The sequence below is a fragment of the Lissotriton vulgaris genome, chromosome 4_1 (assembly GCF_964263255.1).
Source record: "Lissotriton vulgaris chromosome 4_1, aLisVul1.2, whole genome shotgun sequence".
NCBI classification, from domain to species: Eukaryota; Metazoa; Chordata; class Amphibia; order Caudata; family Salamandridae; genus Lissotriton; species Lissotriton vulgaris.
This window is the reverse complement of record NC_141691.1, coordinates 910,138,629-910,210,717: the sequence shown is the minus strand read 5'-3', so window position 1 is coordinate 910,210,717 and position 72,089 is coordinate 910,138,629.

The window sequence follows — 72,089 nt, the reverse complement described above, 5'->3', positions numbered from 1 at the left end:
TCTCCGGTAAGCTTTTCCGTGAGCTCATCTGAAAGCGCACCCAGAGCGCTACTGTCGTTCGTGAAAAAAAATATGAATGAAAAGTTAATAATAATGCAAAACATTTCGTACCATACAAATAAAATTAGTTTTTTTTAATAAGGAAAATGATTATGCATTTCTGTAAAAGTTTGATGACGTCACTTCGGCGCGCAACGTAAGTGCCCTCGGAAGCGCCTACGTTCGCGGCGCGTAAACGCACGCAAAAGCGCCTACGATCGCGCCACGTTTGCGCCCCGGAAGCGCCTACGATCGCGCTGTGTAAACGCACCGGAAGTGCTCCGGAGCGCGCAGCGTAAACGCGTCGGGTCATGTGACCCTAAAATAACACTTTTCATTGGTTGCTAACAGTTTTTTTTTACAATGAATGAAATCCCCACCCATTTCCTTCACTTCTTCTTTCACTTTTGTGACTGAAAGACCTGCCTTTTTGCTCTTGCATATATCTTGGTTAATCATGGCTGCCAGACCATCCAGCAGTGAAGATGAGCCTGAATTCATCTATGAAGAGCCTCCTCAACCAAAGGTGAAAGAGCATTTCATTTGGAAATTTTTTAAGTTTCCAGCAGACCAGAAAAAGGTGAATGCACCAAAAATGGAGTGCAGGATCTGCAAACAGGTCCTGTCACGGGGTAACCCCCAAAAAAAGTACTCTTTTGGGAACTTTACCATGATTCGACATGTGGAGAGGAGGCACCCCCAGAATTTTGCCCGGGAAAGTGTCAGGGCTCTGGCACAAGAGGTTCCCAGAGATGGGGCCTCTACATCAACCGGAGGAGCAACTTCTTCTGGGAGAGAGCAATCGCAGGAGCAGGTGCCAAACATACAACCTGCATTTAACCATGGGGTCGTCAAATGCAGATACTGCAATCAACTCCTCACCTATGGGGAGCAAAGTGTCCTGCTCATGGTTCGAGCATTGGAGAACCATCGCTGCCCTTCCCACCCCTAATTTTTTTGTTTTCTTTTTGCTCCTGTTGAGCAGTTTCCATTCCCTGTTTTTGTTCCTGTTCAGTTAAAAGAAGAAAAACAAAAGTTCTTTTCAGAACTACCTCCAATTCTCATCAAAGAGCTATATTCTTAAAAAAATGAAGAGTAAGTGAAATATATTGCATTGATAATTGAAAGGAGAATGAGTAAGAAAGAACAGAAAGGTATGAGAGGTGAAAGGAAGTGAAGTAGGAGGAATGAAAGAAGGTGAGTGTTAGAAAAGAAAGTTATGACACAGTGAATAAACTGGAGGCCTCATTTCTGAAAAGTGACGCATCGCTACGTGAAAACAGCGATGCGTCACTTTTCTGGACGCACTCCTTATGACATTCCAGATATGTCATATTTAATATATGACTAATCAATTCGCAAGGAGTTACAGATATGTCAGTATTTCTGACGTATCTGTAAACACAAAAGTAACGCATTGCTGGAGTGCGTCACAAAAGTGACGCAACTCCAGTAATGTGTCCTTTCACATGGAAAAAGCACCATGTGAAAGGTTTGCTGTGAAGCAGGCGCAAGATTTTGACGCAACAGCATCCTAAAAGTGACGCACTGCGTCATTATTACCAAGCTTTTTGCAGGGGAACACCCCCTCTGCATCCATTATACCTGACGCTATTTTTAAAAAGTGACGCATCTAGGTACATGGGTCACTTTTTAAAACTCTGCGCCACATTATATCTGCATCAGGTATAATGTATGCAGAGGGGGCAATCCCTCGCAAAAAGCTTGGTAATAACGACGTACTGAAATCTATGAGATTTCTCTGCGTCACTTTTAGGATGCTGTTGCGTCAAAATCTTGCGCCTGCCTTGCGTCACTTTCATGTTTACAGATATGTCAGAAATACTGACGTATCTGTAACTCCTTGCAACATGATTCGTCATACATTAAATATGACACATCTAAAATGTCATAAGGAGTGCGCACAGAAAAGTGACGCATCGCACCAGCAGTGTAATAAAATGTGCCTCGTTGCACTATATTTAAAGGACGCAACAGCATCCTAAAAGTGACGCAGTGAAATCTCAAAGATTTCACTGCGTCGCTATTACAAAGCTTTTTGCGGGGGAACACCCCCTCTGCATGCATTATACCTCACGCAGATATAATGTGGCGCTTGATTTTAAAAAGTGACCCATCTACCTAGATACGTCACTTTTTAAATATAACGCAACGAGGCACATTTTTTTACACCACTGGTGCGATGCGTCACTTTTCTGTGCGCACTCCTTATGACATTCCAAGTAACGCATTGCTGGAGTGCGTCACAAAAGTGACGCAACTCCAGTAATGTGTCCTTTCACATGGAAAAAGCACCATGTGAAAGGTCTTGCGTCAGTCTAACACCTGCTGTAAAGCAGGCGCAAGATTTTGACGCAACAGCATCCTAAAAGTGACGCAGTGAAATCTCAAAGATTTCACTGCGTCGCTATTACAAAGCTTTTTGCGGGAGAACACCCCCTCTGCATGCATTATACCTGACGCTATTTTTAAAAAGTGACGCATCTAGGTACATGGGTCACTTTTTAAAACTCTGCGCCACATTATATCTGCGTCAGGTATAATGTATGCAGAGGGGGCATTCCCCCGCAAAAAGCTTGGTAATAACGACGTACTGAAATCTATGAGATTTCTCTGCGTCACTTTTAGGATGCTGTTGCGTCAAAATCTTGCGCCTGCCTCGCGTCACTTTTATGTTTACAGATATGTCAGAAATACTGATGTATCTGTAACTCCTTGCAACATGATTCGTCATACATTAAATATGACACATCTGGAATGTCATAAGGAGTGCGCACAGAAAAGTGATGCATCGCACCAGCAGTGTAAAAAAATGTGCCTCGTTGCACTATATTTAAAAAGTGACGCATCTAGATAGATGCGTCACTTTTTAAATATTGCGTAACAATGCGCATTTTTTTACACCGCTGGTGCGTCACAAAAATTGACGCACAGGCGGCGCAAAACTGGCAGCGCAAGGCCTTCATAAATATGGTCCTGGATTTTCCCCGTGCTTCGTCGGTGCGCGTACCATGCGCTTCCCCCGCTCAAAACGAAAAAAAAAATAAAAAATGTAATGCCCCGCAGGACCCTATTTTAGCCCCCACATCAAACCTAGGGGGTCAGAGGGGGTCTACTCTTCCCCCTTATGGTCATTTGCCCCTTTTTTGTTCAAACCCCTTGTGTCTCGATTTTACCGAGACACAAGATGGCGGCCGCTCCAGACTGTTTAGAATGTTTACAGACACCCAAGAGCCAATCAGCTTCCTGCGCACAAGTCGCGTGTCGCGCCTGGAGCGCACTCCGGTGCGCGCACCGGAGAGCGCCTATAGATATATATATTTTTTTGAACCTAAATACTCAAAATCCACTGCAGCACATATCTTGAGACATAGCAAAGGCACATCGGGCTACCAGTCCCTTCAATTTTGCCAAGTTTGCTGGAAATCCATTCAGCCGTTCGGGCTAAAAGTGAAATCAACCGCCCTATGGAAATTTACATGGGGAAAACGCGTTTTGGGACCCCCCTTTTATCTCGGCCCCCGCTTGACGTATCCCCCCCAAACTTTTAAGGAAGGACCGGAGCTCGACGAGGCCATTTTCAGGAAATTTTCAGGCAGATTCGTCAACCGGTGCCAAAGTTATTCCAAATAGAATTTTGAGATTTAACATTGAAAAAAATCCTAACTATAACTACCTACTGGCGACCGCCAGTAGGTAATATATATATATATATATATATATATATATATATATATATATATATATATATATATATACTATATATATATATATATTCACTGAAAAAACCATAGGTTTTAGGCCTTATATAGTTAGGAATTAGCATTTAAAAAACCTTTGAAATTCACTGAAAAAAACATAGGTTTTAGGCCTTTTATAGTTAGGAATTAGCATTTAAAAAACCTTTGAAATTCACTGAAAAAACCATAGGTTTTAGGTCTTATATAGTTAGGAATTAGCATTTAAAAAACCTTGAAAATTCACTGAAAAAACCATAGGTTTCAGGCCTTATATAGTTAGGAATTAACATATAAAAAACCATTGAAATTCCTCCTATATAGTTAGCTGGACATTTTATTGATATAAAACCAATGAAATTAAACATATAGTTAGTTGCACTAACTATATATTTCGCGCATCCGCAATCCAATGCTGATGATGTCACATATTACATAATTCATGACATGGTCAGTGACATCACTGATGACATCACTGATGACATCATCCAGTGTCTGTGTGTTTTTGTAAAGTTTAAATATGTTTTACATATTGAAGAATGAGTGGATGTATAAGAGTATGGATGAAGGATTTGATTGTATAAGTGAGTAAGTATGTGTTAGTATATCTGTGAAAATGTAAACTGTTCTGTGTTTAACTGTATAGATGAAAAAATCAAAGTGTGATTGATTCTTTACAGGACTGACTAGGTGTGTAAGTAACTCCATGGATGAGTGGCAGTGTGTGAGTGTCTGCATAGGTGTATGAGTGCATATGATAGTGTTGTAATAATGAGTGACTGTATGTACGAGTGATTGTATGGCTGAATGAGTGAATGTGTGTGTAGACGTAGGAATCAGTGAGTGCGTATGTAGTAAATGGTATTGGTGTGTCAATAGTTTAAATAATGATACTCTGTATTTTACACTAGGTGTAACAGAAGTTATATTAGAGTGTAAGGAGGTGCATTGTATTATCACATGAAGTATATCATCAGTGGTGTGATCATTGATGTTAAATGAGATGTCATCAGTGATGTCATCAGTGATGTCACTGACGATGTCATGAATGATGTAATATGTGACATCATCAGCATTGGATTGCGGATGCGCGAAATATATAGTTAGTGCAACTAACTATATGTTGAATTTCACTGGTTTTATATCAATAAAATGTCCAGCTAACTATATAGGAGGAATTTCAATGGTTTCTATATGTTAATTCCTAACTATATAAGGCCTGAAACCTATGGTTATTTCAGTGAATTGTCAAGGTTTTTTAAATGCTAATTTCTAACTATATAAGGCCTAAAACCTATGGTTTTTTCAGTGAATTTATATATATATATTTATATATTTATATATATATATATATATATATATATATATATATATTCACTGAAAAAACCATAGGTTTCACACCAGTTATAGTTAGGAATTAGCATTTAAAAAACCTATGAAATTCACTGAAAAAACCATAGGTTTCACACCAGTTATAGTTAGGAATTAGCATTTAAAAAACCTATTAAATTCACTGAAAAAACCATAGGTTTCACACCAGTTATAGTTAGCTGGAAATTTTACTGATATAAAACCATTGAAATTCCCACGTTATAGTTAGTCGGACTCACTATAACTTGCGCGTGCAATGCACTGCTGATGACATCACATATTACATCACTCATGACATGGTCAGTGACATCACTCATGACATCACTGATGACACCATCCAGTGAATATGTGTCTTTCTGAAAAATAAATATTAGTGAGTAATGTTTAAATATTTAAATATATATATTATTGTTTCACTTTGTTTATAAGTGGCTACATGTGTTGGTAAGTAGCTACATGCGTATGTATATGGGTTATTAGATGTTTCTCTTAGTATCAGTATGAGTGTCTGTATGGTTTGGTGGGGGTATTACTTAGCACATAGATGCATGAGTGACTGACTCTTTGTTTGTATGTGTTTTGAAGACAACATATGTACAGGACTGTATGGGTGGATGAGTGTCTATATGTGTTTCTTAGTGAGTGAATGACTGTCTCACTAGTGTCTTTATCAGTAACTACATATGTTTTAATCTAGTATATGTGAATATTGATGTATATAAGTGAGTATATGTGAGAGTAAGAGATTGTAAGAGTTCCTGTTTAAATAAGTATGTGTTTCTATAAGTGATTCTTTAAGAGAATAAATATGTGTAATTTTAAATAGAAGTAAGGTGGAAGTGTGTGTATAACTCTATATTCAAATAAATGGATGTCCAATAGTTTATTTGCACGTGTGAATATGTGTGTGAGTAACTTTTGGATGAATGTCGGTGTGTAACAGGATGTATAGGTGTATCACTTCATATGATGAGTGAGTATATGTATGAGTGACTATATAGAACTGTTGGTGAATGAGTGGATGTGTATATAGATGGTGGAATTACTGAATTGCTTGTTGTAACTGGTATGGGTATCTCCATTTTTTGAAAATGTTTGTTTCTATTTTTGAATATGTGTCTCAAGGGTTACATTATAGTGAAAGGAGGTCTGTCACTATGTCACAAGGATGGTGTCATGAGTGATGTCACTGACCATGTCATGAGTGATGTAATATGTGATGTCATCAGCAGTGCATTGCACGCGCAAGTTATAGTGAGTCCGACTAACTATAACGTGGGAATTTCAATGGTTTTATATCAGTAAAATTTCCAGCTAACTATAACTGGTGTGAAACCTATGGTTTTTTCAGTGAATTTAATAGGTTTTTTAAATGCTAATTCCTAACTATAACTGGTGTGAAACCTATGGTTTTTTCAGTGAATTTCATAGGTTTTTTAAATGCTAATTCCTAACTATAACTGGTGTGAAACCTATGGTTTTTTCAGTGAATTTCATAGGTTTTTTTAATGCTAATTCCTTTGTATATCGAGTTTCTAACCTTTTTTTTTTTTACAATTTGCTGTTTTTTTTTAAGTATTCATTTTTTTTATATAATTTTTTTCTTTTGCGCTCTGGGTGGGAAAGTAATTTACGGAAAACCCAATGGAGACACTTTCATCAAATATAGAATACGCCCTACTACATAGCAGTCCCTACCATTTGCCCAAATTTGGTGAAATTCCATTGAGACATTTAGGCTACAGGCCTGTCTAAATATCCTGAGGTAAATTACATGACAAAAACACACTTGTAATGTTAGAATTTACAACCAATTAAAAAGTATCTCTCATTTTCTACGATTATTTCCTGACGTTTGATTGGTTAAGTACAACAATATATATAAAAGAAGAGAGGGAAACACAGCCATTTTGACTACTGCTTCCTGAAGTACACTTGAAAACAAATTTCACTGACAACTTCAACTAATTTCTCTAAGGTAACTTCTAATTATGGAAGTATATTGTACACGTTAAGTTTATTTCTTAAAAAATATTCTGTTAGTGATATGCTATCCCTCTTTAATAGTTAGAGATAGAGATAGACTTCTCTGTAATAGTTATGGATTGAGTTAGGCTTCTCTGGTATACTAGCTCTACTAATATAGTTAATTTATATGCAATTTTCAGAAAGAAAATGGAAGGAGAAAATAAGGCAAATGATACTTCTATCAAAGTAAAGGTGGAAAAACCAGAAGATGAAAAAAAAGAAGTTGATTTCATGGATGACTCTTTGGATGAACAGTTTATAGAATGTTTGGAAGAAATTGAATCATGTACATATAATTATGAGGAAATTCCGGACAATATTATGTTAGAAATTTTATTATATTACGAAAAAGAATCAGAGGAATAAATTTATCTTTAATAATTTCAATTGTTTCAGACAATATTCTTTTTTATATGTAATTCATGAAGTATTACCAAAAATGTTTAAAATATAAAGTGAGACTTATAGTATACTGTTCAACTATTTTTCTGTTACATAGTAAGTTTACTCATAGTTACTACCTTTCTCCCACTATATTATCTCATATGAATATTTTTCACCTCATTTTCATAAGTGAACAGGATAGACTACTCATGATCCCCTAGAAATTCTCAGGGAGTGCTTAAAAGATCTGTTTCTCCTTTCCAGACAGACTATATTATGAATTCCATATACCACAAAAAATACAATAACAACATGCAAGATGTCTACAAAGAAGATGGTGAACATTAAATTTAAGTCTCTTCATTAGTACCTACATGTAGGTACTTACATAAAATAAAAAAATTTAAAAAAAACAATTAATAAACATACAATTTTTTGAAGTGATTATTTTTCCATAGTACCCTCCTCGATACGCTCCCCGGTGCGCGCACCAGGCGCTCCCCCCGCGAAAATCGAAAAAAAAAAAATTTGGGGGGAGGCCCCGCGGGACCCTTTAATGGCCCCCATATCAAACCTAGGGGGTCAGGGGGGGTCTACCCTGCCCCCTTATGGTCAATTCCACCCTTTGTTTTTGCCACCTCTTATGACTAGATTTTACCGATAGACAAGATGGCGGCCGCTCCGGACTGTTTAGAATGTTTACAGACAACTGAGAGCCAATCAGCTTTCTGCACGCAAGTCGCGTGTCGCGCCGGGAGCGCTCTCCGGTGCGCGCACCGGAGAGCGCCTATAGATATATATATTTTTTTGAAGGTTAATTTCTCAAAATCCACTGAAGCACATATCTTGAGACATAGCAAAGGCACATCGGGCTACCAGTCCCTACAATTTTGCCAAGTTTGGTGGAAATCCATTCAGCCGTTCGAGCTAAAAGTGAAATCGACCGCCCTATGGAAATTAACATGGGGAAAACGTGTTTTGGGACCCCCCTTTTATCTCGGCCCCCGCTTGACGAATCCCCCCCAAACTTTCAGGGAAGGACCGGACCGCCATGAGACCATTTTCCTGAAAATTTCAGGCAGATTCGTCAACCGGCGCCAAAGTTATTCAAAATAGAATGTTGAGATTTAACATTGAAAATTATCCTAACTATAACTACCTACTGGCGACCGCCAGTAGGTAATATATATATATATATATATATATATATATATATATATATATATATATATATATATATATATATATATATATATATATATATATATATATTACCTACTGGCGGTCGCCAGTAGGTATATATAGTTAGGATTTTTTCCCTATGGGATTTCTGAAAATTCTATGTCTAATAACTTTGGCGTTTGTGGACGGAATCGGCTGAAATTTTCAGGAAAATGGCATATTTTGTTTCTGAGCAGCTCCTGGAAATTTGGGGGGGGTTCGTCAAGGGGGGGCTGAGAAAAAAGGGGGGTCCCAAAACGCGTTTTTAACATTGAGTTTTCCATAGGGCGGTTGGACTCACTTTTAGCCCGAACGGCTGAATGGATTTACACGAAACTTGGCAAAATTGTAGGGACTGTTAGCCCGATGTGCCTTTGCTAGGTCTCAATATATGTGCTTCAGTGGATTTTGTGAAATTAATGTTTAAATCAAGATATATATCTGTAACAGCGGTCCGGGCAGCGATCCGGTTCGCGTACTTTTCGCGTAACGGAACTTTGCGCACGGAAAGCTGATTGGCTCTTCGGTGTCTGTCAACATTCTAAACAGTCCGGTGCAGCCGCCATCTTGTCTCTCGGTAGGATCGAGAGATAAGAGGAGGCCAAAACAAAGGGGGAAATTTCCATAAGGGGGCATAGTAGATCCTCCCTGACCCCCTAGGTTTTATGTGGAGGTTTTAAAAGGGCCCAGCAGGGTTCAAAAAAAATTTTTCTTGTTTTTTTTTTCGCGTTGAGCGCCTAGTACGCGAACTGGAAAGCGTTCTAGGCAGCGTATTATAAGGATAATAGAATGATATACTTTTCAAAGACTAAATGTTAATTGTTTGTTGTTTTGTTTGTTGTTTTTGTTGTTTTTTTTTGTTTTCTTTATTTTTAAATTTTTTTTTTTATTTTGATTGTTTTTCATAATTTATTAAACTTTCTAACATTTCAGTGTCTGAAATGTCATTATTTTCTTGAAATATTGTTTGCAAGCTGTGAGCTTGTAAAATGTCCTCATTTGCAAGGAGGGCATCTACTGCTTGGACACATTGCAGCAGTTCATTATCCAAGCTTTGATCCATAAATTCCATGTCAATTTGTTCAATCAATTCCTGGCTGCTTTCTTGCAGGTCCATTTCAAAAGAAACTTGGTTTTCGCCTTCCATTTTGCCTGAAATTTGGATTAAAAAAATATATATTAGTAGAGATAGGGCACTGTTGGGATTAATTTTAGATAGTCATTTTTTATCAGTGAATTTATCTTTTGGCAGTGTATAGTATCAGAGTGGAAATAGGACTATAAAAAAGTGTATGTGATTTAACCTAGACACTCTAACTCCATTCATAACTATAACAGAGAAGTCTATCTAAATACATTACTAGTACAGAGGGATAGTGTATATGTAGCAGAAAAAGTCTACTATATTAAGTTATAGTGCACAATATATTTCATTTTTAAAAATTATAACTTACCTTCACAAAGAAGTTGAAGTTTTTGGAAGCTATTGAAATGTGATGTACAACAAGAAGTAGTAGTCAAAATGGCTGTGTTTTCTTCTCTTCCTTTATATATTCAAGTATATAACCAATGAGATGTCAGGTAATAAAAGTAGAAAATGAAAGTAACATTTTCATTGGTTGTCAATTCCAACACTTCAGATGTGTTTTGTGAAGTAATTTACCTCACGGTACTTGGAGAGGTCTACAGGCTAAATGGCTAAATTAATTTTCAATCAAATTTGTGAGAATGAAAGGGATTGTTATGTAGTATGAGCTAATTTATATTTGGTGAGAGTGTCTCTAGTCGTTTTTCTGTAAATTACTTTCCCACCTTTTTTTGGACCGCTTCCTGGAAAGCGGTCCGGTCCGCGAACTAGGAGCGTAACGGGAGTCCACCATTTTGTGTTTCGGTCGAATCAAGGTATAAAATGGAGGGTAAATAATGTTCTGAATGGGTAGAAGGGGGCATGGTACAAGTAGTTTGCCCCCCTACGTTTTCTGAGGGTGGCTGAGGAGGACTATATGTGCGAAGAAAAAACTTTATTTTTGAAAGTTTGCGCGGTTAGCTTCCAGTTCGCGTACCGGATAGCGCTCTTTGAGCGTAGTTTGTTGAAAATTACAGAAAAAAGTTAGAAAAAAATAATAATTGTGAGTGATCAGATGAAGGGTAGCTCTGAGAAGAGCTTTTGGGTTTATGGTACATTTAGGTACTTATAAGTAGGTACCAATGCCCAGTCTTAAATTCAGAATGAAAATTCTGTTGCCCTCATCTGAGAAGTGAACTCCATCTCCTCTGTAGATATCTTGCATGTAGTAACGCAAGTTATTGTTGTACAGAGAGCCCATTCCATGGTCTCTCATGAAAGCTGAAACAGATTTGTTTACATGCTTCCTCGCTTTCTCAATTTGTGGACAAAATTGGTTGGACCACCTCCATTTCTGTCTTTGGCATATATTGGAATATACCAAAGCAGTTTGAGGAAAAAGTGTCATTAATTGCTCAAAGGTGTCCTTTAAAAGCATTTCCAGACCTACCCCTGTCAAAGTGCCCAAATCATTACCTCCACAGTGCACTATTAACAGGTCAGGTTTTGGCAAATGCATAAAGGTTTTCACCAATGGTATCAATTGGTGACATTTTAATCCTCTTTGGCCCAACCACTTAATTTCCACATCCTGTAAATTGAGGTTGTGTAAATTTCTGTTCTCAGCATACCTTTGAGCCCAGTGGATGTAACTATGTCCAACAATCCAGACCTTAAACATGGTGGGAGAAGGTTGTGCTGCAGTCAGATGAAGTGTGGTAATGAAAGGGCAGTTGAAACAGTAGGAGTTTGTAAAGAAAAAAAACTGTGGATTTCCAGTGCTAATGATTCATTAACAGTGATTGGTGCATTTCCATTTCTGAAAACAGAAAGTTAGGGTGCATGGATGTGTTCTTTGAAAGATGTAATTTGAATGGTCAAGGAAGAAACATTTAATGAAAGATTGCACTGGATACGCAGGTGCACTGAGAGTTCAGAGTTCAATTGAAACATTGTTGTGTGAATTTGCAAACATGAGAGGTCTTCCAGGAGGTGGTTGCTATGGAAAAAAGGCAGAGAGGGCAGAGGGGGGAAGGGTTTTGATTTGAAAAAAGTGAGGGAAGAGTTATGATTGGCTAATATGAGAGATATGTGAAATGAATATCTGTATTTCTGTGCTTTCAATAGCTGCAGCCTCTGGAGTGCATCGTTTTTCTTCTGCTGAAGACAATTTGGTGTATTTCTGAGACTGTTTTCAACACTCAAAAAGTATTTGCTAAGGTGAGAAAAGATTTATTTATTTTAGATAGAGAATAGTATGAATTAAGGAGAAAATGATGAAGAAAGCTGTGTTTTTAAACTGTGGCTTTGTCTGTAGTGATATAGAAATAGATTTTGTTACTTTGAGAAATTGTATTTGCATATTCGGTGTAGCATTGTGGCATGCAGTAACACAAGTTATTGTGGTACATGGAGCCCATTCCATGGTCTGTTATGTAAGCTGAAACAGATATGTTGTTTTTAAAAACGAATTTTGAAATCAATTACATTTCTGGATATGTACTGCTAGAGCTTCATAGGTTGTTTTGGGCCATATTTATAAGGCATTTGAGTGTCTATTATGCTATTTTACGTTCTTCATGGTGCAAATTTCTTGTAAATACGCTCCCACTTGTGCTTTGCAAATTTAGATTTTGATTATGGGAGTTACATAGCCATGTTAATAATGTCCAAACAATGGTGGTAGGGCATTCAAGAAAACGCTTTCCTGTGTCTCTAGGACATTTTCAGTCCTTTCCTCTTGAAAACAGGTATACAATTGATTTATATGCTGTGTTTAAAAACGAATTTTGAAATCAATTACATTTCTGGATATGTACTGTTAGAGCTTCATAGGTTGTTTGGGGTCATATTTAGAATGCATTTTAGTGTCTTTGATGTTATGTTTACCTTTTTAAATGGAAAGCGTTCTTCATGGGGCAAGTGTCTTGTAAATACGCTCCCACTTGCGCTTGGCAAATTTAGATTTTGATTATGGGAGTTACCTAGCCATGTTAATAGTGTCCCAAAAATGGTGCTAGGGCATTCCAGAAAACACTTTCATGTGTCTCAAGGACATTTTCAGTCATTTCCTCATGAATGCAGGTATACAATTGATTTATATGCTGTGTTTAAAAACGAATTTTGAAATCAATTACATTTCTGGATATGTACTGCTAGAGCTTAATAGGTTGTTTTGGGCCATATTTATAAGGCATTTGAGTGTCTTTGATGTTATGTTTTCCTTTTAAAATGGATAGTGTTCCTCATGGGGCCCTGAGCAGTTCTTAGCCATGTTATTTAATGGGAAGTGGATAACATGGCTAAGAGCATTTGCTGGAAAATGCATGAATATCGCTGACTGTTCAGCGATATTCATGCATTGCGGCCGTTTTTTTTTGCATTTGCGAGCAGTTCTTAGCCATGTTATTTAATGGGAAGTGGATAACATGGTTAAGAGCATTTGCTGGAAAATGCATGAATATCGCTGACTTTTCAGCGATATTCATGCATTGCGGCCGTTTTTTTTTGCTTTTGCGAGCAGTTCTTAGCCATGTTATCCAATGGAAGGTGGATAACATGGCTAAGAGCATTTGCTGGATAATGCATGAATAAAGCTGACTTTTCAGCGATATTCATGCATTGCAGCCGTTTTTTATCGCATTTGCGATAAATCTTGCTAAGGAGAAAATGATGAAGAAAGCTGTGTTTTTAAACTGTGGCTTTGTCTGTAGTGATATAGAAATACATTTTGTTTCTTTGAGAAATTGTAATTGCATATTCGGTGCACCATTCTGGCATGCAGTAACACAAGTTATTGTTGTATATGAAGTCCATTCCATGGTCTCTTATGTAAGCTGAAACAGATATGTTGTTTTTAAAAACCATTTTTGAAATCAATTAAATTTCTGAATATGTCCTGCTAGAGCTTCATAGGTTGTTTGGGGTCATACACCTTTTTTGGGAAATTATTAACATGTCTATGTAACTCCCATAATCAAAATCTAAATTTGCCAACCGCAGGTGGGAGCGTATTTACAAGAAATTTGCACCATGAAGAACGTAAAATAGCATAATAGACACTCAAATGTCTTATAAATATGACCCAAAACAACTTATGAAGCACTAGCAGTGCATATTTCCAGAAATGTAATGGATCTCGAATAATGAATTATTTCATTGGTAGGCCTTCACATGTATTTTCTCCATGGTTTTTTTCAGTGAAAATCTTATCTGCAACCATGTGTTGGCCTCACCTCAAATAAACAAAACAGGTGTTGGACCGAATGTGGATCAATGACACACATTCACCCCAGTCCAAAGATCTGGGCCTATACAAACCTTTAGATAGGCTACATCTTATCGTCATCCTGAATTAATCATTTAAAATATTAGGGAGAGATTTATGATTGTTCTATGCCTGTTTTGTACCATTGAGTGTCATTTTTGTGAAGCAGTGCTTGGCAGAGTTCAAAGAATTCTACCACTTTTTTTTAATAATGGGGAGGTAGTTCTGAAAAGAACTGTTTTTTTTGTTTTTGTTGTTTTAAATTTTTTTTATTCGTTTTCTGAACATTTTTTATATTTTTTTTGTTTTTTTCTGAACATTTTGTATTTTGTTTTATTTTTTGGGGGGAGGGGGGAAACAAAAATGATTCATCGAAGACGGCTCAACAGGAGCAACAAAAAAAAGAAGAATTTACTTTTTTGGGCGTTTTGGGCACACATGATTGTTGATGGCTCTCATTATAAGGGTAATGCTACTTTCGCGGTAGCCAAGTGTCTGGTTGCACCACACACAGACTTGCTTCACTTCTCCCATGTTGATTTGGATGTTCGGGATCACCTCCCTCGCCTCCGGTCCCGATACCTCCTGAACAACAGATCTTCTTGCCATTTCTGGAGGATTTTATTGTTGGTCGCGAAGTTGGGCATTACTGTAATTGTTAGGGTGCCATCGACTCATGTGCCTGTGCATTGTATGATTCCCATAGCTGTACTTTTTGTCTGTGCCCCTTGAAAGACGATTGCCGCAAATGCGACAAAAGACGTATCTGGCATTTACTTTTTTTTGGTCAGCTGGAAATTTAAAAAATTGCCAGATGTAATTTTCTTTCCTGTTATATCTCCTGGGCTCCTCTGGCAAAAACTCTGGATGTTCTTCCTCTTCCTCCTCTTCTTCATTTTCCTCCTCTTCTATAATTAGTGAAGCAGGTGGTCTTTTCTTCCTATGAGGAGGTGGAGGAGGTGGTGGGGGCACACTGGCTGAAGCAACCATTGAAGCCATTGCTGAAGAATCAAAAAGGGTCTTTCTCTCACCAAGATGAAAGTCAGAGTGAGGAAAGAAGGAGGGGTTTTCATCATTTGGGAGAAGGAAAAATTTTAAACCAATGAAAAGTGTTAATTTTAGATCACATGACCTAGTATTACATCATTAGGAAACCAAAAGTGAAATGAACTAATGAAAAGTGTTATTATCGAGTCACATGACCTGCTGTCTTTACGTTTCGCGCTTTGTGCCGCTATCCAATCCGCTTCCGAGTCCGCTAACTTGGCGCGTCGGATAACGTATTACGCGACAACGCAAAACGTCATGATAACGTAACAGTTACGCTTAAGGAACGATTACCGGCTCGCGCACCAAGTCGCGGCTTTGAATTCAGCTAACGGGAAGCTGACCGGTTCGCGGACTAGGAGCGCAACAAATTTTTTTTTTTTTAAATGTATAAAAAACATGTACAATATATTTTATGATTTAAAGAAGAATACATTTTACAGATAGAAATATTAGCTTTCAAAAAACCATTGAAATTCAATGAAAAAACCATAGGTTATAGTCCATATATAGTTAGGAATTAGCATTTACAAAACCTTATTTTACTCGCATAAAACCATTGAAATTCCATATATAGTTAGATGCGCTAACTATATATCGCGCACCCGCAATCCACTGATGATGATGTCACATATTACATCATTCATGACATGGTTAGTGACATCACTGATGACATCACTGATGACATCTCAAATGACATCACTGATGACATCACTGATAACATCTCATTTGACATGACTGATGATATCATTCATGTGATAATACCATGAACCTCTTCAGACTCTAATATAACCTTAGATACAATCAGTGTAAACAGACAGTCACTCATCCATGGAGTTACTCACACACCTAGTCAGTTATGCCAAAAATCAATCACACCTCCATTTTCTCAACTATACAGTTATACACACCTTACTTATCCAAACATATACTAACACATATTTACTTTACTCTCTTATACAATCTCTGATACATGTTCACAATGATCCATACAGCCACCCACACATTCACTGGCTCTTATGCACAGTTATTTATAGATGTCAACTCTCACATGTACTGTGTTTTACATATGTACTTAATTTGACATGTAGCACTGAGATATCCATTCACTCACTAATACACTCATGCACAGTCAACCGCCCATACAGCTGTTTCCACATGCACTTTTGAATCTATACATATAGTGAATCAACTACTCACACATCTATGTACAGAGTCACACACCTCCCAGCCACCCATACACACACACTCAGTTTCCCATACAAATACTTGGACAACCAATCAATAACCCATACAGTTACTCATATAGCTACTGATCAACATATGCAGCAGTTTGTAGAACAACAGATATAATGATGCACAAATTAAAACAGTTTAGTCACTAACCCATGCACTCAGTGAGACACATTTAATCACTCACTCAATCAGTCAGTCATGTACCTAGTAAATCCTTCATCCAGACACTTATACATCCACTCATTCTTCAATATGTAAAACATATTTTAACTTTACAGAAACATACAGTCACTGGATGTTGTAATCAGTGATGTCATCAGTGATGTCATTTGAGATGTCATCAGTGATGCCATCAGTGATGTCACTAACCATGTCATGAATGATGTAATATGTGACATCATCAGCAGTGGATTGCGGGTGCGCGATATATAGTTAGCGCACCTAACTATATATGGAATTTCAATGGTTTTATGCGAGTAAAATAAGGTTTTGTAAATGCTAATTCCTAACTATATATGGACTATAACCTATGGTTTTTTCATTGAATATATATATATATATGTATATATATTACCTACTGGCGGTCGCCAGTAGGTAGTTATAGTTAGGTTTTTTTTCAATGCAAAATCTCAAAATTCTATTTGGAATAACTTTGGCGCCAATTGACTAATCTGCCCGAAAACTTCCTCAAATTTGCCTCGCAGAGCTCCGGTCATTCCTTGAAAGTTCCGGGGATTTAGTCAAGCTGGGGCCGAGATAAAAGGGGGGTCCCAAAACGTGTTTTCCCCATGTTAATTTCCATAGGGCGGTCGAACTCACTTTAAGCCCGAACGGCTGAATGGATTTGCACCAAACTTGGCAAAATTGAAGGGACAGGTAGCCCGATGTGCCTTTGCTATGTCTCAAGATATGTGCTCCAGTGGTTTTTGAGTAATTTAGGTTCAAAAAAATATATATATCTATGGGGGCGCTCCGGGCGCGCCACGCGACTTGCGCACAGAAAGCTGATTGGCTCTCGGGTGTCTGTAAACATTCAAAACAGTCTGGAGCGGGCGCCATCTTGTGTCTTGGTAAAATCGAGACATAAGAAATGGAAAAATCAAAGGGGGAAATGACCATAAGGGGGCAAGGATAGACCCCCCTGACCCCCTAGGTTTGATGTGGGGGCCATAAAAGGGCCCAGCGGGACAAAAAAAAAAAAATTGATTTGCGCGGGGGGAGCACCCGGTACGCGCACCGGGGAGCGGACCGGGGAGCGTCCCATGGGGAAAAATGAATAATAGAGTTTATAAAAAATGTAGCCTTTTTTTAGAAGTTGGAACTAGTTCTAAAAAAAACAGTTTTTTTTCTTCTTTTTGTTGTTTATATGTTTTTTATTGTTTTTTGAACATTTTAAACTTTTTTTGAGTTTTCTGAACAGTTTTATATTTTTTTTGTATTTTTCATGGGGAGAAACGAAAAAACAGGGAATTGAAAATGGCTCAACTGGAGCAAAAAAAAAAAGAAAAGAAATAATTAGGGTTTATTGGGGCATTTGTGGTTGTCCCAGCAAGGACGATGAGCTTTACGCTCTGTTCTCCGTAGGAGATGGTCTTCCCACAATATTTACAGATAATTCAGAAATCTGCAAATCGTGGCTGAATGCAAGGCATCGTCTCACTTTCCTCTGGTGCCGACGGAGTGGGTTGCTTTCTTTTTGAGGTGTTGCTTGTGGATTTAGAAGGGTTACTGGCCAGTTCCCTCATCTCTGCAGCAGAATAGTTTATTGGATGCTTGCGCTGCATGTGGCTAATCATCGTGTTGTTTCCAAATGAATATTTTTTATTAGGGTTCCCCCTAGAAAGTTCCATGCCACAGATTAGGCAAGTCACTTTGGCTGCATTTACTTTTTTCTTCCCCTCTGGGATCGAAAAAAAACTCCCATATAATGTGTGGTCTTGGCTGGTATGGGGTATTTTGTTCTTCAAGCCATCTTCTCCTCCCCTCTTCCTCCTCCTCCTCCTCTTCCTCCTCTTGTTGACCACCAATGATATCTTGTGGTGGTCCTCTTGGTGGTTGTGGTGGTGGTGGTGGTGCAGATGAACCAGCTGCTGCTGCTACTGAAGCCATTATAAAGATCAAAAAGGTGCAGAGAGGTACAAACAGGTCTTCCTAAGTCAAAGGACATAGTCAGAATAAGGAAAAAAGGTGGGGTCCTTCATCCTTTTGAAAAAAAAAATGTATTGAACCAATGAAAAGTGTTATTTTCAGGTCACATGACCAGGGGCTTCATCATTATGAAACCAAAACTGTTATGAACCAATGAAAAGTGTTATCTTCAGGTCACATGAGGCGCGCCCAGGGGCGCGTTGCGTAAGCACGTCAGATGCCTACGTTGCACGATCATATTCGCTCGAGTGCTTCCGGGTGCGCTTTCACCGTGGGTATCACGCGAACGCGGCTACGCGATACGTCACGATCATGTTTTCGTTCGCGATATTGGCGCTTACGGGATGCTCCCCGGTGCACGCCCCGGGGCGCTTCATAAAACTACGCTTTCTGGGGCGCTCACAGGGGCGCGCACCGGGAGCGCTCCAAAGCAAAAAAAAAAAACAATATACAAAAAAAATTTGGGCAAAATTGTAGGGACTGGTAGCCCGATGTGCCTTTGCTATGTCACAAGATATATGCTCAAGTAGTGTTTACGAAAATTAACTTTGAAAAAATATATAGTGGGCTACATTGGGCTATATATATGTTAGAGCCCAAATGTAGCCCAATGTAGCCCAATGTAGCCCAAAGATGGCCACCAGAGACAAAAAAAACTAATGTAGCCCAAATATCAGCCAGATGTAGCCCAACTATAGCCCAATGACAGAATGTCCCAGAGTGTTCTAAAGAACAACTAGAGCGCTAACAGTCTTACTTATAAACTGAGACTTATAGTTAGGAATTAGCATTTAAAAAAACCTTTGAAATTCACTGAAAAAGCCATAGGTTTCACGCCAGTTATAATTAGCTGGAAATTTTACTGACATAAAACCATTGAAATTCCCAACTAAATATAACGAGGGAATGTCAATGGTTTTATTTCAGTAAAATTTCCAGCTAACTATAACTGGTGTGAAACCTATGGTTTTTTCAGTGAATTTAATAGGTTTTTTAAATGCTAATTCCTAACTATAACTGGTGTGAAACCTATGGTTTTTTCAGTGAATATATATATATATATATATATATATATATATATATATATATATATATATATATATATATATATATATATATATATATATATATATATATATAATACCTACTGGCAGTCGCCAGTAGGTATATATAATTAGGACCTAGTTTCCATAGGAAATCTGCAACATTCTATTTGGAATAACTTTGGCGTCTTTTGAGGAATTTGCGTGCAATTTTCCAAATTTTGGCCAGCTCAGTTCTGCTCCTTGCCTGACAGTTTTGGGGGAATTCGTCAAGCGGGGCTGAGAAAAAAGGGGGTCCCAAAAAGTGTTTTCCCCATGTTAATTTCCATAGGACGTTTAGACACGGCTACAGCCCGAACGGCTGAACGGAATTACACCAAACTTGGCAAAATTGTAGGGACTGGTACGCAGAAGTGCCCTTTTTTTCTTAAATGGTGTAAATCCCTCCAGTAGTTCCTGAGAAAATCAAAAGAGAAAAAATATATATATCTGTGGCAGCTTACTGTAAGCTTACTGTAAGCTTACTGTACTCTGTACCATTCCGAGTATGAGCTGCATGCTGATTGGCTACCAATGTCTGTCAACACTCCAGAAAGTGTTGGCAGCCATCTTGTGCTTCGGTAGACTGAGGCACAGGAAAGCAGAAAAACAAAGGTGCAAAACATGTAACGGGAGCAAAGTAGAAGCACCCTGACCCCCTAGGCCTGCTCTGGGGGTCCCCCAAGGAAAAATCGCGGGGTGCGCGTACCGTGCGCGCATGGGTCTGCATACGTATGCGTACGGTACGCAGACGGTGCGCATACCTTTCAGAAAAAGGTGCATGCTTATTGGCTGTCAACACTCCAAACCAGGAAGTGTTGGCAGCCATCTTGTGCTCATTACACTGAGGCACAAGAAAGCAGAAAAACAAACGTGTAGAACACAAAAAGGGGGCAGGGTAGAAACACCCTGACCCCTTAGGCCTGTTAAGGTGGTCCCACAAAGACCCCCAAGGCCCAATTTTTTTTTTTTTTTTAAACCCGGTATGTTTTTTTTTTTAAATTACCCCCCCAGGGGACCAAATCACGGGGGTATAGTGATAAAGAAGTGTGGGGGTTGCCCAATCCCCCCCACACTTCCTTGGGGACCGCCGACCTCCGGGGCAAAGCAACACAGCCCCATGGCGCATACTGGAGGCTCCTGGTGGGCTAGTTGGCCCCCAGGGACCCCCAGTATGCAAGGGGAATTAGTTTCCCCTCTTCAAACATGCACGGGGGCTGCGTTGCAGAGAGGTGTGAAAAAGGGTGTGGCCTCATTACACCTCTCTGCAATGAAGGCCACTGGTGCATACTGGAGGCTCCTGGTGTGCTAGGTGGCCCCCAGGGACCCCCTGTATGCAAGGGGATTAGTTCCCCCTCTGCAAACGCACCAGGGGGCTGTGTTGCAGAGAGGTGTAACAAGGGCCATAGCCTCATTTCACCTCTGTGCAATGCAGCCCCCTGGCGCATACTGGAGGTTCCAGGTGGGCTTGTTGGCCCTCAGGGGCCCCCAGTATGCTAGCGGAATTAGTTCCCCCTCTACAAACATGCACGGGGGCTGCGTTGCAGAGAGGTGTAAAAAAGGGTGTGGCCTCATTACACCTCTCTGCAATGCAGCCCCCGGGGGCATACCGTAGGTTCAAGGTGGGCTAGTTGCCCCCAGGGACCCCCAGTATTCAAGGGGAATTAGTTCCCCCTCTGCAAACACGCCCGGGGGATGCGTTGCAGAGAGGTGTAAAAAGGGGTGTTGCTTCATTACACCTCTCTGCAATGCAGTCCCCTGGTGCATACTGGAGATTCCTGGTGGGCTTTCAGGTCTTATATAGTTAGGAATTAGCATTAAAAAACATTTGAAATTCACTGAACAAACCATAAGTTTCAGGCCTTATATAGTTAAGAATTAGCATTTAAAAAACCTTTCAAATTCACTGAAAAAAACATAGGTTTCAGGCCTTATATAGTTAGGAATTAGCATTTAAAAAACCTTTGCAATTCACTGAAAAAAGCAGGTTTCAGGCCTTATATAGTTAGGAATTAGCATTTAAAAAACCTTTAAAATTCACTCAAAAAACGATAAGATTTAGGGGTGTTATAGTTAGCTGGACATTTCACTCATACAAAACCATTGAAATTGCTCCTATATAGTTAGTTGTACTAACTATATTTCGCGCACCAGCAATCCACTGCTGATGATGTCACATATTACATCATTCATGACATGGTCAGTGACATCACTGATGACATCTCAAATATATATATATATATATATATATATATATATATATATATATATATATATATATATTACCTACTGGCGGTCGCCAGTAGGTATATATAGTTAGGATTTTTTCTCTATGGGATTTTTGAAAATTCTATGTCTAATAACTTTGGCGTTTGTGGACGGAATTGGCTGAAATTTTCAGGAAAATGGAACATTTTGTTTCTGAGCAGCCCCTGACAATTTGGGGGGGTTTCATCAAGGGGGGGCCGAGAAAAAAGGGGGGTCCCAAAACGCATTTTTCCCATGTTAATTTCCATAGGGCGGTTGGCCTCACTTTTAGCTCGAACGGCTGAATGGATTTGCACGAAACTTGGCAAAATTGTAGGGACTGTTAGCCTGATGTGCCTTTGCTAGGTCTCAATATATGTGCTCCAGTGGATTTTGAGTAATTTAGGTTCAAAAAAATATATATATCTGGGCGGAGCCTAACCACACATCTGATCTGATTGGCTGTCAGCACTTCATCCAAGAAGTGTTGGCAGCCATCTTGGGACCAATATACATGATAGCACCTCATTAAAAAACATTGTAGTTAATAGAGGGTTTTAGGACTTTAGTTACATTATAAATCATTTGTTGATGGTACCATACTCGTTTTAGGAATTGTGGTGGGTTCTAAGGTGATTTTACCATGCGAAAAAACCTTCTGCTGTGATATCATGAATATTGTTTGAAAGAAAACTAATATCTCATGATTTTCCCACAGTGGTTTGGAAGGGGATCTATAAGCTAAACTGAAAGCATATTTTCTGTAAATTCACATTATCTTTCTCAGTCATGTGAAAATGAAGTCTGACATTCTCAGTAAAACATGTACATCCAACAAGGACAGAGACTGTCAGTTGATTCCTTTGTGTTCTACTGCAGCCTCCTAGAGTGTTCTAAAGAACAACTAGAGCGCTAACAGTCCTACTTATTACAAAGGTATGGCACACCTGAAGCCATCTTGATTGGAATAAAGTGGTAACTCTTAAAACATTTAATTTAAAAAGAAACAACATGAAGGGGTATATTTTGCCATAGAAAGTATGATTAGTGCTGCAGAATGAAAAATTAGGGCACATTTTGAGTGACTTCTCAAATCCTTTTCTATTTCATTAAAACATTCTTACATGCAGTCTCCCAAAATGGCCACCAGAGACAAAAGAGCCCAAATGTAGCCCAAATATCACCCAGATGTAGCCCAAGTATAGCCCAATGACAGAATGTCCCAGAGTGTTCTAAAGAACAACTAGAGCGCTAACAGTCCTACTTATTACAAAGGTATAGCACACCTGGAGCCATCGTGATGGGAATAAAGTGGTAACTCTTAAGACATTTAATTTAAAAAGGAACAAAATGAGGGGGTATATTATGCAATAGAAGGTATTATTAGTGCTGCAGAAAGAAAAATTAGGGCACATTTTGAGTGACTTTTCAAATCCTCTTCTATTTCATTAAAAAATTCTGACATGCAGTCTCCCAAAATGGCCACCAGAGACAAAAGAGCCCAAATGTAGCCCAAATATCACCCAGATGTAGCCCAAGTATAGCCCAATGACAGAATGTCCCAGAGTGTTCTAAAGAACAACTAGAGCGCTAACAGTCCTACTTATTACAAAGGTATGGCACACCTGAAGCCATCTTGATTGGAATAAAGTGGTAACTCTTAAAACATTTAATTTAAAAAGGAACAAAATGAGGGGGTATATTTTGCCATATGAATTATGATTAGTGCTGCAGAAAGAAAAATTAGGGCACATTTTGAGTGACTTCTCAAACCCTCTTCAATTTCATTAAAAAATTCTGACATAGTCTCGCAAGATGGCCACCAGAGACAAAAGAGCCTAAATGTAGCCCAAATATCACCCAGATGTACCCCAAGTATAGCCCAATGACAGAATGTCCCAGAGTGTTCTAAAGAACAACTAGAGCGCTAACAGTCTTACTTATGACAAAAGTATGGCACACCAGAAGCCATCTTGATTGGAATGAAGTGGTAAGTCTGAAAACACTCAATTTAAAAAGGAACAACATGAGGGGGTTAATTTTGCCATAGAAAGTATGATTAGTGCTTCAGAAAGAAAAATTAGGGATCAATTTGAGTGACTTCTCAAATCCTCTTCTATTTCATTAAAAAAATTCTGACATGCAGACTGAAACATGCACTTTGAATACCAGCAGCAGACGTCCCTGGTGAGCAGTAGCTTTACTACAGTGATCTAATGTGCAACTAGAGTGCTAACATTCAGAATTTATGGCAAATGTGTGACACATCTGAATGCCTTCTTGATGGAACCAAAGTAAACAAGCATTGAAAATGCAATAGATCTCGCCCTCATTTAAGTTAAAGCCATTCTGTTTGTAATGAGGTGGCTTTTTAGCTTTGCTTTTATTAGTGTTTTTTCAACTTTCATGTAAATAACGCACCGTTTTCACCAAATCGACTTTGCCCAAGCACACCCTTCCCTTCGGCCAACAAATCCCAAAAATTCGGCACACCTGCCGATCCACTCTCCCTACAGCTCACCCAAGCCCCGTCCCTCTAGCGCAACTGGAACATCCCAAATTCACCTTCTCCATGCGCACCAAAAACTCCCATTGAATAACATGACAATTCGCTACTCCGCACAAAAATTGCTCTTTAAAGCACTTCCACTGCTCCGATCCGCTTCAAACTTGGCTGGACACTAGTTCCAGCGATTCCCTAACATCTCACCAAAAATCAGCTCAATCCATCCACTGGAACGGGGACGAATTTCAACCCGAATACGCGCCCCCCGCAAACACAAAAAAAAGCCATAAAACGGCCAAATCTCGACCAAAAACCGCCAAAATCCCTCAAAACCTTGCCAACACCAATACGCACGAAACTGAACCGGCCCCTCAGCCCTAGGCTCCGGGAACCCTACTTAATTGACCCAAAAGCCCTAAAAAAGCAACATAATACACACGAAAACGCCCTAACAACCCTAAAATGCATATAAGTATATGTATGCATGCATTTATGTTTGTATTTATATGTAGATATACAGATGATATGTGTTTATATATGTATGTATATATATATATTCACTGAAAAAACCATAGGCTATAGACCATATATAGTTAGGAATTAGCATTTACAAAACCTTGAAAATTCACTGAAAAAACCGTAGGTTATAGACCATATATAGTTAGGAATTAGCATTTACAAAACCTTGAAAATTCACTGAAAAAACCATAGGTTATAGACCATATATAGTTAGGAATTCGCATTTACAAAACCTTATTTTACTCACACAAAACCATTGAAATTCCATATATAGTTAGTTGCACTAACTATATATCGCGCACCCGCAATCCACTGCTGATGATGTCATATATTACATCATTCATGACATGGTCAGTGACATCACTGATGACATCACTGATGACATCTCAAATGACATCACTGATGACATCACTGATGACAACATCCAGTGACTGTATGTTTCTGTAAAGTTAAAATATGTCTTACATATTGAAGAATGAGTGGATGTATAAGTGTCTGGATGAAGGATTTAGTAGGTGCATGACTGACTGTATGAGTGAGTGATTAAATGTGTCTCACTGAGTGCATGGGTTAGTGACTAAACTGTCTTAATTTGTGCATCATTATGTCTGTTGTTCTGTAAACTGTTGCATGTGTTGATAAGTAGCTATATGAGTAACTATATGGGTTATTGATTGGTTGCCCAAGTATTTGTATGGGATACTGAGTGTGTGTGTGGGTGGCTGGGAGGTGTATGACTCTGTGCATAGATGTGTGAGCAGTTGATTCACTAGATGTATGGTTTCAAAAGTGCATGTGGAAACAGCTGTATGGGCGGTTGACTGTGTGCATGAGTGTATTGGTGAGTGAATGGATATCTCAGTGCTACATGTCAAAGTAAGTACATATGTAAAACACAGTACATGTGAGAGTTGACATATATAAATAACTGTGCATAAGAGCCAGTGAATGTGTGAGTGGCTGTATGGATCATTGTGAACTTGTATCAGGGATTGTATAAGAGAGTTAATATGTGTTAGTATATGTTTGAATAAGTAAAGTTTGTATAACTGTATAGTTGAGGAAATGGAGGTGTGATTGATTCTTTGATTGACTGACTAGGTGTGTGAGTAACTCCATGGATGAGTGACAGTCTGTGAGTGTCTGTTTACACTGATTGTATCTAAGGTTATATTAGAGTCTGAAGAGGTTCATCGTATTATCACATGAATGATATCATCAGTGATGTGATCAGTAATGTCAAATGAGATGTCATCAGTGATGTCATCAGTGATGTCATTTGAGATGTCATCAGTGATGTCATTTGAGATGTCATCAGTGATGTCATCAGTGATGTCACTGACCATGTCATGAATGATGTAATATATGACATCATCAGCAGTGGATTGCGGGTGCGCGATATATAGTTAGTGCAACTAACTATATATGGAATTTCAATGGTTTTGTGTGAGTAAAATAAGGTTTTGTAAATGCGAATTCCTAACTATATATGGTCTATAACCTATGGTTATTTCAGTGAATATATATATATATATATATATATATATATATATATATATTCACTGAAAAAACATAGGTTTCACACCAGTTATAGTTAGCTGGAAATTTTACTGACATAAAATCATTGAAATTCCACGTTATAGTTAGTTGGACTCACTATAACTTGCGCGCCTGCAATGCACTGCTGATGACGTCACACATTACATCACTCATGACATGGTCAGTGACATGTATACCAAAAAAGGGAACACTGTTCCTAATGCAAGGTGCAAAAGTCACCCATGCAAAAGGGTGCAAAAAGTCACCCGTTTAAAACCAGGGGAAGAAAAGAGAAAGAACAGGGATCCTAGGTAACAGTCCCCACTAGTGATAGGAAAACCTTCTTGTTGTCCTCTGTTGCCCTCACACACCCCAAAAGGTGTCATGCTTCATCATTCGGCAGTTGCTCCTCGTAGGGCCACGCTGCAATCCCCTACGTGTCCCCCGAAGGGTCTCTTTATCAGAGATCTTTTTATAGGACTGCCGGTTGATGCATGTGGGTGTGTGGGGTGTGGGGAATGGGTTCAATTGAAAGTAATAAATTAACGTGCAAGTGTGATATAAAAATAGGGTCACCATGCAGCGAAGGTAAATTGGTGTACCCAGAGTTGACTCAACTACTAATTAAAATCTAGCCCCACTGGCATACTATGCCCGGGCATAGAACAACATAGGTCAACATGTTTCGTGCCTGTATTGCCATAATGATCGTTGGCGCTTCTTCAGGACCAGAGCTATAGTGTGTAAAGTGCATGTGAAAAGAAAACTAAAAAATACCCTCACATAAATCAGGGCGGCGCAGTACCCTGTATGCCCAGCTTCTGGCTACAACTGCATGGTGAAACCGCTCCTGATCGGTACCTAGGAAAGAAAAACAGTACAGGGTAGGTCACATGTATTAACATCAGGAACACCTTGATGTTACAAAGTGTGCCACCATTGTGTGCACATCCAATACATTAAAACGAAAAGAACTACAGACACATGAAAACCAAATACAGCTGCCTACCAAACAATGTCAATACCCGGACATAACATGGTTAAATACAAGTGTATAGACCCCCTAAAAAATGTGAGTAACTCCTTTTATATCAAGGTGCTGAGTCCCCAGGGACATGCTTGTACCTCTGTTTGCTCTGTATTCAGGTCTAAAAAGCGCTAATGAACTAAAAACACAAATGGTTCCAGCGAAGGTGGGTCCCCTTAAGGTATAGTCTCATGATGTGCGCTTACCTCGTCATGTCGAGGAAATCAACGCGGGTATAAGCATTGTACACCACCAATATGCCGGGCTGCAAAAATAACAGAAGTCAGCGGGAATTTAGCTGTGGGGACCCGGACAAGTCTTGTGAAGCTTTCAGTGCAGGCGTATTGCCTGTTTCCATTTAGCGAAAGCTACTCACGTATTCCCCGCATGCTGATGCCTCCGCACCTACCCCTCGAATGCGTCTGCCGAGAGAGTGAGATGGAGAGTCACGGCCACTAGTTAAAAGTTATCACTGAGGTCAGGTGTGCTGGGCGTTACCCCTTTCCGGAGTTCCCGTCTGGACATGAATATAACTGCGCATGCTCAGGAGAACAAACTTGCCAATCATGCGCGATGTTAGAGAAGGTGCTCCCCAACACATGCGCGTTAGAGGCGCTTATATTACAAGCATGTTAAAGTCAAAAACGCTGTTTAACCCATAATTATGGTAGATCTGGAATACTCAAAGGAGTATGGTGTACTGTTTGTCAATCTAATTAGAACAGAGGGGTTACATTTAGTGAGGTCTACACATGAAGATGTTGGAAATAACAGGTTGTTCATACTGTTACGGTGGTAGGATATAGAAGGGCTAGGGCATGCTGTTTTTTTACAGAATATGAAATAGATGTCATATCAGAACTTAAACTGTAGTGGAGTTGAAGCAATCTCCACTCACAAAAGAATCTAGTCCAATGTGTCTGTAAGGAAAGTAGAAAAAGGGGGGGGAGACAGTAAGGTCCCACGGCTGGTCCGCCATTCTTAAACTGCTTCAACAAAAGAGGGGGGACCAAGGAGCTTTTTAAGGTCCAGTGTCCATGCTCCTTAATTATAAATGTATACCAAAAAAGGGAACACTGTTCGTAATGCAAGGTGCAAAAGTCACCCTTGCAAAAGGGTGCAAAAAAGTCACCCGTTTAAAACCAGGGGAAGAAAAGAGAAAGAACAGGGATCCTAGGTAACAGTCCCCACTAGTGATAGGAAAACCATCTTGTTGTCCTCTGTTGCCCTCACACACCCCGAAAGGTGTCATGCTTTATCATTGGGCCGTTGCTCCTCGTAGGGCAGGCTCTGCAATCCCCTACGGGTCCCCCGAAGGGTCTCTTTATCGGAGATCTTTTTATAGGACTGCCGGTTGATGCATGTGGGTGTGTGGGGTGTGGGGAATGGGTTCAATTGAGGGTAATAAATTAACGTGCAAGTGTGATATAAAAATAGGGTCACCATGCAGCGAAGGTAAATTGGTGTACCCAGAGTAGCCTCAACTACTAATTAAAATCTAGCCCCACTGGCATACTATGCCCAGGCATAGAACAACATAGGTCAACATGTTTCGCACCTGTATTGCCATAAGGATCGTTGGCGCTTCTTCAGGACCAGAGCTATAGTGTGTAAAGTGCACGTGAAAAGAAAACTAAAACATACCCTCACATAAATCAGGGCGGCGCAGTAACCTGTATGCCCAGCTTCTGGCTACATTTGCAAGGTGAATCCGCTCCTGATCGGTACCTAGGAAAGAAAAACAGTACAGGGTAGGTCACATGTATTAACATTAGGAACACCTTGACGGTACAAAGTGTGCCACCATTGTGTGCACATCCAATACATTAAAACGAAAAGAACTACAGACACATGAGAACCAAATACAGCTGCCTACCAAACAATGTCAATACCCGGACATAACATGGTTAAATACAAGTGTATAGACCCCCTAAGAAATGTGAGTAACTCCTTTTATATCAAGGTGCAGAGTCACCCAGGGACATGCTTGTACCTCTGTTTGCTCTGTATTCAGGTCTAAAAAGCGCTAATAAACTAAAAACACAAATGGTTCCAGAAAAGGTGGGTCCCCTTAGGGTATAGTCTCATGATGTGCGCTTACCTCGTCATGTCGAGGAAATCAACGCGGGTATAAGCATTGTACACCACCAATATGCCGGGCTGCAAAAATAACAGAAGTCAGCGGGAATTTAGCTGTGGGGACCGGGACAAGTCTTGTGAAGCTTTCAGTGCAGGCGTATTGCCCGTTTCCATTTAGCGAAAAGCTACTCACGTATTCCCCACATGCTGATGCCTCCGCACCTACCCCTCGAATGCGTCTGCCGAGAGAGTGAGATGGAGAGTCACGGCCACTAGTTAAAAGTTATCACTGAGGTCAGGTGTGCTGGGCGTTACCCCTTTCCGGAGTTCCTGTCTGGACATGAATATAACTGCGCATGCTCAGGAGAACAAACATGCCAATCATGCTCGATGTTAGAGAAGGTGCTCCCCAACACATGCGCGTTAGAGGCGCTTATATTACAAGCGTGTTAAAGTCAAAAACGCTGTTTAACCCATAATTATGGTAGATCTGGAATACTCAAAGGAGTATGGTGTACTGTTTGTCAATCTAGTTAGAACAGAGGGATTACATTTAGTGAGGTCTACACATGAAGATATTGGAAATAACAGGTTGTTCATACTGTTACGGTGGTAGGATATAGAAGGGCTAGGGCATGCAGTATTTTTACAGAATATGAAATAGATGTCATATCAGAACTTAAACTGTAGTGGAGTTGAAGCAATCTCCACTCACAAAAGAATCTAGTCCCATGTGTCTGTAAGGAAAGTGGAAAAAGGGGGGGAGACAGTAAGGTCCCACGGCTGGTCCGCCGTGCTTAAACTGCTTCAACAAAAGAGGGGGGGACCAATGAGGTTTTTAAGGTCCAGTGTCTATGCTCCTTAATTATAAATGTACACCAAAAAAGGGAACACTGTTCCTAATGCAGGGTGCAAAAGTCACCCTTGCAAAAGGGTGCAAAAAAGTCACCCGTTTAAAACCAGGGAAAGAAAAGAGAAAGAACAGGGATCCTAGGTAACAGTCCCCACTAGTGATAGGAAAACCATCTTGTTGTCCTCTGTTGCCCTCATACACCCCGAAAGGTGTCATGCTTCATCATTGGGCAGTTGCTCCTCGTAGGGCTGGCGCTGCAATCCCCTACGGGTCCCCCGAAGGGTCTCTTTATTGGAGATCTTTTTATAGGACTACCGGTTGATGCATGTGGGTGTGTGGGGTGTGGGGAATGGGTTCAATTGAGGGTAATAAATTAACGTGCAAGTGTGATATAAAAATAGGGTCACCATGCAGCGAAGTTAAATTGGTGTACCCAGAGTAGACTCAACTACTAATTAAAATCTAGCCCCACTGGCATACTATGCCCGGGCATAGAACAACATAGGTCAACATGTTTCGCGCCTGTATTGCCATAAGGATCGTTGGCGCTTCCTCAGGACCAGAGCTATAGTGTGTAAAGTGCACGTGAAAAGAAAACTAAAAAATACCCTCACATAAATCAGGGCGGCGCAGTAACCTGTATGCCCAGCTTCTGGCTACAACTGCATGGTGAAACCGCTCCTGATCGGTACCTAGGAAAGAAAAACAGTACAGGGTAGGTCACATGTATTACCATCAGGAACACCTTGACGTTACAAAGTGTGCCACCATTGTGTGCACATCCAATACATTAAAACTAAAAGAACTACAGACACATGAGAACTAAATATAGCTGCCTACCAAACAATGTCAATACCCGGACATAACATGGTTAAATACAAGTGTATAGACCCCCTAAGAAATGTGAGTAACTCCTTTTATATCAAGGTGCAGAGTCACCCAGGGACATGCTTGTACCTCTGTTTGCTCTGTATTCAGGTCTAAAAATCGCTAATAAACTAAAAACACAAATGGTTCCAGCAAAGGTGTGTCCCCTTAAGGTATAGTCTCATGATGTGCGCTTACCTCGTCATGTCAAGGAAATTAACGCGGGTATAAGCATTGTACACCACAAATATGCCGGGCTGCAAAAATAACAGAAGTCAGCGGGAATTTAGCTGTGGGGACCGGGACAAGTCTTGTGAAGCTTTCAGTGCAGGCGTATTGCCCGTTTCCATTTAGCGAAAGCTACTCACGTATTCCCCGCATGCTGATGCCTCCGCACCTACCCCTCGAAGGCGTCTGCCGAGAGAGTGAGATGGAGAGTCACGGCCACTAGTTAAAAGTTATCACTGAGGTCAGGTGTGCTGGGCGTTACCCCTTTCCGGAGTTCCCATCTGGACATGAATATAACTGCGCATGCTCAAGAGAACAAACTTGCCAATCATGCGCGATGTTAGAGAAGGTGCTCCCCAACACATGCGCGTTAGAGGCGCTTATATTACAAGCGTGTTAAAGTCAAAAACGCTGTTTAACCCATAATTATGGTAGATCTGGAATACTCAAAGGAGTATGGTGTACTGTTTGTCAATCTAGTTAGAACAGAGAGGTTACATTTAGTGAGGTCTACACATGAAGATATTGGAAATATCAGGTTGTTCATACTGTTACGGTGGTAGGATATAGATGGGCTAGGGCATGCTGTATTTTTACAGAATATGAAATAGATGTCATATCAGAACTTAAACTGTAGTGGAGTTGAAGCAATCTCCACTCACAAAAGAATCTAGTCCCATGTGTCTGTAAGGAAAGTAGAAAAAGGGGGGGGAGACAGTAAGGTCCCACGGCTGATCCGCCGTGCTTAAACTGCTTCAACAAAAGAGGGGGGACCAAGGAGCTTTTTAAGGTCCAGTGTCCATGCTCCTTAATTATAAATGTATACCAAAAAAGGGAACACTGTTCCTAATGCAAGGTGCAAAAGTCACCGTTGCAAAAGGGTGCAAAAAGTCACCCGTTTAAAACCAGGGGAAGAAAAGAGAAAGAACAGGGATCCTAGGTAACAGTCCCCACTAGTGATAGGAAAACCTTCTTGTTGTCCTCTGTTGCCCTCACACACCCCAAAAGGTGTCATGCTTCATCATTCGGCAGTTGCTCCTCGTAGGGCCGCGCTGCAATCCCCTACGGGTCCCCCGAAGGGTCTCTTTATCAGAGATCTTTTTATAGGACTGCCGGTTGATGCATGTGGGTGTGTGGGGTGTGGGGAATGGGTTCAATTGAAAGTAATAAATTAACGTGCAAGTGTGATATAAAAATAGGGTCACCATGCAGCGAAGGTAAATTGGTGTACCCAGAGTTGACTCAACTACTAATTAAAATCTAGCCCCACTGGCATACTATGCCCGGGCATAGAACAACATAGGTCAACATGTTTCGTGCCTGTATTGCCATAATGATCGCTGGCGCTTCTTCAGGACCAGAGCTATAGTGTGTAAAGTGCATGTGAAAAGAAAACTAAAAAATACCCTCACATAAATCAGGGCGGCGCAGTACCCTGTATGCCCAGCTTCTGGCTACAACTGCATGGTGAAACCGCTCCTGATCGGTACCTAGGAAAGAAAACCAGTACAGGGTAGGTCACATGTATTAACATCAGGAACACCTTGACGTTACAAAGTGTGCCACCATTGTGTGCACATCCAATACATTAAAACGAAAAGAACTACAGACACATGAAAACCAAATACAGCTGCCTACCAAACAATGTCAATACCCGGACATAACATGGTTAAATACAAGTGTATAGACCCCCTAAAAAATGTGAGTAACTCCTTTTATATCAAGGTGCTGAGTCCCCCAGGGACATGCTTGTACCTCTGTTTGCTCTGTATTCAGGTCTAAAAAGCGCTAATAAACTAAAAACACAAATGGTTCCAGCGAAGGTGGGTCCCCTTAAGGTATAGTCTCATGATGTGCGCTTACCTCGTCATGTCGAGGAAATCAACGCGGGTATAAGCATTGTACACCACCAATATGCCGGGCTGCAAAAATAACAGAAGTCCGCGGGAATTTAGCTGTGGGGACCCGGACAAGTCTTGTGAAGCTTTCAGTGCAGGCGTATTGCCTGTTTCCATTTAGCGAAAGCTACTCACGTATTCCCCGCATGCTGATGCCTCCGCACCTACCCCTCGAATGCGTCTGCCGAGAGAGTGAGATGGAGAGTCACGGCCACTAGTTAAAAGTTATCACTGAGGTCAGGTGTGCTGGGCGTTACCCCTTTCCGGAGTTCCCGTCTGGACATGAATATAACTGCGCATGCTCAGGAGAACAAACTTGCCAATCATGCGCGATGTTAGAGAAGGTGCTCCCCAACACATGCGCGTTAGAGGCGCTTATATTACAAGCATGTTAAAGTCAAAAACGCTGTTTAACCCATAATTATGGTAGATCTGGAATACTCAAAGGAGTATGGTGTACTGTTTGTCAATCTAGTTAGAACAGAGGGGTTACATTTAGTGAGGTCTACACATGAAGATGTTGGAAATAACAGGTTGTTCATACTGTTACGGTGGTAGGATATAGAAGGGCTAGGGCATGCTGTTTTTTTACAGAATATGAAATAGATGTCATATCAGAACTTAAACTGTAGTGGAGTTGAAGCAATCTCCACCCACAAAAGAATCTAGTCCCATGTGTCTGTAAGGAAAGTAGAAAAAGGGGGGGGAGACAGTAAGGTCCCACGGCTGGTCCGCCATTCTTAAACTGCTTCAACAAAAGAGGGGGGACCAAGGAGCTTTTTAAGGTCCAGTGTCCATGCTCCTTAATTATAAATGTATACCAAAAAAGGGAACACTGTTCCTAATGCAAGGTGCAAAAGTCACCCTTGCAAAAGGGTGCAAAAAAGTCACCCGTTTAAAACCAGGGGAAGAAAAGAGAAAGAACAGGGATCCTAGGTAACAGTCCCCACTAGTGATAGGAAAACCATCTTGTTGTCCTCTGTTGCCCTCACACACCCCGAAAGGTGTCATGCTTTATCATTGGGCCGTTGCTCCTCGTAGGGCAGGCTCTGCAATCCCCTACGGGTCCCCCGAAGGGTCTCTTTATCGGAGATCTTTTTATAGGACTGCCGGTTGATGCATGTGGGTGTGTGGGGTGTGGGGAATGGGTTCAATTGAGGGTAATAAATTAACGTGCAAGTGTGATATAAAAATAGGGTCACCATGCAGCGAAGGTAAATTGGTGTACCCTGAGTAGACTCAACTACTAATTAAAATCTAGCCCCACTGGCATACTATGCCCGGGCATAGAACAACATAGGTCAACATGTTTCGCGCCTGTATTGCCATAAGGATCGTTGGCACTTCTTCAGGACTAGAGCTATAGTGTGTAAAGTGCACGTGAAAAGAAAACTAAAAAATACCCTCACATAAATCAGGGCGGCGCAGTAACCTGTATGCCCAGCTTCTGGCTACAACTGCATGGTGAAACCGCTCCTGATCGGTACCTAGGAAAGAAAAACAGTACAGGGTAGGTCACATGTATTTACATCAGGAAAACCTTGACGTTACAAAGTGTGCCACCATTGTGTGCACATCCAATACATTAAAACGAAAAGAACTACAGACACATGAGAACCAAATACAGCTGCCTACCAAACAATGTCAATACCCGGACATAACATGGTTAAATACAAGTGTATAGACCCCCTAAGAAATGTGAGTAACTCCTTTTATATCAAGGTGCAGAGTCACCCAGGGACTTGTTTGTACCTCTGTTTGCTCTGTATTCAGGTCTAAAAAGCGCTAATAAACTAAAAACACAAATGGTTCCAGCAAAGGTGGGTGCCCTTAAGATATAGTCTCATGATGTGCGCTTACCTCGTCATGTCGAGGAAATCAACGTGGGTATAAGCATTGTGCTCCACCAATATGCAGGGCTGCAAAAATAACAGAAGTCAGCGGGAATTTAGCTATGGGGTGTGTTCCCTTTTTTGGTATACATTTATAATTAAGGAGAAGGGACACTGGACCTTAAAAAGCTCCTTGGTCCCCCCCTCTTTTGTTGAAGCAGTTTAAGCATGGCGGACCAGCCGTGGGACCTTACTGTCTCCCCCCCCCTTTTTCTACTTTCCTTACAGACACATGGGACTAGATTCTTTTGTGAGTGGAGATTGCTTCAACTCCACTACAGTTTAAGTTCTGATATGACATCTATTTCATATTCTGTAAAAAATACAGCATGCCCTAGCCCTTCTATATCCTACCACCGTAACAGTATGAACAACCTGTTATTTCCAATATCTTCATGTGTAGACCTCACTAAATGTAACCCCTCTGTTCTAACTAGATTGACAAACAGTACACCATACTCCTTTGAGTATTCCAGATCTACCATAATTATGGGTTAAACAGCGTTTTTGACTTTAACACGCTTGTAATATAAGCGCCTCTAACTCGCATGTGTTGGGGAGCACCTTCTCTAACATCGCGCATGATTGGCAAGTTTGTTCTCCTGAGCATGCGCAGTTATATTCATGTCCAGACGGGAACTCCGGAAAGGGGTAATGCCCAGCACACCTGACCTCAGTGATAACTTTTAACTAGTGGCCGTGACTCTCCATCTCACTCTCTCGGCAGACGCATTCGAGGGGTAGGTGCGGAGGCATCAGCATGCGGGGAATACGTGAGTAGCTTTCGCTAAATGGAAACGGGCAATACGCCTGCACTGAAAGCTTCACAAGACTTGTCCCGGTCCCCACAGCTAAATTCCCGCTGAGTTCTGTTATTTTTGCAGCCCGGCATATTGGTGGTGTACAATGCTTATACTCGCGTTGATTTCCTCGACATGACGAGGTAAGCGCACATCATGAGACTATACCTTAAGGGGACCCACCTTTGCTGGAACCATTTGTGTTTTTAGTTTATTAGCGCTTTTTAGACCTGAATACAGAGCAAACAGAGGTACAAGCATGACCCTGGGTGACTCTGCACCTTGATATAAAAGGAGTTACTCACATTTCTTAGGGGGTCTATACACTTGTATTTAACCATGTTATGTCCGGGTATTGACATTGTTTGGTAGGCAGCTGTATTTGGTTCTCATGTGTCTGTAGTTCTTTTCAATTTAATGTATTGGATGTGCACACAATGGTGGCACACTTTGTAACGTCAAGGTGTTCCTGATGTTAATACATGTGACCTACCCTGTACTGTTTTTCTTTCCTAGGTACCGATCAGGAGCGGTTTCACCATGCAGTTGTAGCCAGAAGCTGGGCATACAGGTTACTGCGCCGCCCTGATTTATGTGAGGGTATTTTTTAGTTTTCTTTTCACGTGCACTTTACACACTATAGCTCTGGTCCTGAAGAAGCGCCAACGATCCTTATGGCAATACAGGCGAGAAACATATTGACCTATGTTGTTCTATGCCCGGGCATAGTATGCCAGTGGGGCTAGATTTTAATTAGTAGTTGAGTCTACTCTGGGTACACCAATTTACCTTCGCTGCATGGTGACCCTATTTTTATATCACACTTGCACGTTAATTTATTACCCTCAATTGAACCCATTCCCCACACCCCACACACCCACATGCATCAACCGGCAGTCCTATAAAAACATCTCCGATAAAGAGACCCTTCGGGGGACCCGTAGGGGATTGCAGTGCCGGCCCTACGAGGAGCAACTGCCCAATGATAAAGCATGACACCTTTCGGGGTGTGTGAGGGCAACAGAGGACAACAAGATGGTTTTCCTATCACTAGTGGGGACTGTTACCTAGGATCCCTGTTCTTTCTCTTTTCTTCCCCTGGTTTTAAACGGGTGACTTTTGTGCCCCCTTTTGCATGGGTGACTTTTGCACCTTGCATTAGGAACAGTGTTCCCTTTTTTGGTATACATTTATAATTAAGGAGCATGGACACTGGACCTTAAAAAGCTCCTTGGTCCCCCCCTCTTTTGTTGAGTCTGTGACATCACTCATGACATCACTGATGACACCATCCAGTGAATGTGTGTCTTTCTGAAAAATAAATATGTTTTATATATGTATATGTAAAGGTAGATGGAAGAATAAATGTGTAAATAAGTTTCTAAATGGATGTTTTAAAAAAAATAATTTGATTGGTTAACTGGCTTATTAAGTGTATCTTAGTGAATACATATATTAGCGAGTAATGTTTAAATATTTAAATATATGTAACAGTGTTTCACTTTGTGTAAAAGTGGCTGCATGGGTTGGTGAGTACCGACATGTGTGTGTATATGGGTTATTAGATGTTTTTTTTAGTATCAGTATGAGTGTCTGTATGGTTTGGTGGGGGTATAACTTAGCACATAGATGCATCAATGACTGACTCATTGTTTGTATGTGTTTTGAAGACAGCATATATGTAGGATTGTAAGGGTGGATGAGTGTGTATAAGCATGTGTTAGTGAGTGAATGACTGTCTCACTAGTGTCTTTATCAGTAACTACATATGTTTTAATCTAGTATATGTGAGTATTGATGTTTATAAGTGAGTATATGCGAGAGTGAGAGATTGTAAGAGTTGCTGTTTAAATAAGTATGTGTTTCTATAAGTGTTTGTTTAAGAGAGTAAGTATGTGTAAGTTTCCTTAGAAGTAAGGTGGTAGTGTGTGTATAGTTGTATATGCAAATAAATGGATGTTCAATAGTTTATTTGCATGTGTGAGTATGTGTGTGAGTAACTTTTGGATGACTGTCGTTGTGTAACAGGATGAATAGGTGTATCACTACATATGATGAGTGATTATATGTATGAGTGACTATATAGAACTGTTGGTGAATGAGTGCATGTGTATATAGATGGTGGTATTACTGAATTGGTTGTTGTAACTGGTATGAGTATCTCTATTTATATGAAAATTTTAGTTTCTATTTTTTTAATATGTGTTTCAAGGGTTAAATTACACTGAAAGGAGGTCTGTTACTCTGTCACAAGGATGGTGTCATCTGTGATGTCATGAGTGATGTCACTGACCATGTCATGAGTGATGTAATATGTGACGTCATCAGCAGTGCATTACAGGCGCGCAAGTTATAGTGAGTCCAACTAACTATAACGTGGAATTTCAATGGTTTTATGTCAGTAAGATTTCCAGCTAACTATAACTTGTGTGAAACCTATGGTTTTTTTCAGTGAATTGAATAGGTTTTTTAAATGCTAATTCCTAACTATAACGATTGTGAAACCTCTGGTTTTTCACTGAATTTCAAAGGTTTTTTAAAAGCTAATTCCTTTCTGTATCGAGTTTCTAACCTACGATTTTTTTTTTTATTTGCTGTTTTGTGTAAGTATTCCTGGGGCGCTCTGGGTGCGCGCACCGGTAAGCTCTCCGGAAAGCGCACCCAGAGCGCTACTTGCGATCGTGAAAAAAAATATGAATGAAAAGTAAATAATAACGCAAGACATTTAGTACCATACATATAAAAGCAGTATTTTTGAATAAGGAAATGAAAATTATTTTGCATTTCCGTGAAACTATCAAAACGTCACTTAGGCGTGCCGCGTAAGTGCCCCCGGAAGTGACTTTGTTAGTGCCGCGTATGTTCCCCCAGAAGCGGCTACGTTCACGCCGCGTTAGCGCCCCCGGAAGCGCTTCGGTGCGCGCAGCGTTAGCGCTTCAAGTCATGTGACCTTAAAATAACACTTTTCATTGGTTGCTAACAGTTTTTTTTACAAAGAATGAAATCCCCACCCATTTTCTTCACTTCTTCTTTCACTTTTGTGACTGAAAGACCTGCCTTTTTGCTCTCGGTTCTTTGTTGGATATCTTGGATTATCATGGCTGCCAGACCATCCAGCAGTGAAGATGACTCCAATGATTTCATTGATGAAGAGCCTCCTCAGCCGAAGGTCAAAGAATATTTCATCTGGAAATTTGTTCCCATACCTGATGACCAGAAGAAGGTAAATGCTCCAAAAGTGGAGTGCAGGATCTGTCACACAGTCCTGTCACGGGCTGACCCCACTAAAAAATATTCTTTTGGGAACTCCACAATGATTCACCATGTGGAGAGGAGGCACCCCAGAATTTTGCCCGGGAAAGTGTCAGGGCTCTGGCACAAGAGGTTCCCAGTGATGGGGCCTCTACATCAACCGGAGGACCAACAACTTCGGTGAGGGGGAGATCACAAGAGCTGGTTCCGAACATTCAGCCTGCATTTAATAAAGGCGTCCTTAAATGCAGAGACTGTGATCAGCTACTTTGCTATGGGGAGCAAAGTGTTCTGCTCATGGTTCGAGCATTGGAGAACCATCGCTGCGGTTCCCAGCTCAACTTTATTTATTTTTTTGCTCCTGTTGAGCAGTTTACATTCCGTGTTTTTGTTTTTGTTCTAAAAAAAGAAAAAAGAAGAAAAAAAAATTCTTTTCAGAACTACCTCCAATTCTCATCAAAGACCTATATTCTTAAAAAAATGAAAAAGAGTAAGTGAAGTGGAGTGCATTGAGAAAGGAAAGGAAAATGAGTAAGAAAGAACAGAAAGGTATGAGAGGAGAAAGGAAGTGAAGTAGGGGGACTGAAAGAAGGTGAGTGTTGGGAAGGAAAGTAAGGAGAAGGAGAGTGAACATGGGGAATGTGGATATTCAAAGAAAATGTAGAAAAGGAACGGGGGTGTGGAAGGGTAAGAAAAGATGCATTGCTAGAGTTGCATCATTTTTGTGACACACTTCAGCAATGCATCACTTTTGCGCTTACAGATACGTCTGAAATACTGACGTATCTGTAAGTACTTGCGACATAATACGTCATATATTTAATATGACGCATGACTAGAAGACTGAAGGACTCATTTATCTGGCCATGCTTCACTTTTACGCCACCGGTGCGTCAATTTTTGTGACGCACCAGTGCTGTAAAAAATGCACCTTATTCAGTCATATTTACAAAGTGACGCATCTAGGTAGATGCGTCACTTTGTAAACCCCTGCCCCACATTATACCTATGTCAGGTGTAATGTATGCAAAAGGGACGTATTGACGCAAGAAAGGGTCGTAGCGGTGATGCAGTGAAATCTATGAGATATCACTGCGTCACCTTTATAACGCTGTTGCGTCCAAATCTTGCGCCTGTTTCACAGCAGGCGTAAGACTGATGCAGGCCCTTTCACATGGGCCTGGCCCCATGTGAAAGGATGCATTGCTAGAGTTGCCTCATTTTTGTGACACACTCCAGCAATGCATCACTTTTGTGCTTACAGATACGTCTGAAATACTGACGTATCTGTAAGTACTTGCGACATAATACGTCATATATTTAATATGACGCATGACTAGAAGACTGAAGGCCTCATTTATGAGGCCATGCGTCACTTTTACGCCACCGGTGCGTCACTTTTGTGACGCACCAGTGCTGTAAAAACATGCACCTTATTCAGTCATATTTACAAAGTGACGCATCTAGGTAGATGCGTCACTTTGTAAACCCCTGCGCCACATTATACCTACGTCAGGTGTAATGTATGCAAAAGGGACGAGTTGACGCAAGAAAGGGTGGTAGAGGTGACGCAGTGAAATCTATGAGATATCTCTGCGTCACTTTTATGATGCTGTTGCGTCCAAATCTTGCGCCTGTTTCACAGCAGGCGTAAGACTGATGCAGGCCCTTTCACATGGGCCTAGCCCCATGTTAAAGGATGCATTGCTGGAGTTGCATCATTTTTGTGACACACTCCAGCAATGCATCACTTTTGCGCTTACAGATACATCTTACATACTGACGTATCTGTGATTACTTGCGACATAATACGTCATATATTTAATATGACGCATGACTAGAAGACTGAAGGCCTCATTTATGAGGCCCTGCGTCACTTTTACGCCACCAATATATGGCAACCACAAATGTGGAACATGCCATATTTGCCCCCAAGCGATTACAGGTGACATTGTTATCACCAACACGCGTACAATTTCAGTTAGCAGAAACAACACGTTAACTAATTGTCGCACCAGCAATATCATCTACCTCATACTATGCCCATGCAATCTCCCATATGTTGGAGAAACCGGAAGGGAATGCCGGGTACGGATTGGGGAGCACAAGTCAAACATAAGAAATAAAAAAATGACAGCCCCGATCGTGGCCCATTGGCTAGAGAAAAATCATAAAGACACAGAAATTCGTTGGTTTATCTTGGAAAAGATAAAGGCCAACCCTGGAACTGACCCAACTTGCCTCCGAAAAAAACGGGAAGTTTTTTGGATCTTTTTTCTGGATTCTGTAAAAAAAGGACTAAATGAAGATTGCCCCTGGCATCAGGCCTTTCTGTAACCACAATATGGGACTTCCGCTCCTCAAGAACCCGGGCAAAATAAATCCAGGAGACAATTCTCCCCTCTATTACAGATATAAGAAGCGGTATAATTAGGACTAACAGGTATGGAGAAAAACATCTCACCCTACCAAAAAAAAGAAAGACTCTGGTGGAGTCTGACTTATAATATACCAATTGGGAGCAAAACTTAAATGGTTACCAATCTAATTGTACATACTAATCAGAAGTGAAGTCAGATGCTTGTGTAGCTAGACGCGCGAAAAAACATGCACCCTACCTTCAGTATAAGGAATGCACCAAATCGTCTGCTTCTTCCGAAAAAAATTCATAAAACCAGCTACTTATAGCTCTATATTTGCTTCAGACCCATCACCGACATCCTGGTGGTAGAAATGACTGTCATTATATACAGTCATAGATAACAAGATTGGTATATCTATAAAAATTAATACCTTGCCGCTTCTTAACTCTTGTCTATCCTTTTTATTATTTTTCCAAAAAAAACCGTATTATGAAGGGAAAAGAAAAAGAAAAATGATCGGCTTCACTAAGATGGCCGCCACAGTACTTCAAAAGACATTTCTAAAACAGTGTCTCCATTCACTGTTTAGTATTTCCAAGATGGCGACTGGATATGAGAGGGCCGGAATAGTCCGTCTATCCTTTCTACGCAATTAGGAACAGCTGATTTGGTGTAGCGGGCGCGGAAACAGTGATCCTTGATAAAGACGCCGGAAACCACAGAGAACCTAATCCCTGTTCATCGGCCGACGGACCGGGTCGGCGGAACCCCACCTGAAGGAAGACTACCAACGAAATGGAGGTAAGCACCGGAAGATCGAGCGCCCCATAGATATGAAACCTGCTTTGAGGCCAGCTTCTGAGAATTTCCTTTGCCTCCGTGTCCCAGGTACAGCAGCAGCCGATAAATCACTAAGGCAGCGCTTCTGGTACTACCGGGAAAACGATAGAGTACATCATTTCTGGAACCCCCTCTAAAAAGAAGAGCTACGTTTATTTTAAGGTAAATAGCGGCAGAAAGTAGATTTGTAAAGTGGAACTGCAGGAATTGTGTGTTGCAGTTTTATCTAAGTTCCCTTGCCTCTGTGTCCCAGGTACAGCGGCAACCGATAAATTACTAAGGCAGCGCTTCTGGTACTACCGGGACAACGATAGAGTACATCATTTCTGGAACCCCCTCTAAAAAGAAGAGCTACGTTTATTTTTAGGTAAATAGCGGCAGAAAGCAGTTTTGTATAGTGGAACTGCAGGAATTGTGTGTTGCAGTCCTATCTAAGTGCAATTTCTATCTGTAGGAACGTCAGAGATTAATGTGCAAATTGGTACCGTCTTAAATACTGAAAGAAGTACTCCAGCCGTAGAAGCCTACTTTCCCGGTATGTATTGGCAGTTATAATAAAACAACTTCTGCCCAGATCATGAGATATTACTGACCTAGCTTTACTCTCTTTTTGACAGGCCCCATTAGGTCTAATTAGCATACATACTCAAGAGTATCGCCGGAACAGGAAAGAAGAATTAAAAACAGCAGGCGAAAGTGCTGACTGACTCTGGTGGGTTTCCCCTAAAATTATAGCAATAGATCTGTTGGGCTATAACAAGCTCATTACCTAATTCGAACTTTGTAATTACGATCTCTGTAGACAAAAGAACGGTAGAGATGGACATCTGAAGGACCGCCCCAGTTATACTAGGGCTACTAGCATAGATATGATAAAGGACATGAGCTAACATTTCAAAAAGACTGACTTGGTTAATAGTATCTTGAAATGTGAATTGAAAAAGTAATTTAATTATCCCCCTGACAGAACCTGAATAGTTTGAAGTCTGGCTTCTGGTATCATCGCCCCATACCTGCTAAGAAGCTACAGGATGCCTGAAACTCCTGTACTACATAACTGAAATCAGGTAAAACAATGAGGTGAACAGCATAGATGTGGTTAAAATGAATGCCTGAGGAACCTAGGAATCTAGGAGCGATCAATCAACTATAGGCATGGTTATATATCTCACTACTAGGTCTCAGTTGGTCCTTTATTAAACACACTATAAACTGATTCATTAGTTGAATCAGAACCTGAGACTTGATCTACACTATAAAATCATGCGTGTACAATAGAGAGGAATGCAAGGATAGATTATGAATTGTTTGGAATTGTATATATTTGTGTGGAAGTGAGGTATCTGTGTGATACTGAATGTGCTCTTTGGTCCATACAGTCAAGGCTATCAGTACGCCTTTTTTAGATTCCACCTTTTTGGGGAATCTTTCTTAGGGAGTGTTTCTAGAAGGTTTGGCACTGCATGACAACCGATGGTCAGTGATAGGAGCGTTGCTCCAATGTTTATCAAATGGACAAAAAGATAGGCTATAATGTCTGAAACTTGTAGTAACCCATTTTGGATGATGGATGTTATATGTCAAAACTGAATTGTAATTTGAGAAATATATGTACATATATGAAAGTAAAGTGTATGTCTTACCCCTTGTTTTGCAGAATTTTATCACTGTGTCCGCCCCAGTATACTGCCCCTTGCCCTGACGAAGGTGCGGCCTTATTGGCCTGTCACCGAAACGCGCGTCGGCGTATGTCTCCATGAACACGGTTATTGTCCACACTACAACAGGACCCGTAGTTGAAACCATCTATTTTGGATTACCACCCTGACATATCCAGCACATGAACCATCGTTGTGCTATACCTGCAAGGAGTAGATAACTGATTGATAGAATGAATGATGTATGGTATGAGACTAGTTAGAGTGAGGAAAGACTGAATGTGAATGACATGGTGTGTGTAAAGTATTGGCCGATACTGGGTAGGACAAAATTTCCCCTTTGTCTTTGTGTGTTTTATCTATGATATATATGTATTCTTGATACACTAAAAAATATATTTCTATATTCCAAGAAGAAACTTTTTATATCTGTGTGATCAGAAAATTAAAAATAATAATAAAAAAATATATATTTTTCAATACGAACTGTTTAAGTCTACTTGATTTGACCATATGATTGTGATGTTCAGTGTCAAACCCTAGGTTAATCACCCCTTTTTGTGTATCTCCTGGACCCTCTTACTAGGGCCTCAATATCTTGCGGCAGGGCACTCGTCCTTTCTTTTCCATGGTTTTTCCCCCCTATTTCCTGCCATATCCATAAGTTACCCATGGGGAACCCCCTTCTTTGTTCGTAAGACTGATGCAGGCCCTTTCACATGGGACTGGCACCATGTGAAAGGATGCATTGCTGGAGTTTCATCATTTTTGTGACACACTCCAGCAATGCATCATCTTTGCGCTTACAGATACATCTGAAATACTGACGTACCTGTAAGTACCTGCGACATAATATGTCATATATTTAATATGACGCATGAGTAGAAGACTGAAGGCCTCATTTATGAGGCCATGCGTCACTTTTACGCCACCGGTATGTCACTTTTTGTGACGCACCAGTGTTGTTAAATATGCACCTTATTGAGTCATATTTACAAAGTGACGCATCTAGGTAGATGCGTCACTTTGTACTTTTATGCCACCGGTACATCACTTCTTGTGACGCATCAGCAGCGTAAAACATGCACCTTATTGAGTTATATTTACAAAGTGACGCATCTAGGTAGATGCGTCACTTTGTAAACCCCTGCGCCACATTATACCTACGTCAGGTGTAATGTATGCAAAAGGGGCGTATTGACGCAAGAAAGGGTCGTAGAGGTGATGCAGTGAATAAACTGGGTTTTTCTCATGCTACGCTCCCCGGTCCGCTCCCCAGTGCGCGTACCGGGCGGCCCCCCCGCGGGGCCCTTTTATAGCCCCCACATCAAACCTAGGGGTCAGGGGGGGTCTACTCTGCCCCCTTATGGTCATTTCCCCCTTTGTTTCCGCCACCTCTTGTGTCTCGATCCTACCAAGACACAAGATGGCGGCCGCTCCGGACTGTTTGGAATGTTTACAGACACCCGAGAGCCAATCAGCTTTCCGCACGCGAACTCGCGTAGCGCGCTGGTTCGCGCCCCGGTGCGCGTACCGGGGCGCGCTTATAGATATATATATATATTTTTAACCTAAATTACTCAAAATCCACTGGAGCACATATCTTGAGACATAGCAAAGGCACATCGGGCTACCAGTCCCTACAATTTTGCCAAGTTTGGTGGAAATCCATTCAGCCGTTCGGGCTAAAAGTGAGTTCGACCGCCCTATGGAAATTAACATGGGGAAAACACGTTTTGGGTCCCCCCTTTTATCTCGGCCCCCGCTTTACGAACCCCCCCAAACTTTCAGGGAAGGACCGGAGCTCCGGGAGGCAAATTTGAGGAAACTTTCAGGCAGATTCCTCAACCGGCGCCAAAGTTATTCACAATAGAATGTTGAGATTTTCTATTGAAAATAATCCTAACTATAACTACCTACTGGCGACCGCCAGTAGGTTATATATATATATCACATCTGGAAAGCGACGGCAGGCATCTGCTACAGTGAAACTTCAACCCACTGGGAAATACCTATGAAAATTTCGAGTAAGGACAGGGTGCCCACAGGGGTAACAAGCACGCCAAGACCACAGATCCCAGAAGGCCCTAGAGGGGGCCACGCCCTTATGGGCAGGAACTAAATGAAAAGACTTGAGATGTGCAGTGCGCTACCTTACCTGTTCATGCGCCACTGAAGAAGAGAGACAGAACCCTCGAAACACCTTTGGCATTACAATTCTGAAGCATATACTGCAGTTTTGAAGCCTGCTTGCAAGATGTACAATAAATAAGTGGAGCTGATTTCAACTCGTGTGGCTTCTTCCGAATGAGTTCCTGATTCAAATTAATTATACAACGGCTGGCTCGGTCGTGGAGAGGAGCCCACCGCCGTGGCGGGTCATTTGCTGGTGACAAGTGGTTTTCAGCAACATGAACGAGTGAACTGGCGCTCTACAGGGGAGTGTCAGTTTTGCGCCCATTGACATCTGGAAAGCGACGGCAGGCATCTGCTACAGTGAAACTTCAACCCACTGGGAAATACCTTTGAAAATTTTGAGTAAGGACAGCGCGCCCACAGGGGTAACAAGCACGCCAAGACTACAGATCCCAGAAGGCCCTAGAGGGGGCCACGCCCTTATGGGCAGGAACTAAATGAAAAGACTTGAGATGTGCAGTGCGCTACCTTACCTGTTCATGCGCCACTGAAGAAGAGAGACAGAACCCTCGAAACGCGTTTGGCGTTACAATTCTGAAGCATATACTGCAGTTTTGAAGCCTGCTTGCAAGATGTACAATAAATAAGTGGAGCTGATTTCAACTCGTGTGGCTTCTTCCGAATGAGTTCCTGATTCGAATTAATTATACAACGGCTGGCTCGGTCGTGGAGAGGAGCCCACCGCCGTGGCGGGTCATTTGCTGGTGACAAGTGGTTTTCAGCAACATGAACGAGTGAACTGGCGCTCTACAGGGGAGTGTCAGTTTTGCGCCCATTGACATCTGGAAAGCGACGGCAGGCATCTGCTACAGTGAAACTTCAACCCACTGGGAAATACCTATGAAAATTTCGAGTAAGGACAGCGCGCCCACAGGGGTAACAAGCACGCCAAGACTACAGATCCCAGAAGGCCCTAGAGGGGGCCACGCCCTTATGGGCAGGAACTAAATGAAAAGACTTGAGATGTGCAGTGCGCTACCTTACCTGTTCATGCGCCACTGAAGAAGAGAGACAGAACCCTCGAAACGCGTTTGGCGTTACAATTCTGAAGCATATACTGCAGTTTTGAAGCCTGCTTGCAAGATGTACAATAAATAAGTGGAGCTGATTTCAACTTGTGTGGCTTCTTGCGAATGAGTTCCTGATTCGAATTAATTATACAACGGCTGGCTCGGTCGTGGAGAGGAGCCTACCGCCGTGGCGGGTCATTTGCCGGTGACAAGTGGTTTTCAGCAACATGAACGAGTGAACTGGCGCTCTACAGGGGAGTGTCAGTTTTGCGCCCATTGACATCTGGAAAGAGACGGCAGGCATCTGCTACAGTGAAACTTCAACCCACTGGGAAATACCTATGAAAATTTCGAGTAAGGACAGCGCGCCCACAGGGGTAACAAGCATGCCAAGACTACAGATCTCAGAAGGCCCTAGAGGGGGCCACGCCCTTATGGGCAGGAACTAAATGAAAAGACTTGATATGTGCAGTGCGCTACCTTACCTGTTCATGCGCCACTGAAGAAGAGAAACAGAACCCTCGAAACGCGTTTGGCGTTACAATTCTGAAGCATATACTGCAGTTTTGAAGCCTGCTTGCAAGATGTACAATAAATAAGTGGAGCTGATTTCAACTCGTGTGGCTTCTTCCGAATGAGTTCCTGATTCGAATTAATTATACAACGGCTGGCTCAGTCGTGGAGAGGAGCCCACCGCCGTGGCGGGTCATTTGCTGGTGACAAGTGGTTTTCAGCAACATGAACGAGTGAACTGGCGCTCTACAGGGGAGTGTCAGTTTTGCGCCCATTGACATCTGGAAAGCGACGGCAGGCATCTGCTACAGTGAAACTTCAACCCACTGGGAAATACCTATGAAAATTTCGAGTAAGGACAGCGCGCCCACAGGGGTAACAAGCACGCCAAGACTACAGATCCCAGAAGGCCCTAGAGGGGGCCACGCCCTTATGGGCAGGAACTAAATGAAAAGACTTGAGATGTGCAGTGCGCTACCTTACCTGTTCATGCGCCACTGAAGAAGAGAGACAGAACCCTCGAAATGCGTTTGGCGTTACAATTCTGAAGCATATACTGCAGTTTTGAAGCCTGCTTGCAAGATGTACAATAAATAAGTGGAGCTGATTTCAACTCGTGTGGCTTCTTCCGAATGAGTTCCTGATTCGAATTAATTATACAACGGCTTGCTCGGTCGTGGAGAGGAGCCCACCGCCGTGGCGGGTCATTTGCTGGTGACAAGTGGCTTTCAGCAACATGAACGAGTGAACTGGCGCTCTACAGGGGAGTGTCAGTTTTGCGCCCATTGACATCTGGAAAGCGACGGCAGGCATCTGCTACAGTGAAACTTCAACCCACTGGGAAATACCTATGAAAATTTCAAGTAAGGACAGCGCGCCCACAGGGGTAACAAGCACGCCAAGACTACAGATCCCAGAAGGCCCTAGAGGGGGCCACGCCCTTATGGGCAGGAACTAAATGAAAAGACTTGAGATGTGCAGTGCGCTACCTTACCTGTTCATGCGCCACTGAAGAAGAGAGACAGAACCCTCGAAACGCGTTTGGCGTTACAATTCTGAAGCATATACTGCAGTTTTGAAGCCTGCTTGCAAGATGTACAATAAATAAGTGGAGCTGATTTCAACTCATGTGGCTTCTTCCGAATGAGTTCCTGATTCGAATTAATATATATATATATATATATATATATATATATATATATATATATATATATATATACCAGCAAAATCCTCGAACCTCCACGCCGACGGCGTGGCGAAAGAAGAAGCAGGACCCCATGCTTCAGGCAAGATGTTATATTTTATTGCAACCTTTCAATGACGCGTTTCGGTTACGATGTACTCTTGTTCACACACCGGTAAAATGGTCAGCCTGTATCTTTATATGCTATTCCTTGACCCTTCCTAAGGGCCACACCTCCTGTTGTACATCACATGACCAGATGTATGGACATAGAAAGGGTACATTGCACTCAGATTTTGTAAAAAGGCGACATTTTTTCGTTCACAGAAATGCAAATTACATCCCCATTGTTTATGCAATATAAATAACATTGTAAATTTGTTATTTTAAAATTATATTGCGTCCCTTGACATTAAAAAAATGAATAGATACACACTTTTGAAATTGCCATTTCCTACCCTGAGGCTTTGTACACATTTTTTTTAAATCATGGCTCTGACACATATCATGACTGCTTGAATGCAGATTGCCTGATGGCCTGGTTATTAAAGTGACTGGTGCCTAAGTTTTACTGCGTGAATGCAGATATCAAAAAGGATAATAAATACCTATTGCAAATTCATATTAATCGGTCACCAGAGTGATCTGTATTGATGAAGCCTAGATTGCCCTGGTCATATCATGTACACATATTGCTAGCCACTCACATTGTGATACCCACGAGCTGAAATCTAAAATATTTATTAAAACTCTTATTTGATGAATTTACATATTTCATAAATATTAAGACTTTAGTGCTCATATATACAAAACCATATAGTGTAAAATAACCACCAATGATTTGTGCTCCTATTTATAAGTGAAAAAATTTGTGAAAGAAACTAAAAAGCGGTGAAAAAACAATATATACAATGTTGTTGATAAAAGCGAAAAGTAGCAGATTCCGTGAGAACACCTGTAGTCTGAGTATCTCCCAGAGTTATGACCGCTCTTATTTCTTGTTTGTGCGCAATCGAATTGGTAACTCAGTGGGTTTATCGTTACCATAAATGATGCTAGTATCAAATAAACAAAATCAAACTAAAATAATCAAGACATGAAAATTCCAACACCCTGTACAGCATCACTGGTTCCAGTGAAAAAACAGTAGGAGATGTTATAAAAAGTTGTGTAAATCCTCTGTGGCATTGAGCCCATATGGCTGTTTACTGTCTAATGACACAATGCATTGGGTTTCCAATTTCCTAAAGATTTTGTCCCTGTCGCCTCCCCGTCGCAGCGGGGGCTCGGCATCGATAACAAAATAACTCAAACACGACAGATCCCTGGCATGTACTGCATCGAAATGCTGTGCTACGGGGTACGCTGTGTCGTGATTCACAATGGCACGGAGATGCTGCAATATCCTCACGTGCACCTGCGACCTGGTACTACCCACATAGTTCAACCTGCAGGTGCAGGCCAGGACATACACAGCAAACTCCGTGCGGCAATTGAAATTGCCCCTTATTGTTTTTATGGTGCCAGAAAATGGATCAACATAGTGTGTAGTATTTAACCCAAACTTGCATGCACGGCATGAGGTGCATTTGAAAAAACCTTTCCTGACGAGCCAATCACTGCCACTGACTAGCTCCGGACTGGACTTTACTAACTTGCTATGCATGCTATAGGCCTTCTTAAAGGTGATAGTGGGTTTGTCCGCCACTCTTGAATTGAGTACACCATCTGTTTTTATGATGGGCCAATGCCTGTTAATGATGGACTTGATTTTTCTTTGCTGACGGCTATAAGAAATAATTAGTCTGGGTGACTGATCAGAATTTGACATCTCAGGAGTTTGTGTCGTCAAAAGTGATAACCTAGATCTATCCTGAGCTTTTGCAAAGGCCCTGGACAGAATGGTTTCACTATAACCCCTGGCCCTCAGTCGTTCCATCATTGCTTTGGCCCCCTCATTGAACTTTTCATCGTTATTGCAGATACGTTTTAACCTCAAGAGTTCCCCCAACGGTATGCTCTCAATTACGTGTCGGGGGTGTCCACTGCTGGCGTGAAGAATACTGTTGCCAGCAGTGGGTTTACGGTATAAAGAGGTTATGATTTTGTTCTCAATTATGTCAATTTGAACATCTAAGAATTGGGCCGATTGTCTGCTTACACTAGAGGTGAAAATAGATTGCTGTTATTGTTATTAAGAGATTGGACAAACTCTTGTGCACTTGTCATATCACCCTGATAAATACAAAAAACATCATCTATAAATCTCATCCAGTAAAGGACATTGTTGTACCCTGGAGTTGCCATGAGATCCCCCTCCTCCCACCAGCCCACGTGTAAACACTAGTAGCTGGGGGAGAAGCAGGATCCCATGGCGACCCCTCTGATCTGTTTCCAAATGTCTTTGCCATAAATAAAGAAGTTGTTGTTGAGACACCAGTTTATCAGGTCAACAAAACATTTGATTGTGACCATAATACTCACAAGATCTATGTCCAAGAAAATGTTTTATGGCTTCAATACCCTTGCAATGTTCAATGCAGGTGTATAGCGATTCGATGTCCAATGTAATCCTACACCAAGAAGCTTGCCATTCAATGGTACTGAGTTTGGACAATAAATCACCAGTGTCTTTTATGTAACTAGCAAGACCTCGAACATGGCTCTGCAAAAAATAATCAATATAACAAGAAACATTCTCACCCATACTTTGGATTGCAGAGATGATTGGTCTGCCTGGAGTGGGTTGGCGCATTTTATGTACCGTTGTTATATATATGTCCAAAACCTTGGTACTTCAATCTCCTCTGATAAGAATAACGAGAGCAGACTATTTATTCCTCACACTACTCCACCATTAAGTGTTTCGGCCGTTACCGTCCTTGATCACATGACAACGTTGGCTCATTCGATCGCCGTTTTTAAAGTCACAGTGCTCGTGTGCCATATAAAGGAAATAGACAACACACTATGTATCTGCACAATTGCACACTAAAATAAAAGTATAAATACTATTATAAAGCAACCAGTGTGTATTAAAAACACATGTTATGGACATTTTATGTGCAAATCGGCATTTTAACCAACATTTAGACTTAATGATTGGCAATAATGCATTTATCTCATATTATATAGTGTCCCTTTACCACACTTGGTTTTACTAAAACTAAACTTGCACTCATACTTATTGTCTGCCTCCCTACTCGTACTAGTATGTGTTTTCCCTTGCTACCTCCATGTTCGTAGAATATCCCCTCAAACATTGCTTTACTTGTGGGGGCTGGTACACATGACTCATTACATTCTTACTGTGGATGAACCTGGTCAATCAGGTCATTAACAGTCTGCATACATCTATAATTTTCTGCATATATCCGTCCATCCTCCTATTAATGTGCAAAATAGCAAATACTGTAAAGAAAAGTGACTAACTGATCAAACCCTCTTTCAAACCAGACATAGGTTACAGTGTAAAAAAGCTAAAGTGCTACGTACTACATATTGATTTTACACATTGACCTACATTTTGAAATAATGTCTTAATTGCCTACCTGCATCGAATTCTAAAGTGCATGTAATACAGTACAAATACAGTGGGGTCCTAAAAAGCTAAAACACATAGTAAAACGCCATATACAAATTCAAATTTGTTTATCATAGAAAGGATGTATGTAATCAACAGCCACCTATCCCGGCCACACTGGTTATAATGTGCTTTTATATAGATCTAGAATAAAATATATATTTAAGATTGCAGCTGCATTCCAATATGTACTCAGTTTTACAGGTTAGGTGTTTATCAATAAACCGTATTTTCCCATCAAAGGCTGTTTAATAAGAAGTTTTATTGTTGCCATATTGGCAGGCTTTACAGCTTGGGCATTTGAAAAAGCATTTTCTCACTGCATCACCCATTGATTGAGTCTTCCTGTATGAAATTGCTCGCTGTTTGGGTAAGAGACCACCTATTTTGGGATCATCCAATACAATAGGTCAATTACGCCTAATAATGGCCCTGAGTTGTTTCAATTGTCTCGAGTATGTTCAGATTAGTATGGTAGGGTCATTGACTAGGTCTTACACCTTATTTTCTTTCGCCTGTTGCTTAGTATTGTATTGAAGCAGATTATCTTTAGCTCACTTTCTTGACTTGTATATTGCAGCATCAATTACCTCTGTTCTATAACCGCTTGATAGAAAGCATTCATTACTTTCTAGTTTCTGAACAGATAGATCCACCTCATCAGTACAAATGAGTCTTATCCTAAGCATTTCCCCATATGGGATGCTTTGTATGAGGTGTGGGGACGTGAACTTTATACATGCAACACAGTGTTGCCAGCTGTTTGCTTGCGGTATAAAGAAGGTGTACGTTTATTGCTCACAATCTGCACCTGCACATCTAAAAATGTTACCCTTTATTTACTGATGGATGAGATGAAATTGAGATTCACATCATTAATATTGATCTGTGTAATAAATTCTATTGTACTATGTTCAGTGTCCTGCCACACGATAAACAAATCATCAATGAACCTTAACCAGGTAATGATATTCTCTTGGTAAACATGCTCAAAATGCTGATGGGAGGACCAGCTCCTCCCAACCGCCCATGAATAAACTTGCATAGCTGGGAGAGAAGCTGGCCCCCTTTGCAACCCCCTGTTTTTGCTGATACATTTGATTTTGAAAGAGAAACAAATTATTTTCGAGGCAAAATAACAACACGTCAATAAGCATCTTATTGTGCTAAGCATATATTAAAGGTCTATTGGCTAAAAAATGCTTGACAGCCCTGATACCATTGTTTATATGTATACAGTGATGTAACATCCAGGGCTATTAACAAATATTCAGACTTCCATTGAATGTTAGCTATTTTCCGTAGGAAGTCGCTTGTATCTTGTACATAGGATCTCAAGTTATTAACGAGTTTCAGCAAGAAGAAATCAATGTATCTTGACATATTTCCAAAGGTCCGTCGCCTGCTGCTATTATAGGCCTCCCTGGTGGTTTGTGCATGTTTTTATCGACTTTTGCAATTAAATAAATTGCAGGGATAGTCAGGTGCTCCTTCCTAAGATACTTGTATTCTTCCAGATTCAGCAATCTCAGACTCTTCCATACCAGAAACTTTGCAAAAAGCACGTCCTGTGTACTTTTGAATTTCTGGAGCGAACTTTTCCTATAACATTCTGGGTCAGTAAGTTGTGAATATGCTTCCTCCAAGTAATCATGCAAGGCCCACAATACAATATTCCATCCATTGTCTGAGTTTCTGATTACCACTTGTTTCTCTGTCTTCAATTTTTCAATGAGTTGGGAGTATTTTCTTTCCTGGTAGGTCACTCTTTTTTTGTTTTTTTGGGTTTATTGATGCAAATGTTCAGTTTTTTTAACTGCGAGACAACCTGCTTGTTAAAGACATCTTTGGAGTTTTGCAGCATAATGGGGACAAATTTAGATTTAATTTTAAATGGTGTCTCCGGTTTGACATAGGTCTCCTGAGTTGGTGACTTAACCCCATAGCCCATGCCTTGATTTTCTTGCCCAATGACACCATCCTACAGGAACCTATTATCATTTTCCAACTCATGTAAGGCCTGACGAAGACCATGATCTGCGACTGTCAAATTAGAAATAGTAGTGTTGTCGTAAATTAACAGCGAGCAGGGTAGCATTCGCTGAAGCCAGTGAAGTTTTCCGATGTTATCTTGCCCGTTTCTTGGAAGCCACTTTGTATTTCTGTCAGACATTTTGTATGCCATGTGCTACCTCGTGTTCACCATGTGCTCTGTCCTACCTCTTTGTTAACTGCTTGTGTAATCTGTTTAGAAACAAGTTATATTTAGCTTCTGCCAATTTCACGCATGCTCAGTCGAGCCACATCTTTTTCTAATCCATCACTGTTAGGAATGTGTTTACCCCAACTGGATAATCGTTGCTCCTCCCACTAGTTGAATGTGTGCTCTCAAAATGTCCTTATATGTACATAAAACTCATTTGAACACGTGTACCGCCTTCTTTTGAGCCCCTGTGCGGGTATAAAAAGACCATGTGCCTTCCATTCGGTGTGCTACTCCTAGCATTGTCTAAGGGTACTGTGTGACTGTAGTTCCACCTCATGAGGTCTTAATAAATTTGTCTTTTCTATTTCAGTTTCCCTGCCAACTTCACTTCTATGGTTTTAGGGCTTTAAAGCGGCACAATTAGGCCTTGCTGAGACTAGATACCACAAATTGGCGCATCCAACGTGGGTCCCATCGGCTACTCGGATGCCCAAATGACTGGTCAATCGAAAGATTGGAAAATCGCTTTGGACGTGATCACTGCCGGAGGAGACCCGAGTCATGGCATCTACAGCGTTTTTCCTTTCTTTCTGATCTGACCTTCCAGGTGGTGCTGGTCCTCGACTGAGATCTTTTCTGTTGATTCGCTGTGCAGGGACCGTTTGGTCGATTTGAAGAACTTGGCAGTTGGAATCTGGACACTACTGCAGCGAAACGCCACTTCCGTGTATGTAGTAAAATCTCAAGCTGAGCAATGGCATGATGCTAGAGAGGAAGTACTAGATGTGCAGAGATCTGCCTCAAAAGCAGAACTTGAGCAATGGTTCAAAGAATGAGTGTTGGACAATGAGGGTTGCTGGTGTACCAAAGACATGGATAAGTGGAAATTACCTGCAGCCTATTTACAACCTATGGTTCAAATGGCACATGGGCTGGCACATGTTGGAGCTCTAGCAATAACGAAATTGCTTACACGAGTTTGGGAGCATCTTGAGATTGCCAGCACACTTAAGAGAGTAGTACAGTCTTGCTTGATCTGTTTACAATATAATCCTGGTAAAGGGACACAAACTCCTACAGGAGGGTTTCCTACACCGACTGCACCTTTTGAAGTTTTGCAGATGGATTACATCCAACTTGAGCTCTGCAACAATATGAAGTATGTCTTAGTAGTGGTTTGCGCCTTTAGTAAATGGATAGAGGCATACCCTACGAAAGATAATACAGCGCTAACTACAGCTAAGGTGCTGTTGAAGGAGTATTCCCGAGATTTGGTGTTTGTAAACTTTTGTGGAGTGACAACGGACTCCATTTTATTGGGCAAGTTGTTGAGTATGACCTGAAAGGATTAAGGATCAAACAGAAATGTGATGCAGTTTTCCATCCACAATCAGCAGGATTGGTAGAAAGGTACAATGCTACTCTGAAGCTTAAATTAGCAAAAATTCTGGACTCCGCATCTTTGACGTGGTCGGATGCCTTACCTCTGGTATTGTTATCTATAAGATCTGTGCCACATTCACGATCTGGGCTCACACCTTATGCAGTGGTGTTTGGAAGGCCAATGAATATTTGGGGAGCTCCTAAGCCACGTCCTATACATGACGTGCCTTGTGTTTTGATGAATTACTATTTGGCACAATTAACAGACAGTTTACTTTCTATTCGTCAACAGGTCCAAGAAGCTCTTCCTGACAGATCTGCAGGTGAGGCTCACGATCTTCGGCCTAGGACCAGGTTATGGTCCTAGTCTTTGAGAGGCCGAACAGCATGGAGCCGAGGTGGCGCGGTCCAGAACAAGTACTCTTGGCCACGAGGACAGCAGTTCGGGTGACGAACTGGAAAAGGTGGATACATGGCACTCATTGTTGACGAGTGTCACCTGCCTTGGTGGAACCTGCTGTACTGACCGATCAACGAGAGCTTCTGGACAAGGAAAAGAGCCCAGCCATTGCACCTGACGAATCTGAGGAGGTTTTTCCGGACCACACAATTCCTGGAACGCCACAATATCAACTGAGACCAAGAAAAGAATCTGTTTTTTCAAAGAAGACTGGTTGAGCTACCGCCCTGGGTAGTAAAACGGAATGTCGATATGGCAAGGGGGGATCAGCCCTGCTTAGTGTAGTGACACCCGTCTTGACCTGCGTGGAAGAAATTAACGGCTGGCCACAGGATTTGTTTCAGAAAAGTTTGCTTATTGCTGTTACTGAAATGAGTAACAGAAGACTTATTTGTGCTGTAGGGTTTGTTGTTGCTATGGTGGTTATAGCAATAGCAGCTTGGTTTGTGGAGAAGGTGGCCCCTGTTTGACAACTTTTTCTTGCCACTACTCTAGCTCCAATTGAACATTTCCATTTTACTCTTCCCTATCATGAACAGAAACATCGACAATCCTATTTGAATAACACTTTTATCCAGATGTTACATCATACGCACAATGCTACGAACACTACCAACTGTTGGGTGTGTGGGATGATACCTGCCCACCAGAAAAAGGGAGGAACACCTTTTATTTCACTTCCCTTTTCACACAATGGTTCTTGTCAAGATTGGTATGCGCTTTTTTTTGCATCTAGTAAACCTTCAGTAGGCGGGATTAACTTTCGTCTTGATAAAGTTTGTTATCAAGATAAGGATGGATATCCTCAAGCCAAAGGAACTAAATGGGAACCAAAAGAGTACCAACCAGACAATATTTCGACACCATATGTCTTCACCAGAACAAGGACAATTAAAATCGATGAACTTTTTGTTATTTCCGTTACCAGAGGAAAAGCAGACTTATGTATTCGTAGTGTGGGGACATTTCTAGTAGGGAGTAGTGAATGCACTATCGTATTGACAATTGAAGGTGTGAACAACAGCACATTTACGGCTTCTCACAATACATATTTTATTTGTGGGAATAAAGGTTATTATCAGCTTCCAATAGGTAGCTCAGGAGTGTGCTACATATCTTTTCTGTTACCCCCTGTATTTTTGGCACCTGCATTATATCACAAGAATCTTGTATTGTACAATTATATTTCTATAAATAGAGTTAAGAGAACAATTAGTATGGATGAAGTGGACCAGACTGACACTACATTACAACAATATGTTGATTTTAATCTAGGTTTGTTCTTTTTTGTGGGTGCTGAATTAAACAGTCGAAAGATAAGGCGATTAACTCGAGTTGTAGAAGCTGTTGCGAATCACACAGCAATGGCACTAGGAAATATTACAGCGGAGCTCCAAATTGCAAGAATTATTGCTCTCCAGAATCAAATGCTTTTAGATGTAATGTTAGCTGATGGAGGTGGTTCATGTCGCATTATCAGAAGTAGTTGTTGTGTCTTTATCCCCGATTATTTGCCCTCAGTATATGATGCAATTTCTAAACTGCATAAAATTGCTGCAGAAATACATCCAGAAACTGGTACATGGAGATTTTCGAGCTGGATATGGTCATTATTTACCTCCTGGGGTTGGAAGATATTGGCTGCCCTATGCGTTGTAATTACAATATTATTTACATGTTGTGTATGCTTACAATGTGGTTCTATGATCTGCTCCATTTGTATTTCTGCCTGTACCCCTGAAAGAAATGTCACTGAAATGAAAGCCCAAAAAACAAAAATTGCTGAAATGATGCTGATAGATGTGAACAATGCATATTTAGATTATCCTTAATTAACAGCTGTCTTCAGCTAAATGCTAAAAGGGTCGTCTGTCGTAAATTAACAGCGAGCAGGTTAGCATACGCTGAAGCCAGTGATGTTTTCCAATGTTATCTTGCCTGTTTCTTGGAAGCCATTTTGTATTTCTGTCAGCCATTTTGTATGCCATGTGCTACCTCGTGTTCACCATGTGCTCTGTCATACCTCTTTGTTAACTGCTTGTGTAATCTGCCTAGAAACAAGTTATATTTAGCTTTTGCCAATTACACGCATGCTCTGTCGAGCCACATCTGTTTCTAATCCATCACTGTTAGGAATGTGTTTACCCCAACTGGACAATCGTTGGCTTCTCCCACTAGTTGAATGTGTGCTCTCAAAATATCCTTATATGTACATTAAACTCATTTGAACATGTGTACCACCTTCTTTTGAGCCCCTGTGCGGGTATAAAAGGACCATGTGCCTTCCATTCGGTGTGCTACTTCATGCATTTCCTAAGGGTACTGTGTGACTGTAGTTCCACCTCATGAGGTCTTAATAAATTTGTCTTTTCTATTCCAGTTTAAAGCTGCACAATTAGGCCTTGCTGAGACTAGATACCACAGTTTTATTAACTTCCAGTGCAGTATTGTCCATGAGATTGTAGCTGATGGTATTTTTTCAATTTTAGCTTTTGATGAATTTGTATATGTCTGTTTGGGTCTGTGAATAATTAAAATTGCTCTCCAGGCAATAAGAAAGACCTAAGGAGAGCAATTGCTGTTCAGCTGCATTGAGATCTACATATATATAAATCAAATATGAAAGTGAAGACATGGTTAGATTTAGTTATAAACAGGCCTGGACGTAGTTCGTGGAGTTTCTCTATGCGGAACTTGGCAAAATGACAAAAATCTCTGGGGTTCTGCAAGTGGCAGAGCGCAGTGCGATCTGCCATTCATGCTGATCTTCCTGCTGATGAAGTAGAAATTCTACCCGAGCTGAAGCTTACGCTCACCAACTTACTATTGGCAAGCATGAGCGGGGAAAAAACTCCTCTGCACTATGCTGAGCTGAGTTTTCTGTACTCCATGAGTTTCATGGAGTAGAGAACACTCTGCAAACTCCACGAACAGAGCGGAGTTTACAGCCCAGGCCTAGTCATAACACAGCAAACTATGTTTAAATAGTATTAAAACATTTGCTGATAAACCCTCAGTGGCTACAAGGAAAAGAACAGGTCCTGTCTTCTAGGCTTTTCAAAGGTCTCAAACAGTCGTTTCAGTCCTGTTCTCATTTTTCAAAGGGCAAAAAGTGTCCTGAAGTGGGTGCCTTGAAGTGCCACTTTGTTTATGCATGGAGCAAGCTAGTGCGTGAGAATGTCTGCATGGGGATGGCCTAACCAATGGGGTTATGGTTACTGGGGCTAAACTTACTCACTTAGGGCATTTTCAAGATGACCAAATACTTCCAACACATTAAACGTGGTCTCTGAAGTTTGGTGGGGGTGTGTGGAGAGTATACTATGGTGAGTCTAGTGTCCTCCTACATCTAACACCAAACTCCAGTTTGATGCAGTCCATGTTCACACAAGAGCCTCAGAGAAAGAAGTCTGGTATAAAAAAAAGCTGTCCATCCGGCAACCAGATAGTGGATATACACAATTTGTTTTGGAATTCATTTTCCCTCCTTTGAAGTGCACAGGGAATGTTATATATAAACCAAGCAGACTTGTCAAACAGGTTGTGACAATGTAATGTAAATGGAGGTCCACTCTGATTTGGGCCTGACTGGTTGGGAAGACAACAGACGTGCCCTGCTCAAGTACAAGCTCACAATTGCCTGAGACGGGAAAGGTAGGGTGTGACATGCTTGAGCGGGACTTGGCCCTTTAATGTAAAGAAAATCCTCCAAGCCCTGCTTGTATGTTCTGTCAGGTCCGGAGGAATCATGTCTGCTCAATCAGGTCAGCCTATTGTTGTGCTCCTAGGAGAAAGTTAACACCTCATTCACACCTATTAAAAGTCTAATTACTGGCTGGCCGAAGTGAAGGAATAAAATGCATATTTAGATTCCAGGGGCTTCAGGCAGGCCAAAAGTAACTTCTAAAAAGTTACCTTTCTGTAATATTTGAATTCAATATTGAATTAGATATTTACCAACTGAGGAAATAGTTGCTTAATTATGTTTCTAGCTACTCCCTTTATTGAGATGCAGGATTAGTATTTAATATTGCATCTCATTGTTGTCACTATGGAACAGCCAAGCCTATTCCAGTGAAAATAGTTATGAGAGCATTTTCACTGTTATGTTTAACATTGAACGTTTACATATCCGACTTTTGAATATCATGTACCCAGACTTTATGAACAATAAAGCCTACACAAGAGTGACATATAAATATTTAAAAGGAGGATTAGGCCTATCAAAGTGCTTATTGTGACAGCTCGATTTGTAGTTAATACCTGCATAGCCAGGTCACGGACGAAATGCCTGCAGTCACGGTAATGAATGGCTTTTAGAAATGGGGGTCTCTAGTTGGCAAGGGTTTGCACCTTTGTCCAAATAGGGACCCTTCTTCCTAGTAAAGATAAGGGAGTTACACTCCTAAAATAACCCCTGCTCACTCTCTTGGTAGCTCGGCACGAGCAGTCAGTCTTATCTTAGAGGCAGTGTGTAAAGTGATACAGTGTAAGCACTGCAAAAGGACACCACACCAGTTTAGAAAAATATTCAATATTTTGATATTCTTAAGACAAGACCAAAAATGATAAAAATCCACAATACAGTACTTCAAAATCTTCACTTATCAAAATATGCTTTAAAAATGTTTCTTGATGTCGATAGCTCCATCCGGGGCTATCACGGTGTCATGAGCAAACAAAAATCCAAACAGTTCTGGCTGACCGTGGCGTTGCGGGCCAGCTATGGTGTCGGGAAGACCTGCAAACAGTACCTTTTAGAAATGCAGGGCATCGATGAACTCTCATTGAGTTTCTGAAAACACGGCATTTGCAGGCGACAGTATCGGAGGTCGGTGAAGGCGTTGTTGGGGCCCTCAAAGTCACAGTTGTTGCAGGTCGATCTCCTCTCTGATGGAGTCAGGAGTGGTGGCGTTGGCAGGCATCGTGTGCTGTTGTGTGAAGTGCAGTGGTGCGGTGTGCAGTGCCTCAGGTCGGGGTGTGAGCAGCAGCTCGTTGGTGGCGTTGGATTACCGCGTCGGTGAGACCAGGGTCGTGGTACGAGATGAAGGTGGTGCTCGTCACGGTGATAGCAGGCCGCGGTGCAAGCTGCAGCATCGTCGTTGCTGAAGCGCGTCGTTGGTATGCCAAGGCTGCGGTGCGGGGTGGAGGCAAATCGTCAGGTAACTGTGAGCAATACCCTCCAACCACGGTGCAAGCAGAAGCATCGATTTCAGCATGGAGCGTCGTCGTCAGGGATACCAGGGCATCCTCGTGAAGCAAGGCGGTGCGGTGTGAGCAACGGCTCGGTGGTGGTGTCAACAGGCATCGTCAGTGAGACCAGGGTTGTGGTGTGGTGTTGCTACGGTGCCCTCTGTGGTGCCAAGGCGCCGTCGTGAAGCAAAGTGGTGTGGAGTGCGGTGCCCACATGTCACGGTGCGAGCAGCAGCTCGGTGGCGGTGTCAGCAGGCGTCGCCGGTAAGTCCAGGGTCGCGGTGCAGCATTGCGGCGGTGCCCTCTGCGGTGCCCTCTGCGGTGCCTTCAGTACACTGAGTCAGCAGTGGCGTCGTAGACGGTGTCAAGCTGCTTTTCTTCTGTTGCAGCACAAAACACACAGTACCCAGAGCTGAGGGCAGAAGACCTTGAAGTTTTTGCTGTTCCTGAAACTTCTTGAACTGGGGGCACGCTCTACCTCCAGCCCTTTTAGAAACTTACAAAAGTAGACTGCGGAATGTTCAGTCCAGTCCTTTCACTGCCCAAGACAGAAGCAGGCACTGTAGGCCTACACAGTAAAGTGCACAGCAAAGTGGTAGTCCCTCCTCATAGCTTCTCCAGCTCTTCTTCTTGGCAGTCTTCTTGATTTAAGAGAGTTCTAAAGTTCAGAGTTCTGGGCCCCAATATTAATATACCAAAATCCTTTGATCTCTTAGGCAGAGAATGTCTGTGCCCAACCAGAACTAGTGCTGCCTTCTCTGGTGTGATTTTCTGGCAGGAGGTGGAGACGGCATTGTCAGAGCAGACCAGGTCCTTTGAGGTGCAAGGAAATCTCAGCCACCTTCCCATATTGCAGCCCAGGTCTATTCAGCCCTTTTCTGACCCTACCTAGACTATCTAGAGCCACTGCTTCTCCCCAACCACTGTTGTCCAAATCCCAGAGAGGTAATCCACATTCCAGCAGCGGCACACGGGATGACTGACCACGAAAATACCTACTTTCTAAAAGTGGTATTTTCAACGCAGAATGTAAAAATCACCTTCACTAAAAGATGCATCTTTAGATTGTGAGTTCAGGCATATTAAACTTTATTTTCACACCTAATACCCCGGGCCAGTTATGCTTATAAAATGTTATAAACAAACTTACCATTCTGTCCTATGGGGAACAGATAGCCTTGCCATAGTGAAAAATGAAATGGGCTGTAATTCACTAACAGGACATTCCACACACACCAGGGCATGTCCTACCTTTCACATATACTGTACCCTGATCACAGAGGTACCTTGGCCCTACCTTAGGGGTGTCTGATATGTAGAAAAGGGAAGGTTTATGGCCTGGTAAGTGGGTGCACTCGCCAAGTCGTCATGGCAGTTACAAACTGTGCGCAGACTCTGCAATGGGAGGTCTGAGTTACCTTTTTAGGGCTACTCACGGGTGTGGCACCATCAGTGCTGCAAGACCACTCGTAACATTTGATTTACAGGCCCTGGCACACTCAGTGCACTTTACTAGGGACTAACAAAGTAAGTCAAATACCCAATCCTGGAAACACCAATCCATAACACAATTTACAACAAGAGCACTTGCACTTTACCACTGATCAGCAGTGAGAAAAGTGTGCAGAAACACTACACTAGCAAAAACAGTAAAAACCGGGAGGCAGAAAGCAAAAACTCAGGGGAAACATGCCAAAAGATGCCAAGTCTAACAATGGCACATTGAGTGCTGTAGTCCAGTTGTGACATTTAACTGACAGTCCGTGTGTACACCTTGGTAACATATACTAGGTCAGGATTTCTCAAACTCTGAATATCATGCTGATTTTTGGTGGGTTGTTAAAGTCCAAGAAATAAACAAAGATGCCTTTAAATTCTGTATGCAACTTATTACATTTGCTGCGCTTCAAAGACTGAGGGCAAATGTCAGGCTATGTCTTCTGTCAAAATGTTAATTTTTTATATGCAGATTGGTGTTTACAAACTCCTCTCACTTTGTACTCAGAATAAGAAAATTAAGGTAAAAAATTTGACAATCTTGATGGACTACAGTGTGAAAAGAAAAGCTGTAGTATGACATTCTTTTGCAACTTACATCAAAATGCAAATACTTGTAAATGAACCATACACATTCAGTAGTTAGGAAAGCAAAAATGAAGAAAACATTTTAAATCCTGAAATGTGATGGAAACAAAGATTTGAATATGATCAAAATATATCAAGAGGCTTTACTCAGTGATGCACAAAAGATAAATATTCAATGAAAACCAATTTCCACATATTATCTTTTGTACTCAATATAGATTTATCAGTAAAACTGTACGTCTGTGCATATTTAGTGGCCATTTCAAAGGAAAATGTGCTGTTAGTAAATGACAGTGCCTTATTGCTCGATGCTTTAGTTACATTAAAAAATTGCCCTGCTCATGTCTATCAAAGCTAGGTTGGTCATGAAAGTTTATTGTTTCAAAATTGGGTCCTGGTTCTATAAAAATCAGGAAGCATTACGCCAGGGAAATAAAATATGGCAATTTATAGTATACCAATTTTTACTTTGTTGAAAGGAGGAGCACAAGCTCTTTTCCACCAGTTGGCACAGGTAAAGTCCATGGAGTTCTATAGCCAGCAAAAATAGGGTTCAGCAAAAATGTAAAACCCTACATGAAGAGCAAATTTACAACAATAAAGACTTGGGTATGACCAACTTTGCGCAACACTTGTAACAGACTTTCTTCATGTTGTATTTGTCTTAGAAACTTAAAACCTACCATATTGAGGTTGTTGCATATTTTTTCACAATTATCTAATAATGTATTTAAAGCATTGCAAGTGAATGGCATCACAATGATGAATGTCCACTCTCTATGGAGCACCTAGTTCTTTCTATGTTTTAACTGGTGGCTACTAGCATTCATAGCAATATGGCTTTATATATTCCCTATTTGCCTTCTTTCCAACATCCCTTATCTTTACACTCTTGAAATGTGCAGTTGAAACTATAACCTCATGGGCAATTAACAATGTGGCACTTTGCATAATGTACATACCATATTGCTACTTAAATTAAGTGTAGTGCCCTTTACTTTGAAACTTTTCCAGAATAGTCGGAAGAAATGTACTGTGCTCTTGGTTATCTTTAAGGAATTACTTTTTCCTTTGTGCAGCCCACTACCAGGATCAGTGGGCTTAAATATTCACAGTGTGAATCTTTACCTCACCACATTGATGCTCCATTTGTTTGTAGTGTGGAGATCTACTGTATCACAAGTGTATTATTGCCTATGCCACCTGTAATATAGCGGATAGAAGATCTATCACATTTGTGATAGAGTATCGTATCTACAAACTTCTAAACAATGCCTGGGGTCTTTAATTGAGATTTTATGAGACCATATCTTTGGAGGATTCATTGTGCATACCCTTGCTTCCAATGTGCCTCAATGGAAACCATCTCCTTACTCTTTTCACTTTCATGCAGCACTATGACTCTAATACACTACTTTTCTACATGGTGTATACTGTAAATCTCTCAATTTCTGCAATAATGTGCAAAGTCAGCATTAATGAAGTCAGGGCCAGATGTACTAAGATTTTATTTCCAAACAGTGGCTACAAATTATGCACTGACTTTTTGTGAATAAAATCCAATTTTTCAAACAGACCAGTGTTCTAATAGATCGATTTGTAAAATCACCATTACCCAGGAACACTGCCCACTCCCAAACAAAATGTGATTATTTTGCACCAGAGAGGAAGGAGTTCCATGCAGACCAATGTCCCTTTGTGGAGTCCTTAACCTATCAATTGATACATACCATTGCAAATCATAATTTAGAAGGGAAGGCCTAAATACACTGCTTCTAAATTTTTATTCATATAGCGTTTCTAACTAATTTTGTTATTTAGTAACCAGTTACTGGATCACAAAATGGGTTTAGTACACTTGTACAAGTCATTTAATAGTAGCAAACCATTTGGTTTAGCAAATCCCAAGCTTTGTGACAATTAATGGATCTGTACATCAGGGCCTTATGGTATTGTATCGTATTGTAATTGCATTTATATAGTGCTTACTACCCCTGACGAGGTGTCGAGGTGCTTTTTCGGCAAGTAGTACGCTACTCCGGGACCCATAGAGGATTAGTGTTGAATAGTTATAGTGAAACATGCAAATACATTTTAAGTGGTGGATAGGTGAGTTAGTTCTTTAGATTCAGAAAGATAGCAAAAGGATAGAAGAGGAAAAAAAAGGTTTGTATTTATATAGCGCTTGTTACCCCTGATGGGGTGTTGAAGCAAGCTACTCCGGAAACCCCTACAGGATTAGTGCTTTGTTAGTATGGTGAAATATGAAAGTAATTTTAGTGGTGGATATTAGTCTGTTATTTTGAGTGAGAAGGGTAGCGGAGGGATAAAAGGGAAGAAAGGTTTGCATTCATGTAGCACCTGTTACCCCTGATTGGTGTTGAAGTGCTTTTCTGGTGAGTAGGACGCTACTCTGGAACCCATAAAGGATTAGTGTTGAAAATTATTATAGTGAAGTATGAAGTAATTTGAGTGGTGTATATGTTACTCAGTTATTTAGATAGAGAAGGGTAAGTTGTGGGATAGAAGAGGGAAAGAGGTTTGTATTTATATAGCGCTTGCTACCCCTTGATGGGGTTTTGAAGCGCTTCATTGCTGAGTAGCACACTACTCTGGAACCCATAAAGGATTAGTGGTGAATTACTATAGTGGAATAGGGAAATTGAGAAGTAAACATGTTAGTCTGTTATTTTGATTTAAAAGGATAGTTGTGGGACAGAAGAGTGAGATTTTTTTCTTTTTTTTCTTAGATCATAGCAGTAGGAGGAGACTTTCGGATGAGTAAAAAGGTGTTTTGGAGCGGAATAGTCAGAGGGAAGAGTTTATAAAGCTTTGATGTGGGGGATCACTATAGTAAAAAGAGGTGGCAGATGAAGCAAGGAGGGATAGAGTAGGAGAGAGCCTAGAAAGGGTTATTTTGGGGATCATAGTAGTGGTATGGGGTTTGGGATAAATGAGAGAGTGGATGTAGAGGATATATTGATAGATGTATAGGGTGGGAGATATGGTAGTGCATTGGAAAGAGTAGTGAAACAAGTTTGAAATGAGTCAGAAGGTTGGACCAGAGGATATATTGAGAGAAGTATAGGATGAGAAATAGGGTAGTGCATTTGAAATATTAAATAAGAAGAAAATGATAAATGTATAGATCCATAAGTACATTGAAAGTATATAGATGCACAGAGGAGGTAAGTATATATACATTAAAGATATTGATAGAAGTACAGGATGAGAAATAGGGTAGTGCATTCAATATGCTTTTTTTAGGAGAAAGGTAACAGACACACAGATCCAAGTATATGGAAGGCACATAGATGCACAATGGAAGTAAGTACATGCAGACCAAAGATACTTTTTATTTTATTTATTAATTGATTTATTTACAACAACATAATTATTCTACATGTTTATACAAAGCAATACACAAAGATAGGTACAAATCTATAGTGAAAATAAATGCTTATATACAGAGGAATATGCTGTAAATGTCTGTTTGCGTATGGTACTTATTTGGGGAAGAGCCAATTCTTGAGTAGTTTTCTGAGGATAAGGTGGTTGTCAGTGGATCTTATGTTGGGGGTAAAGGGTTCCATAGTTTGGCTGCTTGAACAGAGAAGGATGTGCTACCCATGTTTTTTTCTTGTATCTTGGGATTTGGAGGCGAGATGTCCCTTAAGAGCATAGGTTCTTTGTTGAATGTGTTTGGTGATTTTATTCCTGATAAAGAGTGGTCCCATTCCATATATCGCTTTGTGGGTGATACAAAGTAGCTTGAGCGTGGATCTTCTGGCAACTTGTAACCAATGCAGGGCTTTCAAGGCAGGTGAGATGTGGTCTCTCGGTTTAATATGCAAGAGTAGTCTGGCAGCAGAGTTCTGAATCTGTTGTAGTCTTTTCATGGCCGTTAAAGATGATCCGTGGTAGAGGCTATTGGCATTATCGAGTTTGGACAGAACAAGGGAGATGGTAGCTTGGACCTTGTGTGGAAATCCTAAATGAGGGAAAATTAGTTGCAGCGTTTTTATAGCGACAAAGCTTGATCTTGCTGGTTTGTCCATTTGGGCCTTCATCAACAGTTAGGAGTCCATGGTCATTCCGAGGTTTCTTACTTTCTTCGATACTTTAGGTGGTGATCCCAGTTCATCAGGCCAGGTGGCAAGCGGGTCATAATGTTTGCAATCGCCACACATGAGTATTTCCGTTTTTGAAGCATTCAATTTGAGATGGCTCCAAGTCATTCACTGATTCACAGCTCTGAGACAACTGAAAATTGGAGATTTTTCAATGTCTTTGGGGCATTCCAGTTGAAGGAGTATTTGCGTGTCATCTGCATAGTTATAGCACGTTAGGTGAAATTGATTGATCAGTTTGGTAATGACTTCATGTAGATGTAGAAAAGCATGTGTGAGATGATAGAACATTGAGGGACCCCTGCTGTTGCGGAGTATGGTTTGGACAAGAAAGGTGGGGTGAAGATGATATTAGTTCTGTTTTGAAGGTAGGACGCACTCCAGTCTAGAGCAGTTCCTTCTATGCCAGCTTCATAGAGTCTTTGTTTCAGAGTGGCATGGTCAACTGTATCAAAGGCAGCCGAGAGGTCCAAGAGGAGTAGTGCAGCAACCCAGCTCCAGAGTCAACTGTATTCTTCAGGTCATCCCAGATGGCAAGGAGGGCAGATTCAGTGCCTCTTCCCGGACGGAATCCTGTTTGGAAGTCTGAGAGTATATTATTCTCTGCAATGAATTGTGACATTTGGGCGAACGCTGCTCTTTCTATCAGTTTGCCCTGGAAAGGAATCGTTGATGATTCTTCGTAATGGAGTGGCAGCAGAGGTTATTAAAAGAATTGTCTTGAAATTTTATGGTGGACAGGGGTCAGAGGAGCTGCCGGCAGGCCTTCTTGCTTTGACAAGGTCGATAAATTCATTGTGTGTGATGTGTTGGAAGGAAGAGAGAGGCTGGGTTAGAGTATTCTTGGATTGTTGTTTTGTACAGGGGTTAGTGCTGGTGCTTTGTTTCTGTTTAAGTATGTGTCCAATTTGTCTGCTTTGTCTGTGTAAAGATTTGCCAGTTTGTCTGTGAAATCTTGAGTACCAGGATGAGTTCCATCTAGGCAATTTGGTTTGCGAAATTCATGGAGTATTTTATAGAATTTTTTATTTGCACAATTAGCATTTTGAATTTTGTCTGAATAGTACCTTTTCTTAGCTTTTTTGATAGTTGACTTGTATAATCTGTTAATTTTTTGTAGGTGAAGTTTGTCTTGAATTACCGTTTGTTTTGAGTCAGGTACATTACAGCTTTCTAATTTGTTGTTTTATGTCTTTTATGTCTAAGTTTCTTCAAGGCCCTTTTTTGCTTTTGTGATCTTGTGTGGTTTTGAGTGGTATCAGGATATTAAAGGCTTCCTGTAGCCACTCATTAGATTTAGAACTGAAGTTACTGTTTCCAGATTTGTACTTGATGTTAGTTGTGTTTCCAAGTGTTCTAAATTGAGTTTGTTCCACGGCCAATAGGTGGATGGATGTAGGCTAGTTTTAGGTGAGTCCCTTAGCGTTTTTTAAGTTGGAAAGAAAGCAAGTGGTCGTCTACCCATGTGACTGGAGTTATAGTCTGAAAGGTAAATAGTTCAGTGTTACCATAAATGACATCTAGGATATGTCCAGCGATGTGTGGGGGTTTGTGGACAATCTGATGCAAGTTCAGTGTATCTAGGCCAGTGATTATTGTTTTGGGATGGGTCATATTGTGTTTGTCAAACCAAATGTTGAGGTCACCCAGACTGCATAAGTTGGAGTGAATTGTTAGAAGGTTTGAAACTGTGTCTATAAGTGCATCTGGGAATGTCGCCTTGCTAGGTGGAGGTCTTTAAAGGAGCAGGAAGTTATAGGATGAAGACAGTGTAGTTTTGCATCATGTGAGAAGAGCCTCACAATTCTTTATGGAGATGTCATCAACTTTAGTGATATGTAATGTTTGCTTGAATACAACAGCTTGACCACCTCCTTTTTTGCCTATACGATTTTAGGTGATCGTTTTGATGGAGCAAGGATTTGCACGTTAAGCGACTTGCTTGTATCAAGAACCTCAAATAATGTTAATAAACTAAACCAACATGTTTGTTTCACTAATATTGCACATTTTACACTACACGGGGTGTCCCAATGATGCTTGCCTATGTGTTTATTAAACCTAATACGCTTGCCATTGAAATGGCCGCTGCTACGCTGGAATATAGACTGTGCATGCGTCGGGCATACTCATGTGACGTGACGTACTTGCAGTTCTGGTGGGAAAGTGTTTGCTCATGCGCAATACAGCTGACATGGCCGCTTTTTGTTCTCACATGCTCTGAGCTTGCATTGCCGCTCTCGCAAAGCTGTCTGTTCTGCCTAAAACTTAATGCTTTAGTTATTATAAAGTAATGGGAATAATATAGCAACTCATGGTATACAGTGAAATCATTCATTCTATGTATTAAAACTATTCTTTTCCATTTCATGTAACACTTCAAAAACTTGGCCTGTTCTAACGTGATCTTGCTTGAATCTGAGTCTGCGCGAGATCTGTGAGTCTCCACAGAAATTACCTTTGGACGGAAGCCAGATGGCAACCCAAGCCAGGATGAGCCTGGGAGAGAGCCTTCTCACCTAGTCGAAGAAGCCGAACTGTACTACATTTGTAACTATTGTATATGAAAATAGTATTCGCCATTGTTATGTGAAAACATATGTCATGGGAACACAGAAAATAAGGGGTGGGTATAAAGATTGAATATTAAGCATGAGAATGTCTAAATTTGAGGTGGTGTGATGACCTAACCTCCTCCTTTGTCCAATCAAAATTGGGGATCCTTGCACTTGCAACATTGGGGGGTGGTACACTGACCCGAAAAACAGTATAACTAGCGTAGGTTTAGCTAGAGAAATTGCAGACTTGTCCGAATAGCTGACCTGTCACTGACCCAATGCACTCTATAGGTGACTGAACTCAGAGAGCTGCGAAGCACTCTGTTGGGAGGTTCGAGAACCCCATTCGGGGTTTATGGAGACTTAAAGTGCTGGCGAAGCACTTTGCTGGGAGATTCGAGAACCCAATCTGAGTTATTGGCAGATTCCTTGCAGAGAGGGAGTAGTGCAGGCGTTGCAACCGAAGCTGCGGGTGTTGGTCGTACCCTTTGGTGAACCCGGTCCTGATAAAAATTCTGGGGTTATCCTGTCATGACTGTCCATGAGCTGTACCTGCTCGTCTACTGGCACCTAAGTCCTTGAGGGTCCTTTCCCGTCTTTTCCAAACTGACCATGGGCCGGGGTTGGTCTTCACTCTATCCTAGGTAAATATAAGGTCTGTGTGGGTGATTGCTTATCTATATTTGCATTTCTAGTTTTCGAATATTGCAGAGCATAATTGCATATGTTCCTTTTCTCCCCTGTCTTTATAAATGAGATTTTCATGCATTATTTGTCTATTAGCATGTTCCACTTTTCTACCTACCTTTAGTCAAATGCTAAATTGTTATTTTATAGTTAATGTTCCAATTTTACCCTCCCTATAGTGAGTAAGCAAAATCTGGATAAATCAAATTGCATAAGTTTCATTTCCTTTTAACAGTTAGTGAATTACGACAGTCTGCTTTGATTAAGCATGTTCCCTTCTTTACCCGCCTCTAGTAAAGTTGTGAAAGTGTGTTGATCTAAATTAGCATGTTCTTATTTTCACCTCCCCTTTATTTTCCGATTTCTAAATGATTAGTATTCTATGCCTTATTCATAGCTATACCTTATTCCTTATTCTAGTTATAGATAGCCTTATCTGTGTTAATTTTATGCTCATGACATATGATGATGATGATGATTAGATAAAGGTTTCAAAACTTCCTGAGTCTGTGGTTATTATAAAGAGTGCAAACATTTTTTTAATTCTATATTGTATTGTGATGACTGCTGATCTTTCCAGCTAGCTCCTTGATCCATTGTCATTTTAGCTACCTGTGACAAGGATTGGTAAGTCAGGTATATTGGAAATAAATAGATAGAAACAGGGTTACTGGTAGTAGAGTGTAG